This window comes from Ictidomys tridecemlineatus, chromosome 6, assembly GCF_052094955.1.
Source record: "Ictidomys tridecemlineatus isolate mIctTri1 chromosome 6, mIctTri1.hap1, whole genome shotgun sequence".
Classification (NCBI taxonomy): Eukaryota; Metazoa; Chordata; class Mammalia; order Rodentia; family Sciuridae; genus Ictidomys; species Ictidomys tridecemlineatus.
The window spans coordinates 190,047,618-190,119,706 of NC_135482.1; the positions used below are offsets into that span (position 1 = coordinate 190,047,618).

Below are 72,089 nucleotides of genomic sequence, written 5' to 3' on the forward strand. Positions count from 1 at the left end.
TGTGAATTGAAATTCTTTTTCAGTTAATTAAAATTAGAGCATAAATCTACAGATGATAGAGGATCTCACATTTATTCCCACTTCACTGAGTACAAAGCCTACTTAGGAACTGGGAAGGTCATTTTTTAATGATAAAGTTTCAAGTTGCTAGAAAGATAATATATATATATATATAAAATATATGCACTTGACAAAATGTCTTGAAAATACATAAATAAAATTGGCCTAACTTGCAGAACTAATTGGCAATTCACTCTCTTAGTGAGAGTCTAGCACATCTCTCTCCATCATTGATATGTCAAGTAGACTGACCAGTGGCAAAGGAGATCTGCATAACACAATGACCACACTTAATTTATTGATCATATAGAGAAATCGGTTCCAATGCGTATTCCTTCACAAGCACATGGAGGATTTATAAAGCTGGCCACATCTTAGGCCATAGGCAACTATCAGCTACTTTTAAAGAACTGGAAATATTCAGGTCACATTCTCTCACCACAAAGCAATCAAGTTAGAAATCAATAACAAGAAGATTAAACATTTTTTAGAGCCCATATGTTTAGAAATTAAACTACACATCTAAATAGCTCAATGGACCAAAGATGAAATCATAATGCAGATGAAAAAGATGACTACAGTTGGGAATCGTCTGATCCAGTGTTGTCTGCCCTTCGCCAGGGTACAGGTGGCAGGGGTGACTGGAAAGGCCTGGTAATGGCTCTGGGAAGCTCTGTAGAAGGATAGATTGATCCCGAAGCAATTAAGGCAAAGGCAACTGAATTTCTGACTTGAGGAGATTTCATTTCTCTTTATTGATCCATCAAATGATTTGCATTCCCTTGCTTAGGTTGCTTTTTCTCTAATTCCAATGAAAATGTTCCTATGCTGTGTTGCATAGTGAGAGGAAAACGGCCTGTTGAGCAGAGCTTGCAGATACTGAATGGATCTCTGACCTGCCTTCAGAGATGCCTACGAACACGAACACAGAATTCTTAAACGTCTGTTAAACATGTAGGCAGAGGCTCTGGGCACCACAGAGAAAGACATTTGATGCCTGGAGGCAGCATTTCATTGCCTGGTCATCATCCTAGCTGTGCACTCAAGTGTGCAGACTCACACCTAAGATGGCTGGAACCCGGAGAGCTCAGGGAAGGGACAGTGCACTGGTTTCTCTTACTCCCTTTCCAAACACCACTTCCTTCCTCATGTTCATCTCCTCCTTACCATGGGGGAGGGCAGGGCAGGAGGAGACCACATTCATTTTCCTGCCTTAATAACTGATTGTAAGTAATGAGGGCCTGGTCTACACCAAGCACTGTGCAAATGGCAAGTCCAATAAGCACCTGTCATTTTCAGTCCTAACTAGTTGCAATTGATCTGGGGAAACTTACAGACTGCTGTCTGCATTCTAAGGTCCAAATGCCAGGGTTAGGACCTGTGAATCGAAATTCTTTTCAGCTAATTAAAATTAGAGCATAAATCTACAGATGATAGAGGATTTCATATCTATTCCCCATTCACTGAGTACAATTCCTGCATATCATTAATTATACAGATGAAAACTATAATGGAAACAAAGTTAAATTTCCCACTTCTCATATGCAAGTGATTAAATGTAGAACACATGAGCTGAAATGCTGATTATCTCAGTCTATCTGTGGATGGTGCATCAGTACAAACTCCTTAAACATGGCCTGATTACAGGCCACGATCCATCTTCCTTCCTCTCCCCCCACTCCCATACTGGGGATTGAACTCAGGGGCACTAGACCACTGAGCCACATCCCCAGTCCTATTTTGTATTTTATTTAGAGACATGGTCTCACTGAGTTGCTTAGAGCCTTCCTGTTGCTGAGGCTGGCTTTGAACTTGTGATCCTTACGTCTCAGCCTCTGGAGCCACAAGGATTATAGGCATGTGCCACCACACCTGCTTTCTTATCTGAATTTTGAAGAACACTTATATTTCTTAGGAATTTAAACTGTGTTGTTTACTTTTGTGAGATGGTTAAGCAACTTGAGAGGCTGAAGCAAGAAGGTTGCAAATTAGAGACCAGCCTCAGCAACTTAGCAAATCCCTGTCCTTAAAAAATAAAAGGGGCTGGGAATGTAGCTCAGTGGTTAAGTGCCCCTGAGTTCAATCCCCAGTATCCCCTCTCTCCCCCAAAAGCTGGTATTTGCTTCTCAGTATGCAATGAATTCGTGAGCTAACAAATCACATCTCTGAGTAAACTTGCATCCAAATTAAGGTAAATTTGTTCTTTCTATACATTTCATACAAAGTTTTAACTGGCAGAATAAAGAGGACCTTGTGCTATTAGGACAGTTTTCAAAAATAAATTGACTTGAATAATGTGTCTGAGTAAACATCAGTAAAAAAGAATTTAAGAAGTCATAACAGTATCAGTGTAAAGAGCAGCCATAGCTAGCTATAGCAACTCCCATGAGCAAATGGAGACACGAGGTTGCCGAGTCTTATTTAAGCAATATCCGGGTTCTAGAATAAGGAGGGAAAACACAGGTGCATCACTTGAGGCAAGAAAACCATCCTAACAGTGACTGTGCTTTCCTACTCCTGACAAAATTGACACTATACCCTTGCCTGTCTTCCTACTTGCTCCTGGCCAGCACTATAATTAAAAGGCCTTTCTCCAAGGTGCTCAAAGCACTTTAGAGACATGGTCTAATTAATCGCCTTCACATCCCTAGACTGTCTGCAAGCTTGGGGCCCGGATTCTGCCTGAGAGAACCAGGCAGCCGTCTCAGTGCTAAGGTGGCTCTTCTGATCTGGCTTATGGAAAGTGACAGCGACTGTCAAAACCAGCCTCACTGTTCCAAGGCTGTAGAGGCCACCTCTCCTGCATGCCAGGGCAGTGCTCTCTGCCAGGGCCAGCCATCAGCTCCTCATCTGCATGCTCCCTCTTCTGCATAATGCTGTGTCCTCAGCCTGGAGAGAGGCAGAGGCATGTTCTGGAGACTTCTCACCAATGTGTCTTCCTAAATGGATCTTTTTTGGCCTTAATGTTGCTCCAATTCCTTCTCTGCATCTTTTCCAGTTCTCTCTGCGGTTGGCTAGAGGCGGGCGTTGGGAGGCACCATTTCTGCTCAGGCTGTAATTATCACAGACCCTGTCTTCTATGAGCACTGTGTAAAGCCTTCCTTTGGCCATTTCGACCTGACCACGTGTTGGACTAAGGGCCTTCAGCAGCATTGTCCGCTGCAGCTGTAGATTTGTCCTCTGTCTTGCTTCCACCTGGGAACCCCGCAGTGCTGTGTGTCTGTCCTGAGGATAAGCACCTGAGAGGATGTTGGACGGCTTTCATCGGAGGTTGGTTACTTTTCTCTAGATACTCTTTGTTCTCCCGTCTGCCACCGTTTCTTCACCCATTGATCATCTGAGGTCAACGAAGGGGAAGAAACACTGGGATGAGTGTCCACTGAAGAGGGTGGAGCAGCCCATCTACAAATCCTCAAGAGTACTGAGGATAGTCATCTAGCACTTTGATGTACTCAATATAATCTCTAAAACAACATGGTGCAAAGGTATGATGGTAAGCTTTAGCCTCAGGGCACTTCAAGAAATGAAGCTCAGAGGGTAATTATAACATCGACATCCTGAAAGTCAAATTCAGATTTTTCTCCCTACAATACGTTTTCCCCCCACTCTTAAAAAAAGTATTTATAATCTATTTATAGTTTGCTAAGATTTATTTATTTATTTGACACAATACCTTTATTTTATTTTATGTGGTGCTGAGGATCAAACCCAGTGCCTCACATATGCTAGGCAAGCCTTCCACCACTGAGCCCCAGCCCTAGCCCATGTTTTCCCACTCTGGTCTGTCAGCATGCATTCTCTTTCTGTCACCACCTGTCATTCATTGTGATGATTTACTTTGTCTTTTTTGTGTGCTAGCCCTTGAGCCAGGGTCTAGGTATACAAAGATGGAGAAGGCACTTTTCTCACTGTAGTCTCTGTTTCAAGAAGATATTTTATATAAGAAAGAGTCACATAAAGCCTTGACACCTTAGTATATGGTGGAGGCTCGGATCAGAGGGTACATTCGAGGTTGCGGGAACTCAAAACTGGAAATAGATATGCAGAGAAGGGAACAGTATCTGTAGAGACATCAAGATAAAAAGATGCAGAGTCAAGGGAGCGGTTCAGTCAGCCAGGGGTGGGATGGGAAGCCACAGAGGAGAGGTGGGGACCATCAGGGGCCACGTCCTAGGAGGCCTTGTGTGTCATTCCAGAGGGTCTGGACTTTGGTCCTCAAGGCCATGGAAGTCATTAAAATATTGAATGCAATCAGAGCTGCTGATTTCATCATGCTGGTTTTACCGTGTCTCCTTTGAGATTACCCAACTGGCAAAGATAGACAAAGATGAAGAGGCTTCATATTTTGTCAGCAAAAAGGAGGTGACATAAGCTTGCTGGAAAGAACTTTGGCAATAGGTATTAAGAGCTTCAGAAGTGTTCATTCCATTGGCCTTGGTAGTTCTGCTGCTACTGCAAATATATTTTAGGAAATGATCTCAAAGAAAATGGATAGTCCAGGGTAACTTTTTATTATTGTTATTAATTGGGTAAAATTTTTTAAAAAATAAACCACTAGAAATAATCTGAGATGTCCAACCGTGAGTAATAGTCAGGAAAATATGCTCATCTGTTGAAAAATGAAGTTGATGAAAAGTTTTAAATACACTAAGGTAATAGACAAATGCAGCATTTTTTTGCCCAAGATCCATTCATTCATACTTTTTGTTTTGATAATAGAGCTTTGCTTTCTGCCTAGTTCCAAAATTTAACCTCTTCTGCCATAGTTCTGGGGACTGGTTCAGGGGAGATCACGCCATCTGACACAGTGAATCTCAAGAATTATTCTGGAAAGGCTGGGACAGTGACACCCTATCATCTTGCTGGGTAGGGTTAAGTTTGTAGTCATTTGCTATGTTAACAGAAACCTAATACAAATAGAAAGGACCTAACTAAACCCTAGGAAGGGCAAACTTAAAAAACAAACAAACAAAAAAAACAGAGTTAATCCAACTCTGGGGGATATGATGAGATGTCAACTGTCTTTTTAATATTCTTTGCCTTTTGAAAAAATGTCAACTTGGCACTTCACTTATGAATTAAAGGAGTGAACAGAGAAAAGATGATTTATTTTTACAAACTCTCTTCCTTCAAAAATAGCTCTACCATGTAATGTATAATATCAAAATGCTGGAACAAAATGGCAAAGAAGTCCCCAAAGACTCAAAGTTAATCTGCCATTGTACTACAGGGCACTTTCCATTAATTGAAATGGAAAAAGTTTCTTTCCCTTGAAACTTGCTAAGCTTCAGTGACCAAAGCTCTGGGATTGTGGCATGTGAAATTTGGGTAGCAAAAAAACAGCCTAACAGTGTGAATTTGCTGATTTGATTTATGTGACCATGAGCAAAGTCTCTCAAAGTTATTTCTCCTAAGAGCACAGGTTGTTGTCCAAATCTGAATCACTGTGGTTTATTATAAGGTGATGAACTGACAAATCAAACATGATAAGAAATAAATATCACAGAACAATTGTTTCCCCTGTGTGTGGACTTCAAACTATATTTGTCTTGGTAATATTATTTTTTTTTTCAAGACACATTTGGCCATTTGGGGATATTAAGGTTGAAGGTGACTGGTGCCCCTCAAGGTCAATGCTCTCCTCTACAAAACATGATAAAATCTTGCAGGAGGCTGAAGGCTATATGAGAAAATTAAGTATTGATTGAAGAGTATATCTGATGTTGTGCAATGCAGTTATTAGACTCAATTCGGTGCTGTTAATTTGAGGCCTCGCACTTTCTCAGGAGATTACGGCAGTTAACGATACATTATTGAAGTCTGAGGAGGTTTTGTACTCTGCTTTGTGATCACTGCATCCTTTATTCTCAGCCAGGGAAGACTAATTTGCCCAGTCGATATGCTTTTATTGAACACAGGTTCATACAACCACTCAACTCAAATATGATCACTTTCAGGGGTTGGATACCTGGCAAAGTCAACTTTCCTCCCAAATACTCTCTTCCTTTCAAGAAACGGGGATCCTCAATTTAATCATCCCCATTTCCAGTTCCCATGAATTATAATGCGATTTCAGAAATGAAGAAGGAAAGAAACTCATCCTTTGGCCTTCAGGACTCCTCTCTGACCCAGAACCATTCAGGGCGGTGCCACTTCCAGTGAAGTTGGAAGAGACAGGGTCCTTGACCATGCGGAGGGGCTGAAGTATCTATCTATAATTCAGAATGGGAGACGAGAAAAATCCTGCATAAAAACTTAGAGCTGGAAAGGATCCTGTAACTCACCTAGTCAAGTTCTTGCATTTATAGATGAGTCAATCCATGTCCAAAGTGACTGTGACTTGCCCAGACTTCACAGCCAGTTAGTGGCAGAGCTGGGAAAGTACTTCTGATGTCCTCACCCCGAGTCGGGTTCTGTTCACGGTGTTTTTTACCTGCACGGTTGACCTGACTGTGTGCAGGGTAAGTATCTGAGTCAATGATGTTTTTAGGAATGGTTACATGTATACAAATTTTAGTTTACACTAGATAACTTCCCTCAAAAATGTCCTGTGCAGTGAAGTCACAAAGATCTTGCACATGTGTCGGTAGCATTTTCTAATAACTGTTTTGTAGAGAGGATAGTTTTTAATTATCGTCACTTTGCTGATGACAACTTGGAGACCTACAAAACCCAAGAGGCTAGTTTCAAAGGGCACAGCCCCTGAGCCTGACAGGTAGGTACTCGAGCTGTTCGTTGTCACTACTGCTACTCTCTGCAGCCTCCTGTGTATCTAAAATTTGTCTTCTCATAATACCGAGGCACCTAACGCTTGTCTAGGTTTGCTACTTCCTTTCCTCAAGCCACGTACCCATCAGTGAAGGGGCTGATGTGCGTGTGTGGTATTTAGATGTGTTCTGACTCAATGCCCAGGCTTAAAGTGGGGGAGGGACCTCTGATGTTTCTGGCTTCTCTGGGCATGGTAGATATCGTACTGATCCCTTTCCTTGGTGTTTGCAATCTGCTTCATTGTGGGTAATGTGAACATGACATTCAATATGAGCCATTTATCAAGTTCTTTAAATTTGCCTTTGGCGCCATCCCTCCCAGCCTGCACAAATGACTGGGTATAGCCTCCCTGCGGTCATAGCCCCCAAACCTCAGGTGCCCTTCCGTCCTCAGCCTTCCACTGGAACCTGCCCTTTTCTTTTTGTCCCCAGCTAAAATCACTGGTTGACAAGGGCTTTCGATGTCGAGCTTCATTCTGAGTGACTGCCATTTATTTTTTTGCGACCCAAATGGGAACCATTTGTGCTTTCTTGAGATTCCGGAGCTGCATAAGTTGGGGTGATAGATTCTTCAGCGTCTAGTGAGATCATTGTGCTGGGAGGAGATTAAAGCCAGCCCTGGGAGCCCGTGTGGCGCCCCCTTCCTCTCCTCTCCTGCTTCCAGGGCGACCTGGAGAGCAAGGCGGAAGGAAGCCGCTTCCCATGCCTCATGCTGAATTAGTTCTGAGGTGCTTCTGGGCAAAGACTGCCAACTGAACTCTGTTTTGACAGTGGAAATATTTATAATGACATGTAATGAAGTAAAATTTAAGTCCCCAATTGCCCCGACACGGAAGCTCTAAAATTGCAATTCTGGTTATAGTGACACCTCCAATTACTGAAATGTGAAGTAATTCTCTTTAGAAAATGACTTCGCTTTGAGGAAATGAATACTGGCGAAGGCTGTGACACACACCAGGGGCTTCAGATCTGCTCCCTGGCGTTCCCGCTGACCCTGAGCGGGCGGATTAGATCCCCCGCCTGTTCCCTCCTCCAGAAGAAGCACACTTACCCTTGAGCCGTGTTCTGAGGCTCAGGCGGCGGCTGTGAAGCACTGTCAGAAAATTCTAGAAACAAAAGCATTGAGTCCAGATGGGGACTTTTTCCTTGTAGCAGTAGCAGCAATTGTAAGGACATACTTTTAAAAGCCTGCAGCTGGCATCCTTATATAGGTGATGCTCCTATTTGGGAAAGATCCTGTGGCCATTGATTCTTTTTCTTGTTTTAGATTGGATGTTTTATGTTTTTCCCCCATATTTTTTTATTGGTGCATTATAGTTGTACACAATGGTGGGATTTGTTATTACGTATTTGTCCCTGCACACAAGGTAACAATATAATCTGGCCAATTAATTCTTAAGAGTCAAGAAAGTTGAGGGCACAAGGTGCTGGTCGCTCTGAATCCTAGTGAACGAGTTCATTTGTTCATTCCTTTCCGACAGGTATTTACTGAATAGTCAGTTGTACCAGGAGGTGTGTGCTTGGTACTGAGGATACAGCTGTGAATATGACTGATGGGGTCCTTTCCCAGGAAGATGTAGAAGTAAGTCAATTCTTGTTATTCGAGGTGTTATGTTCTACACGGGTCACTGCAAACCCCAAGTTAGAAAGTGCCAGAACAATGCTTAGGGAACGTGCAGGGTCAGGTTCCTAGGAGTCTTTGCTCGTAACATTTTATCGAGTGACCAACACATGACCTTGTTTTATGTGCATTTCTGTTGAAGACACTTTATTTAGTAGACAGTTCTGATTCATTAACGTTGAACTCACGGCCTTGGGACCATAACTCATGCCTGGAGGAAGTTCTTCCAACCCACATATTTTCCATATGAGGCCCATCATAGCCTTCTGTGCGGAGGAACACCAGACAGCACTGTGGCACTAGATTTGGGGACTGTTTTGCACAATGAAATCACAGCAAAAGCACAAAACTGTGGAAGACGTGGCTCTATATCAACACAAAATGACCCATGTCCAGGATGAGCGCTGAGACAAGAAGACGGAGCACCCACCTGTTGCATCTCAGCTGGCAGCGTGCGCGCCAGAGACACAAAGTTTTTTCTGCTCTGCGTGTCTGCAAATGTCTGAGGGAAGGGCTGCAAGTATTGATTTGGGGATAACGAACACAGTCTAGCAAGAAGGTGCATCTGCCAGCATAGAGTCTGTGAATAACAAGGATCGACTGTATCCCTCTGGCTCTCAACTTCTTGAACTCTTTGACCTTGAAAGTAAGGCCACTCGACCTTCACTTGGAAGTCCCTCTTCTCCCACCCCAGACAACCTGTACATGATAAAAGAGGGGAAGAGTGCTGGGCTAGAAGGTCTGTGGCATTGGACAGTTGGAATCAAGGATTGAGGGGTAAAATGCTGACGTCAAGTAGTTTGATTAGACTGTGAGGTGAGTGGCTTGTTTCTCAGGGCGATTTATTAAAGTTGAGCTTGAAGAGTTAAAGCCTTAACATTTTGCCCCTGAGGCAGTTGGAAATTCAGGGATTTTTTTTCTCTCTCTCTCTCTCTTTTAATGGTTGCGATAGAAGTACGCCTTCACTTTAGAAACCACAACATTGAAAGAGTTGAAAATAGAATAGAAAGCTCTACTCTGAGAAGTTGCCAAAAAACAAACAAACAAAAAAAAAAAACAAACAAAAAAACCCCCCAAAAACCACAAACAACAGAGAGCCCTGAGCACCTGCTCTGTGCCAGGCACTGTTGGAGATGCGGGTCAAGGCAGTGAAGACAGGGAGTCACTGCGCTCACTGCTGAGTTCTGCGTCGGCTCTGAACGCACCAGGAAGGAGTACTTTATGAGCTGGATCGAGCCCACCCCCTGCTTCTTATGCTGAAGTCGTAACCCCTAGTCCTAAGAATGCGACCTTATTTGCAAATAGAGCTGTTGCAGATGTAACAGGTGAAGATGAAGAAGTCATCGGGGCAGGAGCTAAGCCCGGGTCACAGGGGAGGATGCCACGGAAGGAGAAGACAGAGCCCAGGGCGCGGCTTCTCTGGCCAAGGAAGCCAAAGAGCATCAGAAACCTCCAGAATCAGGGGGGAGACTGGAACATTCTCCCTCACAGCCCTCAGAAGGAACCAAGCCTGCAGGCTACTTGCTGACAGAGCTCCAGCCTCCAGAACCCTGAGATCATACGCTTCTGTGGGCTGAGCCACCTGTCGCTGTTTGTGACTCTTTGTCACGGGAGCCCTAGTGACACAAGGCAGAGTGGAATCCCAGGACTTGGGAAGGCTGAAGGACCCACACTGTGTAGAGTGGGAAGCCTCCCTCCCAGCGGCTCCGGTGCTTGTTCAATGCCCTTGGTGAAGGCCGAAGGTTTTCTCTCATAAGTGGATGCTAATCCATAATGGGGGGTGGGCGTGGGATGAGTGGAGGAACTTTGGATTGGCCAAAGGGGAGGGAGGGATGGGGAGGGGGCATGGGGAGAGGAAAGATGGTGGAACAAGACGGACTTCATTATCCTAGGTACATGTATGACTGCACGAATGGTGTGATCCTGCTTTGTGTACAACCAGTGAAAAATTGTGCCCCATTTGTGTACAATGAGTTGAAGAACATTCTGCTGTCATGGACAACTGATTAGAACAAATAAATAATAAAAAATAATAAATTCCCTTGGTGGCAGAGATGGGTCCTGACTTGGCCATCACCACTGCAGAGTGTGCGGCAGGATGGATCCTGAGCCTCTGAGGTATTCTGGGGGCTGGGAGGTGGGCAGGGAACCAGTGCCTCTGTGGCCTGCTGACTAAATGGTGCCTCTTCTTTTGCAGAGAAGCAGCGACGCGTCTCAATAGGATGCATTCTCATTTTGGATTTGGATTTGCCTGTGCAACCAAGATGCCTGGGTTCAAATCCTGGATCTGCCACTTATTAACTGCATGACCTGGAGAGGTGGCGTCACCTTTGCCTGCCTTAGTTTCTCCATTTGCAAATCCAGGATGAAGATAACGTCTCCCACGTTAGTTCCCTGAGGCTGCTGTGATAAATTCCCACGATTCAGTGGTTTAACACCACGGGAATTTATTGGTTCACAGGTGTGGAGACCTAAAATCTGAGACCATGTGTTGGCAGGGTCACACTCCCTCCGCCAAGGCTCCAGGGAAGGATCTCCTTTTGCCTCTTCCAGTTTCTGGAGGCTGGTGGCACCGCTTGGCTCAGCTCACGGCCACATCCCTATAATCTATGCCGTCTCTTCTGTGTGCCGAGTGTCCCTCTGACCTTTTCTCATAAAGGTATTTGAGGCTGGAATTAGGATAATCCATGGAAAATCTCAGCCAGGATCTCAACCAAGGTCCTTGACTTACTCACATGTGCAGAGAGACTTTCCTTTTAAGAAACATTTACAGATTCCAGAGATTAAGGCTAATATTTTGGGGATGGTATTTTGGGCTGGCTATTATCCAGCCCCATGACATCATCTCCTAAGACCATTGTGAGAATGAGTCAATTCTTAAAAAGCTTTTAGGATAACTTGATGCATAGTAAGCAAGAAGGTCACTAATGAGGGAGAGCATGGTAATAATCTTAGGTAAACAAAGTGCTCAGACCAGTGCAGTAGTCAGCCCCACAGCCTCCCAGTACTTCTGGGGGCTCTCAATGTTCTTTCAATAATATTCTTCTTATTTAAGTCAGACAGAGAACATTTCTGCAACAAACATTTGCCTGCAACAAATAATCCTGACAACACAAGCTTTGTTGGCAGTGTCACCCCAGTACAACTGGCCATTGAGGTAGAAGAGCACTTTCAGAAGTGAAGTCAGAGGGTACTGCCCACTCCTGAGAAGGGGCCTGAGACTAAAGTCACTCCAGGGACCTGAACAGACAAAATTCTCACTGTGAAACCCAAATCAAGAGGCATATTTCTAGTTAATTAGCAAAGTGTGTTCTACACCATTTAGCATTTCAGTAAGATATTCTGAATTCCTTACTCGGAAAATCTGCAATTCTTGAAAGTATTTTACAATCAGTTTTATTAATCAGGTTTCCTGTCCTTATCCCTGGCATTTAATAAAGTCAACCCTTCTACAATTACATTTTAGCACATATTGCAAGCAAGAAAATGATGTTAGGCATCAAAATTAAAGGAGGAGAGGTACAACATTGTGGGTCTCTGAAAAGACAGATGATACAAGCTTCTGAGGCCCTGCTTTTACCTTCGATAATATATCTTTTTATAAATCACTGAAGCCAAGGTAAATCTTTTCTGTGTACATGCACTAGGGACATTGGCCTTGCTTTGCAAAAAATTCAGTGCTGAGTAGAATTTTTATTTACTCAGATGGTATGTATGTAAAACATCCTTTTAGTTATACTTCTTATTCTTGAAATTCATGAAAGACATGCTCAAGTCTTTGAAAGGAATGAATCCTAATTTGCCTTACCACTTGCAAATACTCTTTTCACATATATTGAAAACTGAGCCCTATGTTTTGATGACATGCAGCATAAATTCATCTTCTGCATATGATGTGTGAAGGAATACAGTAAAAGGAAAATATTCTTGTACAGGCAATTGCTTTATTATGTCTCCATACATTTTGAAATCAAACTGGCAATAAATAAGGTGGAGTTTTCTTATACTTAGTGTCAGGTTTTCTCAAAGAGCACTACACTTTCATGTTTATTACTGTACATATTTGTGTTAGTCAGCTCTTCACTGCTGCAACCAAAATACTTGACAAGAGCAACTTAGAGGAGGAAAGGTTTATTTGGACTCATGGTTTCAGAGGGCTCAGTTTATGGCTGGCTGACTCCATTGCTCTTAGCCTGAGCTGAGGCCGAGCATCATGGTGAAGGGAGTGACAGGGAGAGAGGGAGGGTTAGGACGGCGGATACAGTGGTCCAAGGCGTCGTCAGTCAGTGATCTCCTTCCCCAGCCATGCCCCACCTGCTGACAGTCACTGCCCAGTAGTACGTTCAATTTATTAATCCATCAGACAGATTGATCCACTGATGAGGCTGCATTGGGATCTCACTTTCAAAACAAAAGCTTTCAGGGGAACATTTCTGGTTCCAAACCATAACAATGTTCTCTGCCAATAAAGTTCAAGATGGAACATTTGTAAAATATACAAACAATTAACCACATACATGTGACATATATGATGGTATATGTATTTGTGTGATTCTAGAACATCTAACACTTATTATATTGTATTTATTTATTTGGCAAGAAAATGATTAGCCTTTAATTTTTCTTGCAAGCCTGTTGACCTCCTTAAGAGGAATTTTTCAGTTTGGTGATAGCTTTTATTTTGAAATTGTGTTAGGATAGACATGACATAACATTTAGCATTCTAATAATTTTGGGGTTGGTAATTTAGTGGCATGAAGTACATCCCCAATGTTGTGCAACCATCATTACCATCATTTCTGGAAATTACTTTTCACCTTCCTAAACTGAAACTGTTCCCATTAAGCAGTAACTCCCTGTCACCTCCTCTCTATAACCCTGGTGACCTCTATCCTCCTTTCTGTCTTTGTGAATTTGCCAATTCTAGGTCCCTGACCTGAGTGCATTATATAGCGTCTGTTCTGGTGTGTCTAGTTAATTTTACTTAGCATAATTTCTTTCATGTTGCAGCATGTTACTTTTTAAAGGCTGAATAATACTCCATTGCAGTCATCTACCATCCTTTGGTTATCTATGCCCATTGCATTGTGTTTTGGATTCCCTTCCAAACTCTGATTCCCTGGAGGGCAGAGGTGATGCACACTATATTGCACTTCCAGCACCCAGCCCACTTGAAGAGAAAAAGGGCAAATTGTCTGTACTGATGATTCGGTGATAGGTAAGGAGTTATGGGGTGCGCATCACTTGGAGGTCCTAGAACTTGACAGCACACTGGATCTATGGACCTACACAACGTAACTCTCATTTTCAGCTGTGTCCTGATAGGATCTTCCTCTGAAGACCAGCTGTTTAACCGTATCTTGGCCTATTGAGGAAAGCCCACAGCACGGCCTTGATTCACAGACAGAGGAGAGGGTCTAAGCTAGACGGGCACGGAGTCTCTGACTCACTGCTGCAAGGTGTAAGGCAAAATGTAAGTAAAGAAATAGATTCTGAAGGCAAATTTAGTTTTTGCCTTATCTTGCATTTTGCAATACTCTTCTTTGGTCTGGATAATCAAAGGTGACCTTCAAAGCAGATTCAATATCAAATGGAATTCAATAAAAGTTGATCCTGTCAACTTGGTCAAAGGTAGTCTCAGAAATGATATGCCTCAGACTTTAAAAACAACTTAGGAAGTTTCTACAAATAGAGAAAAAGCTAAGCTATGGTGCCATATGACAGTAAAGATACTCGCTTCTGTCCTTTAGAGGGGAGGCCCAGTGGTTTTTTTTTTTTTATTTTTTTTCTGTCTGGGGCTCATATGTACATTTATTTCAAGTTTGGCAATAATCTAATATGGCTTTATTAATGTCAGAGAAAGCCCTGGTGCAGAGGATGGAAATATGTGGATTGTAAAACCATGGAAACTTGGAGAAGGAGCAGAGGCTGTGGCTTCCTGTGGGAGATCCCTCAACCCCGTGGGCATAGTGTGGATGGCGTGGGGGTGAGGGATAGCTGGCATCTGGAGGCAGACAGAAGAGCTATGTTTGAATTCTCAGTCTGCATTTTAGTATCTGGGTGAACAGAGGCAAAGTACTATCTGAGACTCAATTTCTCCTTTCAGGGATGGGCATCTGGAAGGTGATAATAATATTTGCAGAAATAATGCAAGAAAAGTGACCTACATTCAATTGATTTAAAAGTTACTTGTTAACAATTACTATTATAGCATTTTTGGATCTGTACTGTGGCTCTCTTCTAGACTAGGGAGTAATGAACTTTGGAATTGTGTTTGGCCTTTGGTGAGGAGGAGGAATATACCAAAGAAGAGTATTGCAAAATGCAAGATAAGGCATATATCTCAAATTATATGATGTATAATTTGAGAAGGTTCAGGGAGTCAGGATTGCCAAATTTGGCTAATAAAAATACTGGACACACAATTAAATATCAATTTAAGGTAATGTTTAATCTATGTTTTCCCATTTAATATTTGGGACATATATTTCTTATGCTAACAAATGTGTCGTTGTTGGTCTCAGATTCAAATTTAACTGGTCATCTTGGATTTTTTCCTTGCAGCCCAATACATAGGGCACCTTATCTAAAAGATCTACTTTAAATACATTTCTGTGGTTCTTAAGGGGATTGTAAAAAAAATTAGAGTTATCATTAACCTAGTGCCTTACATTTTGATCATATATAGGCACACAATGGCTTTGATAATACCTAGTGTAGAGCAAGTTTTGTGTAGAGGGGACCCTCATGAAGTGCTGGGGGCAGCTTGGGTTGAGATGGGAAAGGAGGCCCAGGCAGGCTACAGGCACCGGCGCCTGGATAACCTGTGTTTTCGCACCTGATTTTCTTTGCAGATCGTGGTGAGCATTTTGTATTCTCCCGTCAAGGGGAGCAAGTGAACCTCAGACATTGCTGATGGGGTAGGTGGCTATTTGCCTCAGATGTGCTGCATACAAATAACTCCTTACGTAAGTATATCCCCAATATTGAATGGTACATGCCGACACTTGTTGCTTTTCTGCAACTGATACTAGCTGATATTTAACAGCCTTGGCAGCTGCCATTTCCTCAGCTATCATCATGTTTCCAAACTGCTGCCTGAAAGTTAATAGAGACTCTATCTGAAGGATAAAAGGGGCTTATGGTAGGCAGAATAATGGCCCCAGGGAGGTCTTTTTCTTTATTCCTGAAGCCCATTACATGGAAAATTAAGGTTGCAGATGGAATTAAATTTGCTGAACGGCCGACCTCAAATGAAGGAGATTATTCTGGATTATCCAGATGGTCTCAATTACTCACAAGGGTCCTTGAAAGGAGAAGAGGACCAAAGACATGGAAGTGGGAGAGGAGTCCCATCTGCTATTGCTAGCTTTGAAAATGGAGGGAAAAGACCAGGATGCAAGGAACATGGGCAACTTCTAGAAGCTGGTGGTGGCAGGGAGGGAAGGGGAATGGATCCTTCCTCCCTACAGCCTTCAGAAAGCCAGGCAGAGAACCAGTCGACTTTTGCCCAAAGAGTCTCATTTCAACTTCTGACCCCCAGAGCTTCAAGATGATGGCTGGTGTGGTCAGTCCCAGTTTTTGGTAATTGCTAACAGCAGCAGAAAATCAGCACAGGAACCAAAGTGCAAGAGGAAGAAATGGCTCCAAGATTAACTGGAGCTGGGAGTGGCTGCACCTAGCTGTCTTAACAGGGAACCAGGTGAACAGAGCTGTCTGGACTCCAGAGGGGTAATGGATGGAGCTCATACAGGCCAGAGAGTGCGTGAGCTGGAAGGAACTCCGTGAACCACCGACCAGCTCCTGGCCTTCTCAGATAAGGCATTTGAGGTCCAGAGAGATGATTCAATTTCCAGAATTTACAGAGCAAATCAGGGAATGAGCCAGGACAAAAAATGTCTCTTCTCCGGACCCTTTGGCCAGCACTGGCTGCATCCCACTGCACAGAATTAATATTTCATGGATCCAGGGATTATCTGTTTGAACTGTAAAGCACCTCACAGAATAATCTTGAGCCCTGCCATGCTAATAGTGAATTGCCTCAGGGTCGGGTGGCGGTTCTGCCTCCTGCAGCCCTCAGGGCCATGGCTGCCCTACACCAGCCTTATCGGCCCCACCCCTCCTCAAGAGCCCCCCACTCTGGGCAGTAGATCCAGGTAGGAGAGCCTGCAAGGGCCTTTGGAGCAGCTTCAGATTTGTTCTGGAAATGATGTGGTGTATGTCTTAGAGTGAAATGGGAATCTCTGGAAGCTCAGCATCCCTCCATGTGCAGCAGGGGTATTAATGGAATCAAACAGGATGCAATCAGATGATACTTATAAAATGCTTGGCATGAGGCTGGAGGGCAGTTAGTGTTCAGTAAGAAGCTGTTTTTACCTTCCTCTATCCGCCCTCTGCCTCCATGTCTGTCTGAAACACACACCTTCCTCTGTGTTCCTGTAGATCCTCGTGCCCATCTCTGCACGTGCTGTCAGGGTAATAGACTCGAGGGTCTCTCTGCTCTAGACTATAAGCAACTTTAGTCAGTAATTATGGCTTTTTTTTTGTACCAGGGATTGAACCCAGAGGCACTTAACCATTGAGTTACATCCGAGCCCTTTTTTATATTTTATTCTTAGGGTTTCACTGAGTTGTTTAGGGCCTTGCTAAGTTGCTGAAGCTGGCTTTGAGTTGCGATCCTCCTGCTTCAGCCTCCTGAGCTGCTGGGATTACAGGTGTGTGCTGTTGCACCTATTAATCATGATTTTTAGTTTTTTCTATTTCTCAATCTCATATACAGAAGCTGCCTCAAAATTTGACCAAAAAAAAAAAAAAAAGCTACTTCCAGCTTCTTCATTTATTCCCTCTCCCTACATTTTCAGCCAGCTGCAACTGGCATTCTCTCCTGGGCAAATCATACTTCTGTTGCAGGGGTTTTAGGGAGAAATGAGGGGAGGTGGCAGCTAAAGCCAAAGGTGACAGAGGACAGCGGACAGGGGCTTCTCTTCATTCTCCTATGACTTAAAACTTCTGTTGAATGAATTAATAAAGGAACAGCTATACATCCTGGAAAAACACAAAACAAACTAAGCAAACAAAAACAAATAACAGGGTGTAGCTTTCTTAATTGTCTGAAAAGAGCTCCATCTTGAATGGGGCCTCATTTGAAAATCATGTGCGAGTGTGTGAAATCTCCTAGTGTTTACTGTCTAAATTCAGGTTGGTCTTTCAAGCGCCGCAGACAGGTAATGACTACTAATTCCTTCGCTATTGATTTTTCAGGTTTTGCTTTCCGGGTGGGTAGATGAAATCCTCAGTGGGAAGGGAAGGGACAATGCTTCCTTTGATTTCCACAAGCTCTTGTACAACATCTTTCGGGACTCAACGTTTTTACATGATAGTGGTGTTTAATTGGAAATTTGCTTTCTTGCTACTGCTTCTGTTGTAGCCGAGATTAGGTACTTAGTGTGCAAACATTCTTACAAATACATGGCACTTGGGGGTTGTAACTGACAGTTCTCAGGAGGGCCGAGGAATTGTTATTGCCTCTGAATTCCTTATGAGACACGCACCACAGTCATCTAAGTAGACCAGGGAGTCACATCCTGTTGTTTGATGTGGAATGTGTTTTCAAATGAACTCTGAGCTTTGGAGCATAGACCGATCCTTCGCTATCTAGAGAGAGTGAGACCTTTATGGTTTTGAACACTGCAGGAAATTCTAAAGAGAGGCACCCTCCTCCCCAGGGGCAGAAACTAGCGGTTGCTAACAAGCTCCCTTGAGTTTTCTTGTGGCTGAATTGTCAGCCTGACCCACAAGGGGAATTTCACTTCATCTTGATAGAAGAGAGAGTGGCTGTTTGAGTTGTAGGACTTGGTTTGAGGCAGGAGATGGCCGGACCTCACCTCAGCCTACTTTCCTGATGTGCTTTTGAGTTTCTCGTGGCAAGAACCCAGTTGAGGTAGGAATGGGGCAGTGGTCCCTGGCCCCCATGGACCTGAGAAACTTGACCTTCATTTGGGACTAATTAACACCACAGGATGAAAATATTTTCAAAACATCTGTCTACAACCCTATAGATGGAGAAAAGGAGGCTGGCAAGGGCTCGGAAAGGTCACACATGGATCACAATCTTGGCAAGAGTGTGTATGAGTAAAGATGTATAATTATTCATAAGACAAGAGTGAGGAGAGGAAGCCATGCTGCTCAGGCCTGCAGAGACCTTGGGCGAACAGGCAAAGGACACAAAGGACGAGAGTGGAGTTTTCTCAGAAGAACTCATGGCTGCTCCACCTTGGGAGCCACAAAACGTGGTGAGTCAAGAGATCGCGTGGAATCATTCCCTACACGGGACGCTGGCAGACTGAGAGATGTGTCGCTGCCTGGGCCGGGGAGGGAACCGATGTGCTGCCCCTGCTCACTGTGGAGGTGGCCGGAGCCTCTGCTGGCCGACCTTGGAGGACAGTTAGGCTGCAGTTTAACAAAGAGGCTGCCTGCACCCACCAGTCCCAGCCGCACAATCCTTCCCCATGTAAGAGGGGGAGGACAGGGTGTTCACTGCAGTGGTGTCGCTCTCAGAGAAACGTTGGAGAAGCTGAGCACGGCCACCCCATAACAGGAGAACATGGCAAAGCCAGGGAGACACGGTCATGCGCCTGAACCAGGAACCAAAATACTCAGAAATAGGACCGTGAAGCTATTGAGCTAAAGTCAATCAATAGCTTAATTAAACCTCAAATGCATTAGTGACCCAGTGCTTCCAAAATATGCCTCTTGAATGCATTCCACAGGATTAGCCTTTAACTTTCTATCACTACATTGGAAGAACTCTCTCTGTGAGAGAATCTTTTACATTGTTGATTATCCACAGTAACAAGAACTTGTTTTCTATTGTCAATAAAGGTGTATAATTCATCCCAATAAAATTCTCTTGCTTTTATGAACTTATAGATATATATTAATATGTATATACACACACACAACTGAACACATGATTATCCTTAATTTTGAGGAATTTTTAGTCTGGTAGGGAAATGGACATTGAAACATATTGAAAGAAGTAGTTCTCTTTATGTAGCAAAGTCAGCTAATGAAAACAGTGATAATAGTAAAAGCTTTAATTTCTTAAGAATCTATGAGGCCAGGTACAATACTAGATAATGAGCTGCCAGGATACAGGTATTACTATACTCATTTTAAGTTGTGGAGTTGAAGTTCAGAGAGGCTAAATAATTCTTTTGAGGTCACACTGCTTCTAAGAGGTAGAGATGAGATTTAAACACAGACCTATTTTAATTTTGTGTGCTTTCCCAGGATGCCAGATATCTGCCAGATGGTCCAAATACAATCTAGATTGGTGTATCTATCGGTCTGTTCTCTTCAATCATCTGTACACACAATGGTAAGTTGATTACTGCTACAAACCCATATCTCAGAGGAATGCTATGGATCTTCTGAAATCCCTCAGAAACTGCAGAACTTGGTCTTGACTATTAAAGGGCAGTGGGTTCATGCATTGCCCCGTGATCATTCACTGTCATCCATTCATTCTCCTTCTCACAGAAGTGTGCTCTGGGCATCGTGCAGTTCTTGGTGATGGACCGCTTCTCTGTTTCTGGCCCTCTCACCCCTCTGTGATGCCAGCTACAGACTGAAGTCTCGGGCTGTCATGTGCTTGCATTTCATGGGCTTATCTTTGAAGGCATCCCTGTTGCTGCCTGATTAATGGGTAATTTTTTCTTAGACAATAACGGACTGGAGAGAAACAGATTTGCACATGCAATTTCATGGTCAGGGGGAGAAGAAACACAAGACACAAGCAGACGAGCAGGCAAGATGAGTCTTTATTCCAGCACGCAGACTAAAACATATTCTAAAGCCTTAACCTTGGATTTCCTTCCAAAAGCTGCCCATCTCTCCTCCTCCCTTCATAGCCTTCTGTGGGCTTCATCACTGGCTCATGATCCCACCTTCATTCATCGAGTGCCAGCTCTAGTCTAGACAGTAGCCCTACAGGGACGCAAAGCGGAAGGAAACCTGGTCACTGCCCTCCAGGATCTTTTGACTTGACACCGTATAAACGTAACATTTATATTGTGACCACCAGACACCAGAATGTGGATGAAAAGTGAAGGTTCAGCTAATGGTTAGCGATGACCACAATGGTGCTGTGGAGCCCAATACTCCAAAACTCAGTGACCCCGAACACTAGCCATTTGCTCTCTATCTTTGCACTGTGGGTTGGGTGGTAGGGTGGCTTTCAACAACAAAAATTTGTTTTCTCACAGTTCAGTTCTGCAGTCTGGGAGTCCTAGATTAAGGTCTTGGACCCCAAGCCCTCTCTCCTTGGCTTGCAGATGGCCATCTTCTCTCTGTCTTCCTATGGTGTTTTGGTCACCCTTTTCACTGCTGTGACCAAAAGATCTGGCAAGAACAATTTTAGAGGAGGAAACGTTTTATTTGGAGTTTATAGTTTTAGAGGCCTCAGCTCATAGATGGTCAACTCGATTGCTGTGGTCAAAAGTGAGAGAGGAAATCATGGTGGAAACGTGTGGAGGGGGATAGCAGCTCAGAATGTGGCCACCAGGAGGAGGAGGAGGAGGAGGAGAGAGAGAGAGAGAGAGAGAGAGAGAGAGAGAGAGAGAGGGAGGAGAGAGAGAGAGAGAGAAACTGACTCCTCACCAGGGATAAGATATGTAACCCAAATGTATGCCCCCAGTGACCCATCTCCTCCAGCCACATCCCACCTGCCAACAGTTAATCTTTATCAGCAGATAAATGCACTGATTAGGTTAAGGCTGTCATACCTTAATCATTTCACCTCTGACCTTTCTTTCATTGTCTAACACATGAGCTTTGGGGGGGTTCCTCTTCTCTAAACCATAATTGTCTTTTTTCTGTGCATGTGTCCTAATCCCCTCTTCTTAAAAGGACACCAGTCATATGGACAGCCCATTCATGGGACTCATCTTAATTACCTCTTTTAAGATCCTGTCTCCAATTACAGCCAAGAGTTTGAAGTACCACAGTTTAGGATTTCAGTATATGAATTTGCGGGGGGGGGGGTATGTGCAGATATTGCTCAGCTTATTGCAGAAGGGATTTAATTTATTTAAACTGGGTTCAGATGACATTCAAAGTTCTCACATCTCACCACCTTCTGGGAAAGCTGGGGCACATTCTTTTCATGGAAGGATTTGGAAGCTTCCATAAGGGTGAGCAGAGACATGAACTTCTCAAGGCCTGGGCTCAGATCTGTATATTATCACTTATATCCAAATCCCATTGGCCAAAATAAATCTGAGCAACAAATCTAATTTTAATGGGGCAGGGAATAAACTTTGCCTCTAGTAGAAGGAAATGCAGAGTCACAGGACAAACCAGGTGGACATAAGGAGGGGTGAAGAACTGGGAATAATAATGCACTTGACCCTAAAAGTGAAATGCATTAATTTTGGCCAGAGTTTCCTCTACTTGAAATGAACTGAGATGCTTCTAAGCATTTAGCATTGAGTAGCTTTTTAAAATATGAGACATTATATGCTGTGGTCTGAATATTTGTGTCCCCCAGATTCATGTTTCAGCCTCATCGAAGGTGCCATCGATGGCGTGAAGATCAAGCTCTCACCAGACACCAGACAGCTGGTGCCTTGGACGTTCCAACTTCCAGAACTGTGAGCAATGAATTGGGGTGTTTGTAAGTTACCCAGCCTGGGGTATTTTGTTACAGCAGTCTGAATGGACTAAGACAATATGTTTATAAAATTGTACACAAAATTCTTTTCTGTAACAACTATATTAGCTGTCACATGAGCTGAGTAAAACTGAGCCCAACCTAGTATCTGGTGGTACCTATTGTCAGTAGGAGGAGCCCACCACAGTGAGGTTGAGGACCCCTCCACCTGCTGCACCCTTACTGTTAAGTTATGGCACCTATGGATTCTTTCAGATTCTGTCTGATGCCCAGGGTGAGGAAAGACCAGCAGATGGTCAGAGTTCCAGTGGTAAGAGGATTCCAACGTGGCTATCTGCTGATAGGAGGCCAGAGGATTTAGAACAATAGGAGTAACTGGTAATGAGGTGCAAGTTATTTAAATACCCTGCCAGCAACTGAAAGGGGGGGCACTGAAAAGCAAGACCTCCCCCCCTGGCAGTGCGTTTGCCAGGGGGGAGCATTGGAATGGCACCTGTCACAGTCACTGGTAGGCAGCCCTTGGCTTATCCCCACCTCTGCTCATCCAGGGCACCTAGGCTCCCCAGAGGTGAGGAAGAAGGGATTTATAAGTGGGAAATGAGTATTTATGATTTTCTATTTGACAAGAGAGGGAAGTGAAACAGATTGGACCACCTTAGGGAAGGAAAGGAAATTTATGGGAACAAAATATTTACAGCAACCAATGTAGAGACCAAGAAAAAAAAGTAGAGAAATGAGCAAAGGGTAGATTAAAATTCCCCCAATTGGCTTTTCTGGCCCTTGTAGGTATGGTTACATTCTCCAGGGTCCATGAATTTTATGAGATTTTAAGTAGCTTTATGTTTTTACTTCTCTTATGTGACGGCAGGCTAAAGAAAAATTACCCAAAGAATACGTGGGTGACCCGGATGACAGTCTTTGAGCTAGGTGGAGCTATGCAGTTTTAAACTGCATTTGTACTTGTATTTACCACCATATTTATGCTACACACAAGCCAACAACCATGTTAGAACACTGGAGGAAAAGTGATTAAGTGATTTATGATATTTCAAATATGGTAAAAGTAAGTAACGTGACATGTGGCTGCCCAACGCAAAATTACCCCCATGGAGGCCTTGAGGGATGCGATTCTGAGCCTGAATGCATATACACACAAATCTTTGCAGTAATTTAATAGCAGAAGTATAGTATTAAATATGATAAGTAGGAATCATGATTCTTTTCTTGAAATGATGTTGTAAAATATCTCCATATTTTATCCTTGGTTCTATTATTATATTGTGTGGCTCAGCAATAAAATGGATCATTGTTAAATTTCAGATTAGTGCTAGAAAATAAAACTATCAAGAGATAGTAAAAGCCTTGGTGATGATCTGTCTTACCTAAAGTCAAAGGAAGAAATCAACAAGTGCCTCTAGAAGGCATGCATATATCTTTCTTTGGTCAAACCCATCATTAATGATTTGCTCTCAGTAAACACCATCCATCAGTTTAGTGATTTTTTAACAAATCGTAGTGTGATGGTAGCTTGTCTTTATTTTGTAAATTTACTTTGGTTGTTGAGTTGCCTAATAGCTGTAAGCATAAGGAATTTATATTTAGTTAAATGTTTGCATGAGTTTGAAAAACTTTACAATAAAAATTATTTGAAGAGGTATTTGAGACTTTGATTAGGTTAAGGCTGTTGTACCTTAATCATAGAAATACAGGAGGCCCTCCATCTCTATGGGCTGGGTCCATATACTGAAATTGCACACACTTATTTTCTTTATCATTACTCCCCAGAGAATACAGTATAGCACTATTTACATCACACTTACATTATGTATGAGGTATGTCAGTAATCAGGAGATGACTTTAAAGTATATGGGAGGGTGATTATAGGTTCTATGCCAACACTATGTCCTTTTCTGTAAGGAACGTGAGCATCACTTGATTCTGGTATTGGCAGGGAGCCTTGGAACTAATCTCCCAAGGACACCAGGTTTGACCATCATTTGCTCATAGGTTGATGAAGGAGAGAAGGGATAGGAAGCAGGTGGTGAAGTGAAGATTTTCCTGAAGAAAAATGGGTGGTCACATTTCCTGCTGCTGCTGTAACAGAATACCACAGACCAAGTGTTGGAGTCACAACTCAGATGTATTCTCTACCAGTTTTGGAGACCAGAAATCCAAAATCTTACAGAGCTAAAGTTAAGGTGTCAATCAGGCTGGCTCCTACAGGACAGACTCTGTTCCCCAGCCTCTGGAGGCCACCTGCATTCTGGAGGTTGTGACCCTTTCATCCAATCTCTCCAACCTCCATGATCTGTAGTCACTACCCCAATTCTCCTTTACCCTCTTAATCCCCTCTTATAAAGACCCTGGTGATTAATTTTGGGCCCATTTGGACAATATAGGATGATCTTCCCATCTCAAGATCCTTAACCTAAGCTTATGTCGGCAAAGTCTATTTTTTCCTAATAAGGTAATAGTGCAAGGTCTCAGGGATTGCGATATAGATATCTGTGGGGCCTAATATTCAGCTGACTTCAGAAGGGCAGAGTCCTACTAAGACCCAGGTTAGAAGCAGGAGCTAGGGTTAGGGCAGGGATGGTGGATCCTCCATGGAAAAACAGTAAATTTGAGACATGATCTTTTGATGGATGATGCCATATTTGCATGTAGACTCTTTAGAAAAAAACATGGAACACAACAAAGACTTGGAGAGTAAAATTTTGAGGGAAGAAAATATAAGAACCTTGTACTATTTTTGAGATGTAGAAAGAGATGCTAATGCTGGTAATCAGTCACTCTTAGAGCAACAGCTGAGTGTTGGTAGCACTCACTGTTCACATCAATCACAGCAACATTGATAGTCATGCTTGGATAGACACGTCCACATTCACTCTAGAGAAAGCCCTTTTGGTTTCTAGATTGAACGAAATTCTTGGCTATTAGAAAAGCATTATAGGACTGAAACTTTGTGTTTCTCCAAATTCGTACATTGAATTCATCTAATTCCCCAATGGGAATTGATCAGATTATGAGGATGGTACCCCCATTAATAGGATCTGTGTCCTATGGGGACTGAAGAGACCAGAGTGTCTCCTTCCACCAGGTGAAGTGACAGCAGATGAGACTATTCTATGAACTAGAGAAGCCAGCCCTCATCAGAGGCTAGCTCTACTTGCACTTTGACCTATGACTTCCCAGTCTCCAAAACCATAAGAAATAAATCTCTGGTGTTGATAAGCTTCTCATTCCGGGGTATTTGGTTATGGCAGCCTAAGAAAACTGAGACAGACTTTTCACAAATCTTATAGAATCTTCTGGAAAATTTTAAGACTCACTATTCTATAATACTGAAAGTCGTGGGGGATTCCTAAGAGAACCACAGGATAGGGTGAATTTAGAAATTTTTGGATGTAATGAGTCAAAGTTGGCTCTTTTTATAAACCCTCCACCTCCCTGCCCACTCCAGTAAGTTTGTTTTCAAGACTTTCTGATTGTTCAGCTGACTTGTAAGAACTTCCCGTCCAGAAGTGAGTGACTGCTACTAGCTTGCTGAAGCTTGGACAGCATTCACAGTAGCACAGCTAGGTGGAGTTGCTGAGGTCCTCTTTCAATGCAGATAGCATTGTTCCAGAGCCAGGGGCCCCTCAGGCTGCGGCATACACTCGTATCTACACATTGCTGACTTCATGCATATGCTGCCTGGGCAATGCCACAGGGCCCTGTGCATGGTAGGGTCCTGCATGTGGTTTCCTGCTCTACTGATGCCATCCTGAAAATCTTTATAATAGTGAACAGGGAAGCTCTTTTACATTTCACACTGGGCATGCAGATTCTGTAAGTGGTCCTGCCACAAAATCTCACACGGCATCCCCTCCACTCACCTCTGCATGGCCAGGCCTGTCCAAGGCTTAAACAAATGCATGCACCTGAAAATCACGTAGTAAGGGAAGAAAAAATAACAATCACAATAGTCACTATGCCCAAAATTAATAGAGTCCTCTTGTACTAAATTATTTTTAGTCACTTCTGGGCAACATTTCCCTGTTTCCCTCATAGCAACATAATAAAGTGCACATTGTTGCTATTTTATAGAACTGGAAACTGAGTCATAGCTGCAATAGCTGCAAGAAAACTTGCCCCAGTTGATACAAAGCTGGTAGGAGGCAGAGTAAAAAAACAGCAAAGCTCATATTTCATCAAAATGAATTCTTTTCTCTGACACTTTCCTGATAGGCGCTGTGTTTTAGGAAGGACAATTGCCTTCTTGTCTATTTCCACAAGGAAACTCAATTTAGTTTTAATTGAAAAAAAGGTCTGACTCATTCTGGAGAGAAGAGAAAGGTTTGCAGACAGATGCTTGTCATAGCATTATTTGAAAACCCGTGTATAAAATACGTGGAAACAGTGTAAAGAGTCCACAATATATGTAGTCACAAAATGAACAGCTATATAGTGTGCAGGTTGCATTGTGAAGTTTTTTCACAATATTATTTTCTAATGACTTTTATATGTAAATTAATTGTGACATACAATTTTTTATTTGATCATGTGAAGGGCATAGAAGAAAGAGGAAGGACATATGCTAAGATGTTAATGGAGATTTATCTCAAGACCAAAGGTAACTTTTATTTCTTCTTTGTGCTTTTCTGTGCTTTCCAGATTTTCTATAATCCGTGCAAATTCCACTTATAATTTTAAAATGGGAGGTGGAAATAAATATTTCCTGAGAATCTACTTTGTGTCAATCACTGTTCTTGCCCTCATTTTGCTTGTACCCCCCAATCGTCACTTCAGTGAAATCTCTTTTCACCATTAAGGCACTATATCAAACTAAGAGGTACTGTTGACCTCAGGGCAACTGCAACTTTCTTTTTCTAAATGAACTAACTCCATCTTATTCTCGCAAAGTTGAACTTTTCATTGGTAAAGTTCAGTTTCTTGAGATGTTTATATTTCAGGAGTTTCAATTCTGGCAGAGTGCATACTAAATGTTCCTTCTAGCTTTAGAAAGTTGGTAAATAATTAAAGCATATTTTCTCTGGCTTCATTCAGGCCAACACTAGGAATGTGGATGGAACTGCACTAAGTATGGAGCTTCATGGCCGACCTCCAAGTCAAGTTCATGGAACGAACTCCGCGGGACTGTTCAAACAGCAGGTTTACCTACTGTGTACATCTTCTAGGGAGTTGTGAAAGAATTCTCTGAAAGCCTTATGAGCAGTAGGATATATTTAGAGAATTCTCCTATTAAATCAGTTTAGCAAGTTTATCAAAAGAGATGAGATCAAGCTGGCATCTCCCATTCTTACTCATGCCACTTCTCAGAGTCTGCTGCCCGTATGCAAAGTAGTTTCTGAATACCTACAAACCATCTGTTAAGTGGTTCCTTATAGCATTTCCCTGGTGAATAATATCAACTTCATCTGGCTATGGGTTGGGAATTTGCTTTTTTGTAAATCAGAACAATATTTTCCCATTATAATGTTCTTGCTGGGCTGAATGAAGAATCACAAATACCTTGATAGGTGGTCCTTGAGATGGAAAATAGCCTCTAATCCTGACCAGCCCGGAGACCATGGACAGTCTTGGCCTTCTCTCTGTTGTCCCCAAGGCCCTCAGAGAGAGGTGAGTTCTGTTAATTAAACACTCTTCATCTAAAACAAAGCTTGCCAGCCCAGGGAGATTTCAGAAGGACCATAAATGTGAATTTTATTTTGCATTTAAAAAGCCACACTCCACACCATTGACATGGTGGGGGAAAGATTGATAGGGGAACTTCTTAAGAATGGTAGAGGGGCTGGTAATTTGCATATTAATTTATGTACCCCAAATGAATGCAGACAGCCATAAAATGCACTTGTAATAATTATACTACCATTGAACTGTGGGCTTTTAATTAAATGGAATGTTTTTATCTTGTGTTTTCCACGTTACCCACGTTGCTATGGATGTCAAGCTGTTCTTGCAAATCAAAGCCTTGGAGATGCTTGATCCGGGGCTTTCATCACCCCCGCCCTCAGTGGCCGGCATTCCAGGAGTGTGGCAGCTGGGTCTCGGTGCCCTGGGCCAGCTCTGGGCGCCTCAGCTTTATGCAAGCTTTCAAAGAGGGCCATGGAGATCCAGCTTGCTTGTGCTGGCCCAGGACAGGCACGGCAAACCCTGGCTTTGGAAATAAGAAAAGGACGATGCATGCAACCTGTGAGCCTTTCAAATGCATCAGAAAACGAAACCCTGGGTGTCCTTCTTGAGACGCGTCTGCATCATTTGTCGGCGCTAGTGATTTTGATCTCCGTCTACATGGTGGGCATATCGGTGCTCCAGACACAAATGATCATTTTCACACTTTTCAATGTGGCAACAAGAATGCTCTCCCTGTTTTTCTTCAGAAAAAAAAAAAAAGCTGTTAAGTAGAGCTACTTGTGGTGACATAAATGACTGCCATTATGTTTTGATGATCTGGGATGGACGTGCTGAACCTCTTGCTTTTGATGTGCCTTCCTTGGTCTCCATCCATTATCTTCGTGGCAGACACTGGGCACATCCACGCTGGTGCCAGCCAGCTCTGTTTCCAGGCGGGGCTCAAGGGCACTAGAGTTGGGGTTGGAGAATATCTTTGTTGATGAAAAATGAGTGACATGCAGGCACCATTCACGTGTCCAAAGGAATGAAATGGGAGGGTGACATTGGACATATGCAGGGCATTATTGGTCATTTTGACATTTGACACACTTGCTTCCCCAGGGACTTTTATAATGGCTCTGCATTAGTTTCCTTTTAGTTATAAGTAACAAAAATGATGTAAGCAAAACAAAGGGGTGTATAATAGGGACACAGGTACATATGTTTTATAGAACTCAAGGGCAGGGATGGAGCTGGAATTCAGCCAGGCTCATTGCAGAAACTGGGAATTTATTGGCAGGTAACCCAGGGGACCTTCTGCCCAGCTCTTAGCCTCAGTTTCGCTCTGTCATTTGAGCTTTGTTCTCTTGGCAGACTGCTCAGGGCAGGCAATGTGGAGACCACGAGACCTCCCAAGCACTCACTGCCTCAGAGCTCGCCTGTCTCTGTCACTCTTCTGCTTTCAGTTCTGTATTTCCAGGGACAGGGCCCTGGTCCAGCCTAGATCTACTGCCTGACCCTGGTCCAGTCACCTGCGGCCTGGGGTGGGGGTAGTGAGAGGGACAGCAGGATACAGAATCTGCAGGTGGAGGAGGGTAGTTTGACAAACAGGACCATGGAGCAGTGGGGACAGCTGATGACACCCCAGGTACCCTCACCTCTTCCTCCTCGGTGTGACCTTTTCCTAATCAGATGACCACAAGAACAAGGAATGCGGTAGGAGGGCCTTGGTGCTTGGCGTCTTCCTGAAGCTAAGGGAACTCTGATGGGCTCTTCTCGTGAGCCACTGAGGAGAGCGAGAGTGTGGCAGAGCCTGACACCCAGAGTCGACCGACAAGCCGGAGGGAGCAGAAGGGGGCCAGGGTGGCTCAGGCTGAGTCTGAGATGCCTCTGAGAGCTGCATGTGCCAACACACCCTTCCTCTCTACATCAGGGAGGGAGTGGGCCTGGAGGACTCTGGAGTCCCCTCATCAGACAGGGCGCGGTCTGCAAGGAGACATTCTGGTGCGAGCTGTTACAAGCAGAGTGCTGTGGTTCAGGTGGCTTGTTCCCCAGGGGTTCGCGTGTCAGAGGCTCAGTCCTTACTGTGGCAATGTTGAGGTGGTGGGAGCTTCCGGAGGTGGGGCCGGAAGGGCGGTGGTTAGCTGAGTGGATGCACTGCCTTTGGAAAGGGTTAGGTGGTTACAGTGGGACTCGAGTTGGTCCCCTTGACGGTAAGTTGCAATGAAAGAGCAAGACTGGCCCCTCCCCACTTTTGTCTTCTCATCTTACCATGTGATGTTTCTTTCTTGCAGACGCGTTTGCCGTGATGCCATCCACCATGACATGAGGCAGAGAGGGGGTCACTTGCCAGAGCCGGTTCTGTTTGGATTTAAAGTCTCTAAAACAGTGAGCTAAATAATCCTCTTTTCTTTACAAACTATCCAGTCTCAAGTATTTCCCTGTAGTAACCCCAAAAGGACAACACACAGGGCCATAGATTTCTCTGTGACTCTCTGCAATCTCCTGAATTCTAGTTTCTGCTTTGTCCTGTTCAATCTATTTGCCTTTTTCTTCAGAATCCCAAAATGCTAAAACAAAGTTCCACGTTCTCTAGGTTTTGCACCATATTATCCTGCAAATCCTCAAAAGATGCAAACATTTTTTTTAAGTGCAAAATTAAAAGCCAAAGAAGAGAAAAGCTGTAACTGTGAAGTTTTTAATTATTGCTATTATGACATGAATTATCAGGGAATAATCAAAACATAAATTTCTGTCTAATTCAAGAAACAAAATGAAAGAAGAAGCCATCCTAGTGCCAGGATTCTTGAAGGAACTTGGAGTTATTCTGTCACCTCCATTGTCATAAATCCTGAATGACATTGTTTTGGAGGGTGTGGAGGACTTGCCAAGGAAGCACACGAAAGGGGGACCAATCTCATGATTTGATTTCCGTGTAAACTTGCGTGTAACTTTCCTCCTGTGTCACAGTCCCATGTCCTTGCTGTCATGCCAAGTCCATTGTCTGTGGACACCACGTGGACTCAGGCCTTCTTTTCCTTACTAGATTGGAAGGCCTCAAAGGCAGCGAGGTAAGTGCCAAATGAGGTTGGTGTAACTGGATAACTAGGGATTGACCTTCTCCCGTCTCCTCTCTTCAGACTGTGCCTGTGCCTTCCAGAGCAGCCTGTTAGGCAACACCCTCCTTCCATTCACATTTTCCACTGGTTGGAAAATAAGCTAGAGTTGGTGCTGGGAAAGCCGCGCATCCCTTGGCCAGTGGTGCAGGGGGGCTGGAGAGCTGGGAGGTGCGGGTGGGTGCGTGAGCCTAGGTGCCTGTGTGGCTCTCCTTTCTTCCTTCTCCTTGGAAAAGGCCTCGGGGAACACCTTGGCGTCGACAGGTGTCCACACCCAACCAGAAGGCTCTTTCCCCTGGTCCAGGTGGAGAAGGGGCGGTGGGACAGATCCTACCGCTTCTGCAGAAAATTTTCAGTTGTTTAGTGGAGAATTGAACCCAATTGCCCAGGTAAGTCATGTGTGAGGAGTCAGTGGGGGACAGGAGTCTTGGGTACAGTTTCCTCGTGGAAACCGGAAGCAAGAAAGCACATGTTCCCACAGACTGCGAGCTCTACAGTACAAAGCCAAGCCTGCGGTTCCCACTATTGGCCAGCACTGCCCATGGCACCTGACACTCAGGAAGTACCCCAAAAGCAATGCAGAAAGAAACCTTCAAATTCTAGTCCCCGCAAAAGAGCAGGGGCCCCATCGTGACTCATAGATTCAATCAACGCTTATGTGCTTCAAGCAACAGTTAAACCCAAGGAGAAGTGTAGGGGATAATGACAATAACACTTTGATATGGTCACAGTCTGCATTCTTTTTCTTTTTCTTTTTTTTTTTTAAAGAGAGAGAGAGAATTATTTTTTAATGTTTATTTTTTTAGTTTTTGGCAGACACAACATCTTTGTTTGTATGTGGTGCTGAGGATCGAACCCGGGCCGCACTCATGCCAGGAGAGCGCGCTACCGCTTGAGCCACATCCCCAGCCCTAGTCTGCATTCTTCACAGTTCCCGAGAACGAGGACCCCCAGGGCCTGGCCTCTGGTGAGGAAGGTGGATTTGGACTTTGGCGACTGTGGCAGGCAAGAGCTCGCCAGTCTGTGTGTCCCTAGTTCTGTGTGGATCTGGATGGTGGCTGGCCAGCGACAGGGACCACGTGCTGCAGGAGCGAGGCCACGTGTGAGGCAGCCACGGCAGAGGGCCTGGGTGGCTGGCTCAGCCTCTCCTCCCACTTGCTAAAGCCTAATTAACCACGTGCAGGGTTGCCATCCAGGGACTGGTGCCACGTTAGGAGATAATTAGCCTTGGCTCCAAGTGCCCAAAGTGGATTCTGTAGTTATCCTGAATAGGAGAAGGATTTGATACAATTAATTAGCATTAATTTGGTGCCTGGAGGTGTGATTTCAGTTTTTAATGCAGTTTATTGAAAAGATAAAGCTTTCTCCTTCATGCATTTAGTGTATCAGTTAGGCTTCCTCATTTCCAAAAGCACCCTCCCAACACACACACACACACACACACGCACAAACAACGCACAGGGATATTTCTAGAAATGTGAACTTTGGTAGGTCACGCCATCTTCCTTTCTCAGTCTCTGGACAAAGATCTCATGGTTAAACGAGATGATACGTTTAACAACTTCAACTCTGTCATGAAGGTTGCCCCTAGAGTTACCTTTTGGAGCAGTTCTCATTAGGTTTTGTTTTGATGCAGATGAGAGAGCAAAGTGGCCAGGTGGCTTGATCACTTGTGTAGGGGAGGCACTGCCCTGAGGGTGTCTATGCTGGGGGTGGGATATGAAGTTGACCAGGTGGCAGTCTCATCATGAAGGCGCAACCGGAGTTAGATTACATGCAGCCTGGGTTAGCTCCGCCCACTGCCCTCACCACGGATAATGACCACTTCCCCACTTGCTTGTGTCCAAGATTCAGGAACACTTGGGCCTGAGGTGACCGTCCTATGGATAAGGCAGTTTCCTGTTGTGCCTGAACTTACTGGATATGTTTTTAACAAGCTGTTGGCGGTTGAATTGTGTTCACCTGAGAGATAGGCTGAAGTCCAAAGCCCCAGAGCTTGGAATGGGACCCTGTTTGGAAACAGGGTAGTTTAGGGAGAATAGGGAGGCTCTGCTCCAAGATGCCTGGTGTCCTCATAAGAAGATGGCCCCGGGAAGATGGGGACACACAGGGACAATGCTGGGGGTGGTGGAGGACTGGGGTGATTCACTGTAAGAGGAGGAATGCTAGGGACTGCTGGTCACCACCAGAAGCTAGGAGGAGCACAGAAGGGTCCCACCTAGAGTCTAGGGGGAGCTTGACCCTGCTGACATCGCATTTAGGACTCCAGCCCCCAGAATGGAAGAGAAGGGATTTCCATTGCTGTGAGTCACCTGGTTTATGACCCTTTGTTATGGCAGCTCTAGGGAAGGAATAGAGAAGCCCCCCAGCCCTGGACAGCACCTCTGCAGGCTCTTCCTACTGTGAGACCCTCAGAATGTCAAGGAGGAGCCTGCAGAGGTCCCTGTGTTAGTCGGCCAAGGTCTTCAGAACAAAGCACTGCAGACAGGTGTGAGGCAGCTAAACAACAGAAATTAGTTTTCTTGTACTTCTGGAGGCTGGAAGTCCATGATTGAGGAGAGAGAAGGATTGTTTTTGAGGCCTCTGTCCTTGGCCTGGAGATTGCCTTAAAAGGATGCTACTCCCATTGGACAGTGCCCATCCCCAAGATCTTGTTTTACCTTGATGTCTCTTGTAAGTCCCTCTCTCTCCAAATCACCATATGCTGAGCCACAGGGGGTTAGGACTCTCACATACCACTGGGAGGGTGGTGGGGGGACCACTTCAGCCCCTAACAGTCCCCTGGGACCAGGCTGCATTTCTTCAGGGATCACTCTTCAACCATTTTGGTACCTCCAGGGTCTAAGACAGAACCTGGTCCGAAGTCCTCGCTCAGAACTCTTGTTGAAGAAACACACTGATACTCGAGGGGAAAACAAAAACAGACAAATCTGGCTTTGGCTTCTGTGCTTCCTGTACAGAGACCCGAGTCCCAAACTGAAATCCAGACTCCAAGTGAAATGCACTTGCAGGAAGAGAAGGGTAAACAGGGAAAAGAGGCAGACGCCCCAGATGGGAAAAGGTACGCTGGTGCAGAACAATACTAGTAAGGCCATATGGCTTCTGGTTGTGGTTCTTGGAGCAATTCTCTCAACTGTATTGGAGTTACAAAATGGGAACGTGCCCACCCAAGTGCTGTGATCTTGTTTCATATCAAGACCAGGAGGTGGTAGAAAACAAAGGGTGAAGACGTGGGCCTTGCCTGGGGCCACGCTGTCCTCTGCCGTCTCCCAATGGCCCCGGCTGTGCTGTGCTATTTGAAGCTGAGCTTCAGCACATCTCTGTTGCTTCTTCTGCCCACTCTATTGCTGGCTGTCCCAGCCCACCCAGGTGTACAGAACCGCTAGACCAGCTTGTGGCTATCCATGTCACACTTAAAATAGCAAATTACTTACAAATTTGTATTCATTTTTCCACAAATAGATAAGAAGTAGGTGCAGATATGTTTGGAATAATTGATGAAAGTAGGCTAACATCTGTCTACATGAAAAAAGTGAATTCTTTATTCTCACAATTGTTTCTTTCATGTATGTGCGCATTCAACATATCCAGAGCCTGCTTGGTGTCAGGTCGGAAGTTAGGCCCTATATGTCCCAAAGACTTGTCCTTCCTCTAACACTGTACCAACTCTTCCCTTAATTTGGTTTCCTTCTGTCTTGGTAAACTCTAAGTCAATGTTTTTCTAACCTTGTGTAAATGAGATTAGCCTTGGTTGCTTATTAAAAACGTAGATTGCTTGTTCAATATTCCCAGAGGGTCTAAGCCTGTGCTCTGGTGTGGGGCCTAGAATCTTTAACAGACATTCCGGGAGAGTCCCATGCCTGCAGTCCATGGGTGAATGAATGCTGGTTGAGTGGTCTGCTCTGGGGCTGGAAGAGCAGCTGTCCTTATTTGGGTCTTCTTAGCACATCACTCTTAAAACAGGTGGGCAGCCAAGAGATGTGCTTGGGTGGGACCTGGGGGATATGTTCCTGGGAGGGCTGTGTGTGGGAGCATTGGGGGATGCAAGGGACCTCCTTCACCGGGACCTGCCTTGCCTGCTTTGCTTTTGCCGTTCAAGTTTTGGCTTCCAAAGGCCGGCCACAGGCCTCTTTCCTCCTTGGTTTCACTTTCCTCAGCGCAGTTCACCAGAGTTCAGAATTAAATTGTTTTCTTTGGTAATGGAATTTGATTTCAGCTTGTGAAAACATAATCATGTTGCCTGGCCTTTGACTTGGGCTTTACCGCTGCTTCTTACTGATTTGGGCCTAACTCCTCAGTGATAAGATTCGAGCTGCACCTGGAATTCCCAGGAAGGTTTTTTTCCCCCTCCCTGCTTTGACAAGCCATCGTTTTCACACCCATTATTTCCAGCTTAATTTAAAATGTTTGTTGCTGAGGGAAATGGCCTCTGCTTATGCTGGGAGGCCTTTTGCTGAGATCCGAGATGTCTGTGTTTACAGAATGAATATTCTAGGTTGGGCGGCCGGTTATTTTTATCCCGTTCCTATACTGAGAACTAAATGGGAAATAAACCCGTGAAAACTAATAGGCAACCGCACCACCTATGGCAACTCATTTCAGCATATAAATTTGTTTTCTTTTACCTTCGACATAAAAATCCTTTGTAAGTCTCCCTTGGTAGTATCCAAAATTGCATGTCTGATCTTTTATGCACCAATCAGTCCTGAAAATACCTCTGCAATTGAGTGCTATTGGGAGCAGTTACTGTCCATATTCCATGTAAAAGACTAATGGAGGAAGAGGAATAAATATTATGGCAATTATTACTATGAGCTTTTATTTTAAGCGGCCGAGCCCAAGATTTCTATGGAGATACAAGTACATCAAACTGTATTTTTTATGGTCACATCTAAACTGGGCAATAATAGCATATCAATAAACTTCAATTACACTCAAGAAAATACTAAAAGTGAACCTCTGGTGATGCTCAATAAAGTCTACAGGCACATTAGAGTTATATAGAGCAGTGACATCCATCTGGTATTTTTCGGTGACTTCTAGTCAATTACTGCATTTCATCCCGTGTAATCCCCTTTTATCTGCAGTTCCTGCTGGTGCAGTAATTCTCACTCTGCTACATCTGCGGCTCCACTGTGAATTTTTATCGCCTCCGAGTCAGTGCGTCCCTTCCTGCCCCTGGATGTTGCCGAACTGTATCTGTTGAGAAGATTTAATTGCTGCGTGGCATGAAATATGGATTCAGAGATGCCTGGGAAATATGTAAAATGATTGGCAACATTCTAAAAAAAACAATAGGCTTGCTTTGAAATAAAACAGTGCATTTTGGGCAAAGTATGGATCTAGAGTTCCCTGTGTTGATTTTAGAGGGTAAAAGGTAAACAAAAGGAGACAAAACAAAGAAGCAACGCCTTCCCTGTCTGATGGTGATCTTTTGGAAAGGAGACTTTGTACACTTTACAGAGATGTTTTAGATTTAGAGAATTTTTTTTGTGTGCTTGTATATAAAAATAGACATGTGCACAAATGTTATATGCATATTTTGTACATCTGTATAAATGCTGTAAAAGAAATTTATATTTTGGGAAAGTTGAATGTATTTAAAAAAATACTTTTTAAAACAGTTTCAAGTTCATAGCAAAATTGGGAAAAAGGTACAAAGATTCCCCATACACTCTGCCCATGACTCCCATAGGTCTCCCCCACTATCTCCACCCACCTCCACCCGGAATGGTCCACTGGTGGCAACAAGGGAGTCTACACTGACACAGAACCATCACCCACGTCTAGAGTTTCCATCAGGGCTCGCTCTTGTTGCTGTGCATTCTGTGGGTTTGACACATAGGTAATGGCTCGTGTCTACCGTCGCGGTATCACAAGGAACAGTTTCACCAAGGTCCTCTGTGCTCCTATCCACACCCCCCCACAAAGCCTGGTGACCATTAATCTTGCTTTATTCACTTGGGAATATGCACTTTAGCGTCCTCTGTGTCCTTTTTATGCTTGATATTGCCTATATTTTTTTTTAAGAGAGAGTGAGAGAGAGAGAGAGAGAAAATTTTTTTAATATTTACTTTTTAGTTTTCGGCAGACACTTTGTATGTGGTGCTGAGGATCGAACCCGGGCCGCACGATGCCAGGCGAGTGCGCTACCACTTGAGCCACATCCCCAGGCCTTGCCTATGTTTTTTTAAAAAGAATTCCTGAGTGGTAAAACTGAACATGCTAGTTCAGTTTCTGTGGAGGTTTACTTTACTAAACAGAATGGCCGGCAACCTGGAGGCAGACAGAGCCTCTCTGCACCCTCCTCCTAGGTTCCCCTTCCTGCAGCGCAGAACCCTTCCCAAGTCCACTTTCCTCCCTCTGGGTTTCGCCAGCACTGCACCATGACTGCTCACCACTCCTCTAACATCCCACCCCGCCCACCTGGCCTCCACAAAGCACATTTTTAATTGTACGAGGAAGACGTTCATGTGTTCACTTCTTTCCTCAGGAGGGTCAGGCAGTGTGGCCTGGTGGAAGGTGGCGGGAAGTGGGGGGGAGGAATCCTGCAGGGCCGTCTCACCAGAGCTGTTTTCTATTCTCCCTGTGGGCAAACCTCAGTTTTACAGCGGCCTTGGTTGGATTTGGCTTGTTGCAAAACCTCCCTGACTCCTTAAATCCCAGCAGGGTGGAGAGGCTGGCCACGTCGCCTAAGGTGGCAGGAAGAAGGAGGACCGGTCCCGGCTCCATCGAGGGCTCCACCAGCGCAGGCTGTGTATGGAGGGACCATCATCCTCCGCCCAGTCTGCTGAGGGAGGCAGGTGCTCAGGGTGGGTTGGGAGAGCTCACGGGTGCTCCTGTCCCTCCACAGCAGGGACTGCTGGCCCTGGACACGGTCTCTGCTGCCTCTTCCATAGGCCATGGTCTGGTGACTGCCACCAGGGCTCTGATTGTCCTGACGCACTTTCCCTAATGGCACTGAGGTTTTCCACGTCCCTCAGGTTCATGCTGTGACTTCCTCTGTGCAGACCTGGATGACACAGAATGTGCCACCTCCCTCTGTGTCAGGGCAGAGAACCACAGAGCCACAGCATCTTAGCACATGGCTCATGCCAGGGACCAAGGCAGGCTGGCAGGGAGCCTGCTTCACACAGCATCTCAGGGTTCCAGGTTCCTTAGGTTTAGGGGCTCTGCTGTGTTCTTGGCCCCTGAACCCCTTTAGTGGATGGTCTGAACTCTCTGAGGGAAGAAGGAACGTGGAGGATTTTATGAGAGTTCTTATGGACCAGGTCTAGAAATAGCAAATATCAGTTTTACCTGTTACCAACCTGTTAAGAAAGTTAACCCAGATAGCCATCCTGGGCAAACATGTATAACTGTGTAACATATATGATATAATTATAATGACATACAATAGATACCATGCACACACGTAAATTACTTTAACATACGAATGTGAAAATGGGTGTTTGAATTTTTTTTCTATATTATTTGCTTTTCTTTGTATAGATGCTGTAATTTAAATAAAATGATAGCAGGACTAGTTAAAGGTGGCAATTAGTATTTAATAGTTGGCCAAATTAAAATATTCATGAAAGCTCTCAAATAAACGATGTCTCTCAAGGCCTTAAAAAACAGGAGCAAACCAAACACAAAATCAGCAGGAGGAAAGAAACACAAAGATCAGAGCAGAAACCAATGAAATAGAGGCTCGAAGAACCAAGCAGAGTATTAATGAAACAAAGAGCTGATTCTTTGAAAAGATAAAATTGATAAACCTTTATCTAAATTAACCAAAAGAAAGAGAAAGGCCCAAATAAATAAAATTACAGTTAAAAAGGGAAACATTATGGCAGATACCCTTGCAAATTCAAAGGATCATTAGGGAAGAGTTTGAAAAACTGTATGCGAATACATTGGAAATCTAGAAGAAATGGACAGATTTCTGGACACATATGACTTAGTAAGACTGAACAAAGGGGATATAAATAATTCAAATAGATCCATAATGAGTAAAGACATTGAAATAAAAGTTACAAAGGAAAACCCAGGGCTGAATGGATTCACTGACAAATTTTAAAGAAGTAATATGCTCCTCAAACTATTCCACACTACAGAAAGAGAAGGAACTCCTTAAATTCATTCTGTGAAGCCAACATTATTCCCTACTGCTAAAACAAGGACACGACCAAAAAGATAACCATAGACCAATATCTTCAATGAACACAGATACAAGATTTCTCAATAAAATACTTGTAAATTGAATTCAACGGCACATTAAAAAGTTCATTTACCATGATCAACTTGTTTCCATTCTAGAGGTGAAAGGATAGTTCAACAGACATAAATCAATAAATATAATAGAGCACATAAATAAAATTAAGGATATAATCACATATTAACTCAATAGATGCAGAAAAAGCCTTTGATAAAAATTCAGTATCCTTCATGATAAAAGTCCTGAATAAATAAGTAAAAAATGATGTACCTCAACGTAATAAAGGCTACCTATGACAAATCTGCCAAAATTAGTTGGGGAAAAACTAAAAACCTTTTTTAAAACAAAAAATAACCAGTACTGGGAAGGATGTGGAGAAAAAGAAACAATTATATGCTGGTGACGAGAATGTAATTTAGCATAGCCACCTGGAAAATAGTATGAATGCTCCTAAACAAACAAACAAATAAACAGAAGTGGAACTACCGTATGATTCAGATATACCACTCCTGGGTACTTATCCCAAGAAAATGAAATCAGCAAACAAAAGATGCACCTGCACAGCCTGTTTATTACCGCACAGTTCACACAGCCATGCTATGGAGTCCGCCCAGTGCCATCGACAGATGAATGGATAAGAGAATAGGGTCTATATCACAGTGGAGCGTTACGCAGGCACAGAGAGGAATGAAATCCTGTCCTTCGGGGGATAGGGGAGAGGAAGGGAGAGAAGTAGGGAGGGCGGTCACCATGGGGGCATGATACAGGCAAGTATGGAAAAGTCACCGTGAACCCATCAACTGTACAAGTCATACATGTTAAAAGAATAATGGCAATTAGTATTTAATAGTTGGGTTGACTAAATAAATATATGTGAGAAAAGTATAACATTGAAAAATGAAAGACTTTAAAAAAATAAAAATACGATAGGATCAGTCAAATAGCTGCTACCAACATTTAACTAAAGCAGACATGTTCTTCTGATCTGCCTGCAGCCTTTTGGACATCCCTCCTGCCTTTGATGCTGTGGCAATGGCCACAGGCAAGGGTCAATTTCACTGACTTATGGCTTGGCACTCAATGGGCCTACGTGACACCAATTTCTGGTGTTAATTTGATGTGGTGACATTGAGTTAAGAATCTTAATAGAAGCATTTGAGCATGAAATCCTTAGGACTTTAATTGCTGGAAATGCTGGATCTGAGATTCAGAATCAATTTTTAGCTCTTCCCAAATGGCCATTCCTTTGTGTCTACAGAGTTGTTTTGGTAGAGCAGTTCTTTGTCACTCAGGCTCTTTACAGCACAGAGGTGATTTGCACTTGTGAAATCAAAGTTAAGTTCTGAATAGTTATAGTAATGTAATTGAGAAAGTCTCAATTTTTTAACTTAGCTACTCTTTTCTGGTGACCTTTTGAATCCTGAAACAGTCTTATTTTTTAAAAAAAGACTGTTTTTCTTATTGACTGTGTTAGTCAGTTTTTCATTGCTGTGACAAAACACCTGAGTAGAACAAGTTAAAGGATGAAAAATTTATTTGGGCTCATGGTTTCAGAGGTTCAGCCTATGGTCAGCTGACTCCAATGCTCTAGGCCTGAGATGAGGCAGAACATCATGGTGGAAGGTGTGGCAGAGGCAAACAGCTCAGCTCATGGCAGCTGGAGGTAGGGGGGAGAGAGAACACCGGGGACAAAATACAATCCCTAAGGCATGCTCCCACCGACCTACTTATTTCAGCCACACCCTGCCTGCCTACATTTACCATCTAGTATAGTTGTTCTTCCAAATTATTAATACATAAAGTGGATTAATCCACTGATTGGGTTACAGATCACATAATCACAGTTCACCTCTGGTCGTTCCTGCATTAACACAGGAGCTTGGAGTGGGGGAAGATATTTCATATCTAAGCCATAACAGTGACTTTTGTTTGAACCTACACAGAACAGTTATCAACTGGGCACAGACAGTCCACCCCTTCTGGGCTGCAATGGCTCTTTCCAAGGCCACCAGACAATCTTGGAGCACTCTCATCCTTGACGTATTTCCAAGTACTCCTTGAAGATAGGCTTTTACGACAGGCCAACATCTTAACATCTTCTTTATGACTGCCATCAGTAACAACCGTTCTCGTCAGACATGTTTTAGGAGGTGATCCTCCACTTCCACCAAGTCAAAAATCATCTGAAATGTTTCTTCTGTATATTTTGAGTCAGTTGAAAAGAGATCAAAAACTTTTATTATGAATAGCTCAACATCAAGGGAAACAACCTCTCCTCTTTTTAGCAAGGTTGTGTACAGGTATGCAAGAACTTTGTGGTAAAATCTTTCCTGGATTTTTAAAAGTTTGATAATAAGATTATAGACTAAATGAGATTTTTCCAAATTTTACATTTGCGTCGTCTCCTGAAAATGCAGGACAGATAAGAGCAAAGTCTAGTTTGTATTTAGGCAAGATATTAATGACCTGCTCTTTTCTACGTCTTGCAGCTTCATTAACATTTTCATAGGAATCAGGAAGTCTATTTGAAACTCTATTTTGGAAATAAAAATATCTAAGATGTAAGAGGACATCTTTGTGTTGTTGTGATTCCACACATCCCTTGATTTACTGTAGAAAACATGATAACTGGAGATATCTGACAATTGACTCTTCGCCATAAGAGGCCAACGCATCTGTTATCAAAATTCTCCACTTGGCCCATCCACGGAACGTTGTGGTTGCAAAATTGTGTGCCCAGTTTCAAAGAGAACAGGGAACTCCACAGAGATGTGTGTCCCTTCCCGCAGGAAGTCCCACCTCATTTAGTGACTGCAATTTCGACTGAGCATTGGTGTCTTTGGGGAGGTTGAGCAAACTTGTGATTGGTTTAGAAATTCTAGCCCATCTTGCTCCAAAGCAGTGAGATTCCACGTTTGCGTCCATGTCCCCTCCTCTGCCAGGTCCAGTGCCAAACTCCTTTCTACAGACCGAGCATCATGCTGTCTTTTGGTTATTTTCCTCTCTAATCCAGTTGCACGGGTCCTTCCAACTGCTGTCCAACTGACAGTGCGTTCAGCCTTCTGTCAGTGTGGGTACTGGAATCGTTTCATGATCTGACTCTTAGAAAACATGTTACACAATAGAACAGCCCAATTCTAATAAAAATTATGTCAAATATTAAACTAGCGCCATCTTGATTCAAGGCCCAAAGTGGGACTCTGCAGGTCATAGTTACAACACCCTCAAACTCACTGGATGTCGTGAGGAGGGATGGCAGGAATCAGGCTCTCAGGTGGTCAGGGGAAGGTCATAAACGGTGCCTTTTCCATTTGGCACTAAATGGTGCTGCTTTCAGCCCCTCTCTGTGGCTCAACAGAGAGGGTTTGCACTTTTCTTCTCCACATTTCTGTACTCCTTGCCAAAGACCAGGACGTTGTGCTCCTGGAGAGAGGTTTCCTGGAAACAGGACTTTCATTGTAAGAGTCAGAAAATTCCTGGGCACAAACAGGGTGGCAGCTCAAACCAGGAGCCACGCCCACTCAGTCATGTGACTCGGTTATTAACTACAAGTGAGCGTGCACCGCAGCGCCAGGGAGAAGAGCCTTCAGTGAGCACCTGGGGAGACTGCTGGTACACTTTACCCACTTAGCTGACCTTGGTCGCTGGGTACGCTTTACTCACTTAGCTGACCCTGGGTTTTAGTCTTAGCTCTGATGTAACCTTTTTTTCTGAGAACGTGAACTTGCATGGTTGGGTCCTCCTCAGCCTATGGCAGTTGCTGTATTCCCTTCTTCCCTCCTTCATCTCCTCATTTCTTCCCATCTTCCTCAATCTCTTCCCTTCCTGACTTCCCTCCTGTCTCCTTCCTTCCTCCCTTTTTTTCCCCCATAAGCGTTTGTTGTGCATCAGTATAGGCCAGATTTACAGCTGGGTATCTTCTAGGTGTTGTTTACCTTTGTAGGAACCTGCCACTGGCTTCCAAAGCGACCGTACCATTTTGAATTTCCACCAGCCAGGAGTGAGCGTGTCTCTTGCCCCACCTCCTTGCCAGCATTTGGCATGGTCAGTTAGATGTTAGCCATTCTACTAGATGTACAGTAGTGTCTTCAAAGGCTCCAGTCACCTTTAAGGACTCATGACTGCCATGGGCATGGGCATGTCATTAGTGGAATGGGTCAATAATAAACTATAGAGAACAAGGAAGTGGGACTTGACCCTTTGTGTCGCCGAGGATCCTTTGTTATCTAAGGGGATTAATTTGGAAAAGGGATTGCAAGCTCAGGGATTGCAAGTCAGACAATAGGGAGTGATGGGGACACTGGCAATGTGAACACTCCAAAAGACTCAGTGAACCCAGTTTTTCCAGATTTTCTAAAGTTTTAGGTTAAGCCAGCAAATTTATAGGAACCTTCCAAATTTGTAAATGTCAGCGCCTCCCAATTTATAAATGTTAGCAATCAACTAAAAATTTTAACACTGCACAGCATAGACAATATCTGTCTGTAGGCTAGGTTGGAACGGTGGGCTATTAGTTTTTAGCCTATGTATTTCTTAATCTCTTACGGTATAGCATCCTGACAATGCATCCTTTATGGATTAGAATTTGGGTCATTACTTGATTATCCTTTCTGATTCCAGATTAATTTCGATTATTTGACACGATCACAATGAGTTTGAGATGTTGGGCAAAGGACTGAGGAGAAGAGGAAAATCGGTGTCAAGTTTTCTGTATTGGAGGGAAGCTAGGAAATTCAGTTTTCTACCCATTTTAAAGCACACCACAGGGCACAGTATTCAATGGGTGATGATGGGAACCTTTGTGAGTGTGAGAACCTGAGTTAGGATGCCACCAACCAATCAGCTTCATCTTGGAACGTGGACTTTAATGGAGGCTACCGTCTTTCAGAGCTTGAAGAATCTTTCCTTTTCCGTGGTGGGCGTTTGTGGGGAAAAAGGCATCAGGAGGGCCACCAACGTGGGGACAGCCATTTCAGTGATCTCTTTTATTTGTTGACTTCCTACACTCTTTTCCCTGCTAGCAATGTATCATATGTGCTCATAATTTATGGAGAGAGAAGAAATTATATGTCACATGCAACAATCTGGTAAATATTTATGAATTTTCCACTTCTTAATATGAAGGTGCGAAAATAACTGAACTGCTGGTTGCATATTAGCAATTAATAGGAGCCTGGAGAAGAAGACAGGAGACCCCCAGTCCTAAAAACAGGTCTTAGTTTCCTCCCAGAGACGTTCCTGTTAATGCTCTCTCCTCTCTGTGACATGCTTGGATTTCATGACTTTCCTAATAAATTCCAAAGCTGTGCTTCCACTGAACTCTTTTGCTCTCTCATCAGGGACAACGGGATACATGGTAAAAATGGTTTCTAAATCCCACAGGGAAAGGACAACAAGCAAGAAAAGCACCCCTGTGTAATTTCAATGAGAACTAGGAGGCCCCCCACGCTGATTAGCTGAGTTAGTGGGAGTCTCTGAAGAGGCCACGTCTGACCCTCCTAGGGGCCAGTTAATTTTGCTGAGATGGGTCACACAGCATGTGCCACTGGCTCTGCAGAGTCACCTGAGCAGCTGGGAGCACACGTTCCCCTTAATCGTTAGGGGATCTGAGTGCAGGAGCATGGCCACTTCTGGCCAAAGGGCTGTCTGTGGTCCGTATGTTCTCTTGATAGTCAAAGAGAGAATCATGCAGAGAGGGGGCCCATTGACTATCTGTGTGGAAACTGACCTTTGACTTTGACCTCCAGAACCTTCTTTCTTATTAGGAGGTCAGCAGTTAGGATTTTAATGGTATTTTGTCTGAAAACGCTTGAGATGCAAACGTCTTACAAATCCCAAATAGTACGGCTACCTATGGTTCCTCTCTGTGAAATAATCTCTGGTCGTGGAAATAGCTTGAAATGGAAATCTGCATCAAGAAATAATATTTTGGTTTCATTCTAACTCTGTGTCATACCAAGTGCGGGTGTTCGAAAGCTCAACTTTAGCAGAAATCCACACTCCTCTACAGCTTCTCCGCCTGGAATTGTTAGGTCCTAGGCCCTGCAGCTCTGGTGAATGTGGCCTCTGGGTCTCGTCTGGGCTCTTCTAACTGGCCCCACTCCAACATCTCCCTGGGCTTTATCTATTGTGCTTTTACATACTATTTTCTTTAAAGAAAGAGCTTGGCTATTAAAATGTTATTTTTAGAAATCCCTGGGGACATTCCAAGCTGTACCATAGATATTCAGTGAATAACAACCAGACTGTGGAAACCTGCAGGATGAATGATGTGGTTTCTCCAACAAGTGTATTGTCAGGGTGAAAGAAATGTGCTCTGTGTTCTATCTTCTCTCCATCAGTAATTTTCTTTCTCCTCTGCAGAAGTCAGTTATTTTCTCTCAAATTTTCTTTGTCATGGACACACGAACACATTGTTATTTTTCCCATTTAAAAAAAAAAATCCTCCTAGCCTGACTGAAGCTACCAGTGGGCTCCCTTCCTTGTTCCTCTTTGCAGCAAGACTCTTCCAAAGTATCGACGGTAACAGCCTCTAACTTGTCATTTTCTCTAGAAAACAATTCCAAACAGTTTTCTTTATTCTATTGAAACTATCGTAGGAGGTGGTTTGTTGACATTAAAGATCCATGGTCCATCTCCGGCCTCCTCCCAGATGAACCACAGAAATGGACATGTCTTTCGGGAAGCCCTGTTTTTAGTGGGCTTCTGGGACAAGCCTTCAGCTGATCTTCCTGCTCTCCTTCTGGCTGTTTTCTCTTTCATTCTTATGATATTTTTCCTGGTCTCTCTCTCTCTTCCTGACCGCCACATGTCCTCTGCCCCAAGCCTCCCTCCTTTGTTCTCGACTGTTGTCTACACTGCCCATGTGAATTCACCCACATTCCTGTCTTTGTGTACTGTCCCTGTGCTGAGGACTCCTGGGTGTTCAACTCCAGTCCTCCTACCTTACTGTGGCTGCACACTTTTCATTCTCTTGGGTGTATAGTTAGATATCTCAAAATTAAACATGTCCTCAGCCTGGTCCCTGGTACCCTGCATTGACAGCTCTTCCTCTCCTTGATGGCAGCTTCCGTCTTCCACCTGTTCAGATGAGACAGACACCCTGGTGTTATCCTATCAATCTGGTCTCCTAGTATGTGTATGTGTGTGTGTGTGTGTGTGTGTGTGTGTGTGTGTGTGTGTGTGTATATTTGGCCTACATTTAAAATATACCCATCATATGACCTTTTAACTGTCAGCTGCTGCTGCACTGGTCCAAGGCACCGTTCTACTTCCCCAGGATGTTTGCGGCAGCATCCTGTTTCTGCCTTGTCTTCTTCTCATGAGATCTCCAGGCTGTAGGTAAGGTGATCCTGCTGCAACTCAAGTCAGCTGGGTTCTCTCCTCTGGGTAAAACCCTCCATTGATTCTCAGTTCACACTCAATGCAAAAACCAAACTCCACCCTCAGACCTGAGTGACTCCTGGAGACCTTCCTGGCTTCAGTTGACCACACCTCCCACTGTACTCCCGCCTTGCTCTGCTGTAAAGCCCTGCAGGTGGTCCTTACTGGGCTCACTGCCCTTCTTCCCCTATCAGGATGGAAATCACATGAGGTTATTGTCTGCTTCCAGCTTGATGGAATCCCTGCTCTAGGACAGCGTCTCACACAGGGTAGGCAGTCTTGAATATCTGTTAAATAAACATATAAATTTGTTTTCAGCTTTGCATTTATCTTTAAAGAGGCATGTTAAAAATTTAAAGGTAAGTCTTTCAAGAGTAGAAGCAATAGATGTAAATTCCAAGTAATCAGAATAAAGATGGAATAAAGAGACAGGAAAAAAAATAAAAGTAAAACAGGTGAACAATGAACTGAAAACCAAAAAGAACAGCAGAGAGGAAAACATGTCAGGAATCACAATCTATGTGAATGAAATGACTCTCAGATGGAATTTAAAAAAAATCCTACTTATGAGCTGTTTACCGGAGACAAATATAAAATCAAATAATACGGGAAGGTTGAAAATAAAAGAAAGAAAATTATATATTAGGCAAATCTTAATACAAAGGAGATAGCTACAATAATGCTAAAATGACAAAATATAACACAAAGGTAAAGGCATTAGGTAAGGAAAAAGAAAAGATGCATTCTATTAATAAAAACCTACCAAGAAGGTAGAAGAATCATAAAACAATTTGCAATTTTTATCATAGCTTTGACATATAAAAATATAAGAATAAATTGAAAATCTACATTCATAGTCAGAGATTTAACACTCTTTTCTCAGATACTGACAGACCAATATAAAAAACGAGGACAAAGAGTATTTTAGTACATATAGCAGGTTTTCTTGGACACTGGTGAAAATTGTGCTCCAAATATTTATCTAGAAGCTCAGGAGGATTTTAAAAACAAGGAGACAAAAGCGAGGATATAAAAACAATCACACATTGTTTATATGCCATCTAAACATAAGGAGCTACCTGAGAAACACACTCCATTTTCCAATCTTTCAAAACATCTAAATCCTGACATTGCACACATAGTGGTTCTCATTGTAAAAGACCTGGGTCAGTTGCTTCAAAATCCCACGGGGAACTTCCTAGAAATGCAGATGGTGAGTGCCAGCTCCAGGCCTACTGAGTCTGCAACATGGGGTGGGCCCAGCCCTAACAAGCCCTTGTAGGGACTGAACGGTGCCTGCTCAAGTGTGAGCACCTCTGGCATAGGTCAAACCTCAGAAGCCCACCTGGTTTCCTCAGTTTGGAAGTTCTCCAGGCAACAGAAAAAGAAACGTTCACATATGGTTTAAATTTCTATTTCATAATCTCCAAGATAGTTGGCTTCATGGGGAAGCTCTAGCCTGGTACTCGGGGTCTTAGATCAGAATGACATTTTTCTGTTTAATTATGACCTGAGTCTTCATAATTGGATTCTATTTAGGCAAAAAAAAAAAGATAAAATAAGAAGTAGCTCTCATGCTGTGGCTATTAGGAGTGTAAAAATTGAGAAAAGAAGAAATACATTGAGGAAAATCAATTTGTTATGAAAATTTGTCATGCTTGACTTATTTTATTATGTACATGGATTATGGGCAAAAGTTTCACCTGTCCACATCTCGGGTTTTCCGTGTGGCCTGTCTATGCCGTGGCCAGCTGTAGAGGTCTTGACAAGACACTGAGGACCAGGCAGAACTGGGTATCGAGGACCATTAATCCCCCTTTATCCCTACTGTTCTTCATTCCCAAATGGCCGCCTTTCCCTGCTTCCTTTTGGGTACATTCTGCCCAGTTGGAATGGCTAAAACTTGCTGGTAGCATTTGCAATATTAAGTGGGGCATCTTCTTTGTCTCCAAGAATTTGTACGATAAAATAGACCAGAATCATTCATGCAAATGACAATTTGCATACATCCATAAAATTATCCAAAGATGCATATCCAACACATCACAGTGGGGCCCTCTGGAGAGGAGGGAAATAGGAACAAGGGTGGTGGGGGATGGAAGAAAAGAAAACAAGAGCAGGTCCTGACACAAACGATTATTATAATATGCCCTATGTCTAGAGGTAGAATTAATTCAAATATCTGTACTTAAGGTCCTGGTACTAAATTAAAAAAAAAAGTTAACGAATGCCCTTAAGCACACCCCCCCACCCTCCCATCCTACTGAGACCGCTAAGATTCAGGGTTCTGGTCTCACTGGAATTGTGCACATGACTGAATCCTTTCTGTTGTCTTAGTACTTCCACTGAGTACTTCTACTCAGTACTTGTACCAGGAAGTGTTGGAAAGGGCAGGAGAGGAAATAAGTGTCACTCTCTGCATTGGCTTTCACCACAAAGTCCCACATAGGCTCTCAGGTAATGTAAGCTGACACGTATCTACCACTGCTTCCACTAAACCCGTGTCTCTGAATTTGCCCAAGTTTTCTCATCAAGGGCCCTGTATTTTCACACATGCTTTCTCTTTTCTGTGTGAAAAGGAGGAGAAAGCTACTCTGTCTTGGTCTACTGGATTTCTAGAAATAGATTCAGTCATCACATATTCATTTGATGGTGACTCTGGTGAGTTTAAATTTTTCAACTATCTCAAAAAAGTTACTTATACCTCAAGTGTGAGGAAAATTGTGGACAGAGAGTTTGGAAGGTGGACTTGGGCTACTTTTTACCTTTTAAAAATCCTAGATCTACAAGCTGATAAAAGGTGGGTTAACAGGTGGGTCAGGAAATTTCTTTTAGAAATAGCTCTAGTACTCAAGAATGAAACACACCTTATATTAGTAATGAATACAATTCATTTATGTTTTGGGCCTGATATGATTTTAGAATGGAAAAAAAAAATAAATTGTTCAGGGTTTAGAGTTAGCAGCCAGAACTCTGAATCTTAGCTGAGCTGCTGGCTGTCTGACCAATAGCTTTGTACTGAATCATTCGCAAATTCATTTTATTCATCTAAGAAACAGAGCTAGCCCTATCCATTTTACAGGTTTCTTACAAGAATTGAATGTGAATATGAGGTAACTAGCCATGTGTCAGGTACGGAGCAGGTGCTGTTTAAAGTCTGCATCTCTTCTCCTGGGAACAGAAAAATAAGACTTTAGCTACATAGTAAAGATGGGATCCAAGCCATCTTACCTGACTTTTTAGAATGTGATGGTATTGATTAAAGAAGAATGTGGACAGGGATGGGAAAATCTGCTGGGTTGATTAATTTTATTGGGGCGTTGTTGACCCTTTCACTCTTTTGAAGTTGTAGATTAGGCTTTTTGTCTAACTCAGTTATGCAAATATGTGAGAAACCCATCCCCCTTTGATGTCTTTATCCCACCTTCCCTTTCATGGTGAACATACTTTCCCTACTGTGCAGGACTTGAGATCTGTGCTAGGATTGCTGTTAAAAGGAAGCCAGACTCAGGAACTGCACTTCTTGGGGTGAGTCCCTCAATCATTCTTAGAAATGACAGAGATGTATTCTTGACAGTCTCTTAGGCCCCGTGTCACGCTAACACTTTACAACTCAGCACTTAAAGAATAATTTCTTCCATCACTTCTAAGCCTGAAGACATTCTTTGCTCATGGAGGGAGCATTAGTATGCTACTAGCTTTGCCACTGCCAAGTGTGGTTCATGGACCAGCATTATTACCAGCCCTTGGGAGCTGGTTAGAAGTGCAGAATCTCAGGTCTCACCCGGGGATCCTGAATCCTAATTTTAAAGGATCCCTAGACAGTGCATATCCCATTAAAATTTGAGAATCACTATTCTAGAAAAAGAAAACACAATTCAATTTTGTTTGTATTAAATTAACTACCTTCATCTTCAAAGTGTGTCTAATAGAAGCCGCATCAAATCCTGTAAGATCCCCGCGAAAAGGCTCCTGTTTTGACCATGCTGGGGAAGAGCTGGAGAACACAAGGGGCTTGCTGAAGGACTGGGGACAGTGACCGTTGCATAGGGTAGGCCCCAGTCAGGTCGAGGCAGCTGTCACTGTGTGTAATGTTGGACTCCCACGGGAACCACATCTGCCTTTTCCTATCAGAGCTAATAAAACAGTTATAATAGATTGTGTCATTTGCCCAAGATGATGTCCATTGGAAATTGTTGGAATTTCTTTGAAATGAGATAGATTGATTTGCACTCTAGTATTTTAAAGACTTGGTTAATGTTACATCCTTGCCAAAGCTTATTGTTTTATGATTTTATTTTTATTTATTTGGGGTGGTGTGTTTGGATAGCAGGTATTTTAGTGAGCATGATCTCAGGAGGCAACTTTTGAAATGGAGACCCTCTTACCTGTTACAGGTATTAATGAGATACTCCTGATAACAGGGTTCTGAGCTGAGCTGATGGGGAAGGAAGTTCCTGGGTATGTTTCCAGGCTGCATGGAGGATTTTAGGTATTAGTATGTTTTAGTCAGCTTTGCATTGCTGTGACCAAAGAAAACTTGACAAGAACAATTAGAGGAGGAAAAGTCCATTCTGACTCATGGTTTCAGAGGTTCAGTCTACCATCAGTTGATTCCATAGCTCTGGGCCCAAGGTGAGGCAGAACATCATGGTGGAAGAGCACCGAGAAGGAAAGCAGCTCAGGTCTTCACAACTAGTAAGTAGAGAAAGAGCTTCCCTCACTAGGGACAAAATACATACACAAAGGCCAGCCCCCACTGAACTAAGTCCTGCAGTCACACCTTACTTGCCTACAGCTACCACTCTAGTCAGCGGATTAGGTTACCACTCTCACAATATAATCATTTCACCTCTGAAAACTTTTGCATTGCTTCACACATGAGCTTTTAGGGGACATCTCACAGCTAAACCATAACGAACTCCTGCTCCTTATTTTTTCATGTCTTGTTTAGTTTTTCCAGCTTCCTCGTCCTTATTTGGTGGTTCTTGTAGCTCATGATTTTATGTCAAGCTGGGCATGGTAGCATGAGCCCATAGCCTCAGCATTTAGAAAGCTGAGATAGGAGGATTGCTTGAGCCCAATCAATCAAATAGTAAAATGGAAAGGAAACATCTTTCTCCCATCTTGTATCCACCTCTGACTCTTGAGCTCTAAGTAGGGGGAAAGTTCTTGGGGTAGACGTGTGGTCATGTCCTGGGAAGTTGTAGTGATCAAAATCCCTCTCAAATACTTCTGAGGCTAGGCGGTAGTTTTAAATGATGCATGTCTTAGACATGGCTGCATTGAACATATTTATGTCTTGCCCTTTTCCTCCTTCCCATTGTTTTTGTATACATTTAAAGTTATTGTATTTGGCCTTCAGTTTCATATTTTTTAAAAAAAAGATAAATTAAGGCCTAGCTCATAATCTTTACTGTATGGATATTGTTAATTTTCCATTCTTAAGTCTTCTAAATAAAATTCCCACATGCTTTTTAACACCTCATCTTTGGTGAAAATTAAAATGTTGCTTAAAAGTCACACCATGGCAATTTTGTGCAGAATATGAAACTTTCGCATTACTTGATGCTATTATAAATCACTCATATTGAGTAAGTGTCAAAACCAACTAGGATTTAGTAGCTTAGAAAATAAAATGTTTTCTACCCACTCTTTATCCAAAGAATTTTAAAGTAGTCCTGAGATCCTGAGGGATGAGTTTAAGTATTCTGGGATAATGGAAATGTCCTGGGTTTGTGCTGTCTAATGTGGTAGCCATTAGCTAAGCACCTGAAATTTTGCCACTGAGGAGTTGAGTTTAAAATTTAATTTAGTTTTAATTTAAAATTAAAAGGCCATGTAAGGCTTGTGGTTATACTACTAGATCTGGGGTTGATCATTCATGGTCCATAGGCCAAATTAGGACTGATGCTTGTTTTCACAAAGAAAATTTATTTGAACGTAATTAAGTCCATTTGTTTTCATGGTTTATGCTGCTTTTGAACTACTACAGCAGATTTGCATAGTAGCAAAATATTTTCATCTACAAAACCTAAAACATTTACGATCTATCCCTTGAGGAAAAAAACAAACAAACAAACTTCTGTCAACCCTGGTCTAGACCAATGGTCTATAGATCAGAACCCGTAAGGCATAAGGAAACTTGTCCTGCAAGTTCAGAGGTACCTAACATTTGGCATGTATATAAGGCTATAGTCTTGAATATTCTATGAAGAGATTGCTAATTTTTCAAGTAGTACTTTTTACTGTAAAATGTAGTTCATAGTCAAGGTAAAATTTTAGAAAACAATGAAATTGCAAAGTCAGTCATAATCCGTGTATTTACAAGCACTTGCATGTGTGTTTGTGTTTGTGTGTGTGTGTGTGTTATAGAAAAATGTACTATCCTATAAACTTCAAGCTAATCCCATGTAACACTTTATCTCATCATTTTAAGATCTCAAATATTAATCTATCCCACTGCCAAGGTGAGCTCTCACTACAACAATCATCTCCAGTTGTATTTTTGTTGTTGTTGTTAAAGATGAACAGTCTTACTTGCTGAATAATTTCTGTAGTGATCTGTGTTGAATAATTTCTGAGGTTACAAGGGTAGAAAAGGGAGTTTCAAATATTTGAAACAGTGTAGTCTCAAGCAGATTTGGATATTGTATATACGGGTACTCTAAATTTCAAAGACAAGAATTGGGATGCTATTTCTTATCAGTAAGGGTTAAATGTGAGAGATGATTTAAACTTCCTCTTTACTCTTCTATCCAGGAGCAAAGTAAGAAAATGTAGGTGATGAGAGATTTTATTTGAACCTTCAGTAAAAATCATGCAGGGTTGTTTTCATATTCTGAGAATGGGGGGAACTGTGTTTAAAAGACATTGATTCCACCAAGTTCTTTGGATGCTGCCTTGGCTAGGACAAAAGGGCCATAACAAGACATGATAGTGTCTAAGACGATGGTCTCTTGGTGTATAAATCTAATCAGGGTCACAATGTAAAATGCAAGACAAGATGTAATTAGAACTCACTGAGTAACATAGTGAATATGTTTTCACCCATCCTCTGTGAAACTCTGTGGTATGAAGTGCTAGAACAGGAAATGAGCCTCATGTTCCAGGTGGCCAGCATCAGTCTGGTCCACAGGAAAGATGAAAGTGAGTTCAGTGGAGGATCACGAGCAAGGGAAAGGAGCCTCGAGACTGGTGGGAAGAGTAAATGCAAACCTTGAGCTGATGGAAATATTGCAGAAGTTTCATGTTTCCGGCCATAGTCAGCCTTCGCCAAGGATGCACAGGACCGATTGAAGCGACACTGAAAGAAGAGCGCTCTGAAGTTGTATGGGACACAACCCATTGGACAGAGGCCAAGGGACCTATGTCCAGTTGGGGAGATGAGGAACTTGGTGACTTGGGGGAGGTGATTGCACATCCTCAGTGAGCTGTCTTAAAAGGGTGCTGGTGAGAATTAGGGTGCTGCTTCTCCAGGGACAGAGGAAGATATTTCAGTAAACTCCAAAGTTGGTTTGTGAAGATCGCATACATATCATGTTCCTCTGGCTGGAAATGACTGGATGATGTTCTCTCCCAACCCTACCACGTCAGCAAGAGGCTGTGGGGGAAACTCACGGAAGGTTCTCTGGGGTTAAGGTGAGCAGGTAGAGAGAGTAGAGAATGCTCTTCCTTGAGGACAAGAGGATCCCAGGAGTGTCAGGGAAGAAGCCAAGGAGGGAGGGAGGAGAGGTGGCTCAGAACAGCACAGGTTTATTCTGGACAGACCTATGGAGGGGGCCAGTGGAGGCCCAAACGCGTCTTCTGCTCACAGCCTGAGTAGATATGGGTGAATGAGTGAGGGGATTAGGCCTTGGTTAGGGGGTTGTCAGGCAAGGGTCCTTGTGGTGCCGCCTTCATAAGGAACTATAGATGTTTTCTGGATTTCGGTTCCAGATTACAGTTTCCTTTCTAATGATGATGGAGTGTCTGGGTTTCTTTGCTTAATGATGGAATATTGTCTGAGGTTTAGGTCAGGCTGAGTCAGGGTGACCTTGAGGGGACTCTGGTTCTAACATGGAAGATATGTTTCAAAATGGCATTGCCTGTGTCCAGTTCTCCCTAACAATGAGCCAGATGTGGGCTGGTGTCTAAGTCTGTTTTGTGTTGCTATAACAGAATACCTGATGCCGGGCATTATAGTTTGGGTATGAGTTGTCCTCCAATATCTCTTGTGTCAATGCAGGAATGTTCAGAGGTGACAAAGATTAGATTGTGAGACCTGGAACCTAATCAGTCCATCCTAGTCTGAGTGGACTGACTAGGTAGGCAGATGGGGCATGGCTAGGGAGGTGGGTCACTGGGGGTGTGCCCTGGAAGGGTGCATCTTCCATGTGGCCCCTTCCCTCACCCCTCTCTGCTTCCTGGCTGCCAGGAAAGGAGCAGCTTCCCTCCACCATGCTCTTCCACCAGGATGCGCTTCCTCGCCTCAGACTCGGAGCAATGGAATCGCGGGCCCCAGATGAACTTTTCCTTCTCTAGTTCTCCTTGTCAGGTATTTCGGTCACAGCAACACAAGGCTGACTCCCACACCGGACAACGTATACAGAAAAGAGGTTTATCTGCCTCCCAGTTCCCATGGCTGGGAAGTCCAGCACCGTGGAACCATCCTTTGGCAAGGGCCTCCCCGTAGATGGCGTCACAGCGTGGAAGTGTGTGTGAGACAGGTCACGTGGGCAGAGGGGACGCAAGAGAGCAAGGGGGCCAGCTTCACTCTTTTAAGACAACCACTGTCTTTGAATCTACCCACTCCTCTGAGATCTGACTGTGCCAGACCATCCTTAACCCCTCCAGGAGGGGGTCCTGACCCAGTCACCCCCTACTAGGCTTTCCATACTGTCACGTTGGGGCCCAGCTTCTGGCACATGGACCCACTGGGGGAAAAAACATCCAAAGCCTCCCAGTCGGCACTATGATGACTTCAGTGCCCCAGGATCCTGCCTTTGGGGATAATAGTATGCCAGGTTGGAACGCCGGACCGTGGTTATGTGACCTAGAGTAAGCCATGCCACCTCCATGAAGGCCAGTGTTTTCTTATTTCTCTGTCCCATGACCTCACATGCAATAAGAGGATGTGATAAGAGTGTTCTGCAAAAACAAACAAACAGTAGTAACAGTGAAACCCCGAATACCTAATTAAGAATTCACCATTACTCTAGAGCCAATCCAGGGGTGAAGGTCAGACTTTGATTTAATTTGGGTGGGGGAAGGAGACGTGTTAGGATATTGATCCTAGATCTGATTTAGATCCTCGGTCTGGAGGCCACTTTGGGAGGAAGATGCACTCCATGATCTCACTATTGTATTGACTCCCGTACTAGTTACTGTTGCTTAGATGCTGAGTGTCCCCCAAAGGTTCATAGGTTAAAAGCATGGTCCCCAGGTGGCCATATGGGGAGGTGGTGGGAGCTTTGGGAGCTGGAGACCCTCGGGAGATCCTTAGGCCATCGGGGTCATGCTTTCAGAAGGTAGTTGGTGTGTGGCCCCTTTGTGGTTCTGGTGTGAACCCCTAAATTCTACTGAGAAGACTGTTTAAAAAAGACCAACACCAGCCCTGGAACACTGTTTTTGCTCCGCCGTGGTGTACTACCATCTATTACCCTCACCAGAGGCCAGAGTAGTGGCGCTTTTTTGATTTTAGTCTTTGAACCTCCAAAACTGTGAGCTAAAAAATCTTTCTATGTTCGCTGCCTCAAGTATTTTGTTGCCGTAAGGCAAAACTGACTCATATGTTGGAATAATCAATAGAAAGTTCTCTGGGGGAAGCCTAACCGGAAATAACTTGAAAAAGGATCATCCTGTCAGTGTATTAGTATGAAGATATGTCCCGTGTTTAGCCACTAGTGATAGTCGTTGCTTTTGAAATCACAAAGGGCAAGCTTATGACAATAGCTGTAGCAATAAAGGAAGACCAACCAATGAGAAAAGCAAAGACTATTTATTCTGAGTTTTATGCAGCAAAAAGAGTCAGTGGTGATAAAAGCCCAGTTTCTGCTTTTATGCAGAAACTCAAAGGCAGGCAAAGAAATGGGCAAGCTTTGTAGTGGTATGAAGAGGTGACTTTATGTATTTGAGGCTGTTGGGGTGGGGAAATTGGGGGAGGTGAACTAGAGCAGGGTGTGGTTAGGGGGACTACATTTGACTTTCTCTGGTCGGTCTTAACTTGAAAGTAGAAACAAAAATTAGGTAAGCTGTCAGTTGGTAAGTGAGTCCTGGCCACTTGAGACTGATTACTATAGAAGTTGTCATTTAACTTCCTGGATTATTGCTAGAGATTGTGTGCCCTGGCCTAGCTCATGGGGTTTCATGGGCATCAGATGAGAAAAATACATCCCCAGAGTGGTAGCCTGTTCCCTAGGGTGTTGGATAAACTCCAACAGTGACCATGGTAGAGATCAGTGCGACTATCCTTCCTTTCCCTGTGTACTCTAAGATACATGAAGCCCTACTAATATAGTAGAAAAGTTTAATTAATATAACCTTGGCATCTTTGGCACTCATTAATATTTGTACCACCTTCTCCATGAAATCTCCTGGTTAGTGAGGAAATAGGAGGAAATGTGCTCTCTCCTTCAAACCTTTGCATTATTAACTACTTTGGGGATAAGAGACCCTTTGAGAGTCTGTTGAAAGCTCCCAGAAACACACACATATGCACATATATCCAATTTCACATGAAATTTCAAGGGGTTTGTAAATGAGGAGCTCATTTGTATCAATTTTAAAAGGCAGAGCTTCTCAACTGGGGCTGCATATTAAAAAGATCTGGGTGGTGTTTAAAAGCCCCATTAGACAGGCTGTACTCTCTGGGTGGGACCTAGGCATCTGTGGTCCTTCTGAGAGAGTTTCCTGTTTAAACCGTTGCTCGGAGGCAGTGTGTCCTGGACTGCAGTGAATGTCAGGATCACCGGAGGGTCGGTTAACCCTGGGCTGGTCATGCCGTAGGTCTGAACGGCTCCTCAGTGCTGCTGACGTGGTCTCTGATTGACACTCAGCCCCGGAGGAGGGAAATCAGGATCCCATCTGACAGTGGTGTCACGCATCCGCAGAGGAGAGACTGAAGCCTCGCTTTGCTGCTCGGCTTCTCGATGCGCATAGCAACATCTGGCTGCGCACTCCCTAGTAATAACCAAACACGTGTGTTTCCTTAGGGCTCACCGACCTGGAAATGCCGTCAGAAGACAGCAGCTCAGGGGTTCAAAATGCTCTGAGCAGACCTGGGACAGACTTTCCTGAACCCCATCCCAGGTGAGTTTGGGGGTTCTTGTTGTGCACTCTTCTCCATCTGAGCCTCCAGTGAGAGTTTGTTCCTGTGCACGGTACCGTGAGCTCCTTCCAGCAGCCCTGCTCTTTGGCCTGCTGCCCCTGTCTCTGCATTAGGCAGGAGGTCAGACAGGCCATTCTTGCCCTATCCATGAGGCTCCAGGGACCAGACACATCGGGAAGTTTGGGCCAGGCATCTAGTATAACCTTAAGCAGAGAGATTGGTGTGACTGCGGCTGCACTCGGGAGCTGCCCTCTCTGCTGGGTGTAATTGAGCACATCCAAGGAAAGGTGCGGGCATCGGCACCTGGCCAAGGCCCTTGACTGCTTACATAAAGGAGGCTCGTGCCCTTACTTTTCTTCTTTTTGTAACAACACGACTCCTGTCTTTTGATCGTCTCGTGTGCCGGACTGCGTCATGTAGGGTAGTAAAAAGAGAGCAGGGCCAGACAATCCGTAATGTAAAGAAACAGTCTAGGACCAGAACTTCCCCTTTGAGAGAGGAAAGAATTCCCCATCTTTGGTAGAGGAAGCCAGAAAGAAATCTAATTGTATCCATTAAACTGTGAGTCAGAAACCAAGACGTCGTGATAGCTGGTTCAGGTGCTATGGGTCTAGGACCTGAACGGTTTTGCAATTAAAGGACTCTCTCTGGATTTTCAACACCTCTTGGAGACATTGTCACCGTTTGCTGAATCCATCACACTAATTTATTCCTGAAAGCATCATATTTGACTTACGAGTCTCTCCTCATCAGAACCACTAATGATGCATCCAGGATGCCTTCAAGTGTGATGGCTGGTGTTCCTGAGATGTTAAATGCTTATGAACTGAGAGTTGACATCTGGAGCACCCAGGAAGTTATTTTTTTTGGTGTCATTACTGTTTTTGTTCACGTTCTGTCAAGGTCAGAGGCTCATGCAGACAATCAATGCCTAGTTCTCCTTGAGCACTTAGCGTGGGCTGTGAAGTGCCCTTCCTCGATTAATCCTCCCAAGAGCTCTTGGAGACAGGCCTGACAATCCACACTTGACGGAGCAAGGAACTGGTCTCAGGAAGGGGAAGTGCCTTGCTTGACTTCCTATGGGAGAATGTGTTGGCCTTTTAAATTCCTTGTGGGAAACAGACCAGGGCACATGATATAAATACTGGGGACAAAAAGAGATCTGGGGTATTTTAGTTTTTGGACTATCTGGTCACTGTTCTTTCCTGCCTCAAAGGGCTACTTAGAGGTTAATTGAAATTTATTAATTAAATAATTGAAATTCTTGAGAATTTTAATGTGATTGGGCGGTTGGGAATTGGAGGCAGTGATTCACACTGATTTTGAGCAGGTAAAGAGTGAAGGATTTGGAGCAGGCTGTGGGGCCTGTGTGTGAGCCTGTGTGCAGACGGTGGCAGCGGGGAGGACACGTTTGAGATGGTACAATGGCTGATCCTGGTGGCCAACTTGACTGGATTGAGACACGCCTAGAAAATTGGCGCCACACACTTCTGGGCATGTTTGTCAGTGTGTTCTCAAAGGGGATTGGCCCGTGGGTCAACAACAGTGGGAATGACCCAGCCTGATGGTGGGGTGGCACTGTCCAATGGGCCGGGGGCCTTGGTGAAACAAAAAACGAAAGAAGGGGAAGTCCACGTGTGCATGTGTGCACCGCTCAACTCTTCTTCAGTGAGAGTGTTTCTCCACGTTGCATTATGAGTGGGCATGACTCCAGGCTCTTCCGCCTTTGAACTTGTTCTTGTACCAGTGAATCTCCAGCGAGCATCCAGGCCTTCAGCCTCAGACCGGGGCCATATCGTTGGTCCCTCTTGTCCTGAGGCTTCCAGTTTCTTGGACGGAACGTCTACTGGTTTCCCTGGCTCAGCCTGCAGACAGCCATGGTGGGAGTGTGCAGCCTCCTCTCATGGGAGCCAATCTAATCAATCCCCTCCATAATTACAGATATTCTATAGGTTCCATTTCCCTGGAGAATCCTGCCTAATACAGATTTGCTGTTATAAAACACAGGTAATCAGTGGCTTCTGAGGAATACCAAGCCTTATTTGGGTGAGAAAAGAGCTCTCATTAAAGGGACACCAAAGGCCATCTTTGTTGGCCTGGTTTACCTCAGAGATCTCTGAGACAGGCTCATAGAAGACCAGGCTCTCAAGTTGGCTTCTTCCTTCATTTTTCCTAAGGATGGAATTTGGGAATATTGTGAGGCCTGGGTCCTGCTGCCTGCCAGTCTCGGATCTTACAAAGCAGAGTTTGAGGGGAGTGGCTCATCTGTCTCTGTGCCTGTTGGAGAAATGGCCTTGCATTGTGGAAAGGGTTGTATCTTCTTTGCTTCACCCACTGGACCTGTGGTCCAGGACAGTCTGGCTGGCTGCTTCTTGGTTGACTCAGTTGCCCTTTGTGCTCCCATAAAACCTCATGCCTGACAGAAGTCACAAAATGATCACCTTGTTGAGGGCAGAGCTGCCTTAGCTATCTCATGAGAATTCAGTGCAAGGGATGGAGAAATTCTGTCCCACACCAATTTTAGAGTCCTTATCTTCTCACTCTTATGGATGGCTATCAACAGCCTGGGATATGGAACCAGAGTCTTTAGAGTCATGATCATCAGGTGAAAGACATTCAGTTCCCCAGAGGGAATCTTATTTTCCTCCGTGTAATTCTGCTCTTACATAAGAGAATCAAAGGTTATTCTTCTTGTGCTCTCTTGAAGAACATTCTGAGTTATGACCTCTGTCTGAGGAGGCTGAGTTGGAGGTGTGATAAGATCTCAGCTTTTCCTTCTATCAGAGGCAGGATTTGCAGAACATGACACTAATGGATGCAGAAACACTTACAGGGTTGGTAAACTGTTCTGGAAAGGAGAACAAGATTCAATGATCATGACAGAACTTGGTCTAGACTGTAGTATGAACCTGCCAACCCTGAAGTGCCAGTAACATAAATGCCTACACCTTCTAGACATGCTCTTCCCAAGGCGCTATCTCTCTGCAGTTCACTGTTTTCTCATTGTTATGAAGGTCTTTGGCCTTTTTAAGTAATTAATTTATTTCTAAAATTAACCCCTGAATGAAAACAATGGTATCCTCCTAAGGTCCTTGGTTTTGTATTTACCAGGGTTGGCGGGTTTCCTACTACAGTCTAGACCAAGTTCTGTCTTGATCATTGAATCTTGTTCTCCTTTCCAGAACAATCCCTTATCAACCTTGTAAGTGTTTCTGCATCCATTAGTGTCTTGTTCTGAAAAGCCTGTCCATGATAGAGGGAAAAGCTGAGATCTTATCATACCCCCAAACTCAACCTATGCAGACAGAGATCACAACACTGAATGTTCTTCAAGAGAGCACAAGAAGAATAACCTTTGATTCTCTTATGTAAGAGCAGAATTACACGGAGGAAAGTAAGATTCCCTTTGGGGAACTGAATGTCTTTCACCTGATGATCATGACTCTAGAGACTCTGTGTCCATATCCCAGGCTCATCCTAGACAAAGCTTTCGATAGCCACCCATAAGGGTGCATGAGTCCTAGGAGGCAAGATCATCAGAGCCATCCTGGAGGATTCCCACCACATCAAGGCAGAACTGGACAGCAACAGCAGAGATCAGGCCACATGAGCAGAGATAAGGGAATTCAAAGCCCAATAAGAAAACTAATCTCACAGGAACTCAGGCTTTGAATGCAATCAGAAAGACAGACATGAGACAACAAGCTCTTGAGAATTAAGATAAATTTTGCTAGACTCATAAAAAAAGACAGCAATAGAGTCTTCCACATCGTCATATCCCCTTTAAGCCTCATTACTATGCCTTATGAATATATGTTGTGAGCATGAAACAGAGCATTTGTATTTTTTTCTTAGTTACAGTGAACGGTCTTTCTGGTTTCTTATAATAGACTTTGAAGCTCTTGTAGGACCACCCAGGTAGAATTAGTGTCTCTATAATTATTAGGGCGGCTCTATAAGATATTGTCTGAATACTTTGACAGTGTTCACTTTTGAGAGTGAAAGGGAGATTATTAATGACGAGTGTGAAGGAAGATTCTTGAAGGCAGCTGGGATGGACGGGGATCCTGTGACCCAAGCATCCTCACGGAGCATCCAAGGCCCAGGCCTGCCCCACAGTGACTCCAGAGACCTCTGCTTTGGGGAAGACTCAGAAATCCTGAGCCAGAAAACTGTCAGAACCCTGCAGGAAACCAGAATGTTACCCCAACATGTTCCTCTTCATCCTAAAAAACGGTTTTTGAGCTAAAAGCAATAAAAAGCAGCACACAGAGGAAAAAAGGAATTCTCTGTAACTAATTACAGAATATAAATTCTCCTCCACTGGAGACACTTAGCCATCCATACATCCGTACATCACTGGAGGAATCTACAAACACCTTATTTCATTAGTTTCCTCTAATTTTTCCACACATTTATTGTTGTTTTTTGAAGATGTGATTCAAGTCAGGGGACCAAGTCTCTGCTTTGAGCTCCTTTTCATGGAGATTTTCCTGGCATGCATGTTGCATGTGCTCATAAGCTTGTCTGTTTTTCTCTTGTTAGTCTGTATATTGTTACAGGGGGTCCCCCCATGGGCTAAGATGGGTAGCAGTGAGATTTACCTTCCTCTCCAACCATCTTCCTCCTGTCTGGGTCACAGAGACCTGATCTGTGAGATCAGAAGAGGTTGAGACAATGCCCTGTTTCTCCTGGAAATTGGCCTTTCCCACCACTCCAGGGTTCGTCTGATTTTGAGCAGCCTCTGGGAACATCGGGTAGCTTGAGTACTGATCAACCAATGATTGTGTGGGTGAGCAACTGAGTCCTGCGCTAAGCCCCGGTGCTGACTTTGAAAACTACCCTCCCCGCTGAGTTTCCATTTTCCTTTCCCCATGAAACTTAAAGGAAATTTCCTTCTTCTGTAAATGAAAGTAAACAACTCATGTCCTATGGTGATGGGAAGAAAGATTCTATTTGGTTTCAAACTATTTTGTAAATAAAAGATATGGCAAAAATGACAATTTACTCTGAGTGTTTATCACAATAGTTACAAAGAGACCTACGTCCTCATCTCAGAATCAATACCTTTGGGTAATCAATCACTGGAAGCTGTAGGGTTCCTTTCCAGCTAAGGTTCATGTTGGTGCCAGAAATGCTGCTGATAAGGGAAAGCATCGTGTAAGTCACCCTTCACAGTGAGCTGAGGTAACTGAAGCTGAGGTGGAGTGTGGAGTGTTTATTGAAGACAAGTTGCTCTCAGTAGCAGGTGGGGCTCTGAAATATCCCTCAGTCTTTGGCCAATGGCTCCTAGAACTTCCTGGAAACTCTGAGGTTGAATCTGGTCATATATCTTGTAAATCAGGGATTTCCTTCCCCCCAAACCTAGCTCACCTTAATGGGAAGAGAAATATCTTCACATCCCCGTCTTAGCTTTTATTCCTTATCCAAAGGTATGAAGTTATGAGTTATGCTCCTGATCTAACCACACTGATATTTGTATGAAAAGTCTGTCTTATTTGCAAAGTAGAAAGGAAAGATGGACATAGAAAGGAAAAGACAAGAGATTTTATGTTCTTCTCATAGCAAAAATGACAAATTTTACAATCTGAAAATGTAAAAGGAAGAGACTCTTGAATAAAGAGTGTGAATGGAGACATTTACCTAGACTTGTGTGCAGATAGAAAAGTAGCACATCTTTAATGAACAGAAGCAGAGTCCTTATCACCCCATGCGTCACGTTCGTTGAGGCTGACGTGGAGGTGAAAATGGCGGGCTGAGAACACAAAGCTTCCCTTGGAAGTTCTGCTGGATTTGGCTGCTTTCTTTTGACATGCATCAGGAGTTGTATTTCCATGGAAGGCTCAAAATTTCACAGTTTTTCTGGCTTGTGACATTGCGATTTATGTGGGGATTAAAGAGGAATGACACACCAGACCAGAAGGTGCCATCTCAGAATGGACGCAACATGGTGGAAAGTGAGGATGCTTCCTTTAAGGTGCCACAGAATCCCAATGGCTTACGCGTCATGTCTAGGTCTTAACCAGCCCATAGGTCTAGTGTTTCTGTTTCTCCATAAACAAGGCTGTACAGTTGTACCAGAGTTGGGGACTGGTGGTGGCTTCGTGCAAACAGTCACATCTTGAAAACTAGCCTTACAGTGGGCACAGAGTTTGGAAGGGAGATTCTTACAGGGTGGAGGTAGTGGAGTGAAGTGAAAAGGAGCAGGACATAGCTACAGGGTCAGGGAGCAGGGATTGACAGCCAGCCCTGGCCATCCTGGTGTGTGTCCTTGGGCAAGTCAGCTGGCATCTCTAGAGATGGCTTTTATTATCTGTAAACAGGAACAATAATTAAACCAATTCCCAGGGTGTGATGGGTAAATGAAAGAGTACTCATAAAACCAGGCAATTAGATGAAAGGGCACTGGAAAGCGCAGGCATGGGGCAGTTACAGTAGGGAGTCCTGGAGCATTCAAGGGAGCGGCCTCCAGATGGCTTGGAGTTGGTCTTTTGAAGTATTAATATTTTCAACATAATATTTTTGTCTTTTTCCCCGGATTAGGATTTAGGTCACATCAGGATCATGAATATCATTTTCATTATTGCTTCTGAAATTCTTTTGGGTGCAGGTGGGAGTGGGAAGGATGGAGGAGTCAATGGAGATCTCTGTTGTGGACATCTCTGTGCATTCTAATAATTCCCGGGGTCATCTCCTGGCTTCCTCTGGAATGGGTGCCACATTCCCCTGACACCCGCACTGTGGGCTGCTGGGCCCATATGGAGGTTGCCGAAGGCCGTGATTGCTTCCTGTGCTCTGGAGGGAGGAGACGAAAGCCCTCCGAGCCCTCCCCTACTGCCTTTCAAAGTGTTTTCTTGATACACGAAGTTTCAAGGACTTTCCCTCCACCAAAATAGTAAATGAGGAAAGAATTACTCATTCACTTCTACCAAAAGTCAACCGTCAACCTCCCTCCCCCTCCTGCTCAAGTCACAGGTGTCCTTTACTTTTGGCTTTAGTCACACCGCCTGCCTGAGTCAGCCCTGGCCAGAGCTGCAGGCCTACTGCAGTCCCCGTCAGAGAGAGATCAGTCACAAAACCGGGCTCCTTCTCTTCCCCATGAGCTCTTCTGATCTCCCTTGTGGGGGGCTGGTCCAGCTTGGTCCTGGTTTCTTCTCCTTTCTAACTCATAGTTCACAAGTCCTAGGATGTCTCATGTTGAAGAATGTCCTAATAACCGAAAAGAATGAAAAGTGGAGACTTTTTCTATCTAGGGAGGCCAAGGTTCCCCAACTGGACCTTCGTGTAATGGAAGATGTGCAGACTTTGGATCAGACCAACGTGGAGGAGTCCAGGTCCTGACTCGGGTTGGTGCCCTGGAGTTAGTCACGCAGGCTCTCTCAGGCACTGACTCCCTACCCTCAGATGTGGATGAGGATATTAAATTTACAGGTCTGTCATGCAGGATAAATGAGACAACAAACGCATCGAAGTTAGGTGGTGCATAGTAAATACATGGCAAATGTCAGATACATCATTATGGCAAATGTCAGACACCTGTTATTGCCGAACTGATAATCGCTGCTGAAAAGGACCTAAGGTCACTGCCTAAATAGAGTTCTGTATAACGTAGCCTGAGATCAGGGGCCCATCGAAAATTTTCTTAGTAACATTTAGGAAACTTTTAATTCTTTTCTGAAGGACAAAGAACTTTTCATTTCACAGGGGAAAGAACCCCCTTGAAATTCTCTCCTTGAGCCATGTCACCAAGCCCTGATGAAAACGGGAAGGAATATTATAAACGACTCTAGGACAGCAGATGATGGATTCCGACTAACACTCAACAGATGTTTGGCAAATCTGTGACTTATTTAAAAGATCGCCTGATTTGTGTTGTCACTATAGCTCACCTAGACTCAGTAAACCAGTCAAGGGGAAAAAAAAACCTAACGTGCCTAATTTATCTTCAAGACACCTTTGTGTCTAATAAGTACACAATATCTGGGGTCTTAATGATGGAGATATTTTTTCCCCCTCAAAAAGTAGACAGCTCAGTGTCACGACGACTAGAGAAATATGAGACAAGACCTGGAAGCCATATCGATCTGGCGGAGACGTCTGGCAAGGACACACAGAGCAGGAATGAGGAATGGAGCCAGGTTTCCACAGCCTCATCTCCTGCTTCAGGAAAGATGCCACCCACTCAGGGACATTGCCATCCCTGAGCTGAACGGAATGGTCTGATTTGGCTGCTCACAGTCAGACGATGTCAGCAAAGGAAGAAGGCCTTGCTCTTTGGGAGCATCACACAGTCCATAAATTCACCAGAAACTTTTGAGATGTCACCATGTTTGGGTGTCTGCTTTAGACACAAGCTTATGCTGATCTTGACCTCTCTTTGTGAAGACAACAGAATTCACTTATATAATCAATGTTCCTCAATGTGAGGGTAAAATGAAACATTTATGTCGAGATTAAAAAAAATGACAATAAAGTGAACACAGCACCTTAGAAGCTTCCTGTTGTTGTAGTCCATTTGATGTTGCCATGACATCATGTTTGAGACTGGGTAATTTATAAAGAGAAGAGTTTGATTTTTGGCTTATGGTTCTGGATGCTGGAAGTCCAAGACCAGGCAGTCACATTGGATGAGGGCTTCAAGCTGTGTCGACACATGGCAGAAGAGCAGAAGGGCAAGTGGTGTGTGTGAGAAACAGCACCTGTTCAAGAGAGTAAGGGGAGGTGCCAGGCTCCCTTTGTAACCTCCTGCTCTCACAAGAACTAATCCATGTCGTCGAGAACTAATCCAGTCCTGAGAGAACTAACCTAGTCTTTCCAGAAAATGATTAATCCATTCATAGGACAGTTGACCCAGTCACTTTCCAAACTGCCCCCCCACACACACACTGTGATTGGCAACCAATTTTGAACACAAGTTTTGGCAGAGACAAACCATAAGCAAACCACAGCACTTGGAGTCTGACCAAGCAAAGTTCATGACCCATCACACCAAGGAAAGACACCAAGAACCACAGATGTCTCATCAAAGAAAGACAAAGGGATTCCCCCCATCCCATCACCCCAGATCAATCATGAGAAAGACATCAGATGAATGTCCAGTACAGACTGTTCTGCTAACTGTTGACCATCATTCCTCAAAGTGGTCACCATCTTAAAAAACCAGGGAAGAGTAAGAAACTGTCAGTCAAGTGGAGGCTAAGGAGATGTGGAAACTAAAGGTAGTGATATTCTGGATGGGATCCTTGGAGAGGAAAGGTCATTGAAGATAAATTAAGGAGGTCTGAATAAAGTAAGGCTCTCAGTTAATAATAAACTAATATTGGATCAATTGTGATAAATGCACCATAATAATTTAAGCTGTTAATAAGAGGAGAAACTATGTGGAGAATATGGGAATTGTCCATACTCTGAAACTTTGTGTGAACCTAAAACTATTTTTAATTAAAATTGCAAAGAAGCTCCAGGTGGTGTACACCTATGATCCCAGCAACTCAGGAAGCTGAGGCAGGAAGACTTCAAGTTTGAGGCAAGCCTCAGCAACTTAATGAGGTCCTAAGTGATGAGCAAGACCCTGACTCAAAATTAAGAAAAAATAAATATGTCAGAGAATACAGCTAAGTGGTAAAATACCCTGGGATTTAATCCCCAGTGTCAAAATTTTGAAAAGAAACCTAGATTTATTTGGAATATATTTGGAATATAAAATATAGGCTTCATAGAGAGAAACATCAGGCACATTTAGAGGCAGATCGATAAGACTCACTTCTGACTTCTTATCTCAGACCCCAAGATCAAGGAAGGCTTAGAATGAGATTTTCTAAGCCCTAAAAGAAAACAAATCTATGTTTGCCAAAGCTCAATTTTAAATTTGAGATAGAAATAAAAACTTTCCATGACAAGAATACACTAAAAGAATTCATGAGCACCAAGCCAGTATTATAAAGAATATTCAAACATGAACTGCACACAGAGGAACTAAAAGATTCCCAAAGCTCCAAAATAGAGGAAACTCAATAGAGAATAATCCAGTAAATGAGAATCAAGACAGGATAAAATAAAGCAGGAAACCACAAACACATATCCGTATTAATACTGAACGTTAATAGGTCTCAACTCTCCTATTAAAGACACAGATTAGTGGAAGGGATCAAAGACCAAGTAGATGCCATTTACAAGAGACTTATGTTTTAGGCAAAGCCATCCACAGGATGAAGGTAAAAGGATTGCAAAAAATATTCCAGGCATTTGGTCCAAGAAAAGAAGCAAGAATAGCTATTCTCATATCTGACAAAGCAGATTTCAAGCAAAAGTTAATAAAATAAGACACAGAAGGCCACTACATTCTAATAAAGGGAATTATTTAACAAAAAGATATAATGATAGTAAACATTTGTGCCCCAAATGTCAACACAACCAATTGCAGGGGAAAAATACTGTGCCACATGTGAGTCTGTTTCTGATGATTGCTTTGGGTTGCTCAAAGGCCCAAAGGCAAGAGAATGTATTGTGTATAAGGAGTGGAGAGAAGCCTGGCTGGGCTTCCTGGGCCACAGGAAGTGTGGCAGGAGATGAGACTGGAGAGGTAGGTGGGGGTGTTGTGGTGTGGTTTTGCGTGGGGTGTCTTTTGGAAGTTGGCTGGAAAGGGAGTGACTGAAGTATGGCATCTATCCTGGGAGCTTGGGTAGGATTTAACGGTGGCATGGCCAAAGTGTGCCAGATAATATAAATCCATGTTAGGCAGGGAGAGGCTTTGCTGGGAAGGATTGTTACCATAGGGGCAGAGGAGGTCTACTGTAATAGGAACAGCTCTCAACCACGAGATCCTCAAGAGTGTCCAAGGTTGGTGGGGGTAGGGAGAACCGCATGTGATCCAGGGGGATGAACTGGTGGAGGTGGAGTGGCCGGACATTATATCAGGCCTGGGTCCAGCCTGTTCCCAGGAAAGCCACGAAGCAGGGGCCTCGTGCTGCTCAGGCTGAGGGCAATTCAAAGGTCAGGGACCTGGAGGAAGCAAAGAAGCTTGACTGCAGTTTGACCAAGTCAGATTTGTCACCATTTTGTTCCAATTTGTCAGTGAGGATAGTTCGCCCAACGTTTTATGAGGCTAAGAATGGGGCTGAGGTCCTGAGCTTGGCCTTGTCACAGGTGGTCAGGGGGATACCCAGGACCCTGTCTAGTTATGTGGGGAGGGGATTCTTTGTTAGGCCATTTTCTGTCACAGAGAAGAGCGGGGCGTTTCTTAAACGTCACTATTTTCTAAGAGCCTAGGATCAAGTAAAATTCGGTTCTGTCAAGAGGGCTGCAAAGAGTAAACATGTTCAAGAAATAATCAGCAGTAGGCTTCAAAGCTTTTGCTGATAGATTGAATGTCAGGATAAGGAAAATAGAAGAATTAAGAATGTCTCCAAAGCCTCTGGCTTGGGGCTGTGTGACTGATCGTTTATAAATGAAGACAATGGCAGAAAAAATAAAAAGCCATTCAGTGTGATGGGAAGATGGAGATGCCCATGGAGGCCTTCTGATTTCTCTTCCGCCCATGCCCTTGAATCATCACATTCTTTCCCTCTTGTCTCTGGATCAGTTTTAAGCCATTTCCCCTGCCTCAGGCCAGACTTCCACCATATGTTGCTATACTCTCCCATCAGCTTCCTAACAAAGTCCCCTGCACCCATTTTTGCTTTTCCTCTCCCAAATACAGCAATCCACTCGGATGACATATCTAGATAAATTACAACATGCCACTCCTGCTTTCACAAGCCTCCCTGTCGTGCATGTGTTTGGATCTGCAGTGCACTTTCTTTCTGAGTCAGTGAAAAAATTTTTATTTCTCATTTAAAGCTTTCTTTGAACATTACTCCTTTGGGAAGACATATCTCACTTTGTTCTCTCCCCATCTGAGTCAGTTGTTTCCTTTTTTAGAAATACAACTGTATTAGTTATAGTTTGTTGCTGTGACAAAAATACCTGAGCATAACAACTTAAAGTGGGAGAAGTTTCCTTCAAGCTCACAGTTTTGGAGGTATAGTCCAAGGTCAGCTAACTCACTGCTCTGGCCCCATGGTGAGACAGAGCCATTCTGCCATATAGAAGAAAACTGCTGCTCAGTTCATGGTGGTAAGAAAGTGGGGGAGAGAGAGAGAGAGAGAGAGAGAGAGAGAGAGAGAGAGAGAGAGAGAGAGGGGAGAGCGAGCACGCAAGAGGGCAAAACCTGAGATCCACCACCTGTGACCCACTTTCTTTTTCACCCCAGTCATGTACACCCATCTGCCTGCAGTTGTCATCAAGTTAGTCTAATTAAATTAAGCCACTGATCAGGTTGTAGCTCCCATAATCTAATCAGTGGACCTCTGAACTTTGCTGCGTTAACACAGGAACTCTTGGGGTCAGCTCACATCCATTTGTCATTACTTCTAGTGGATCTGAAATTTCTTTAAGGAAGAACCCAGTTTCCTTCTGTCTCCCTAATGCTGACAGAAGGGCCTTACATCTAGCGGTAGCTCCATAAATGTTTGCTGAGCTGCTGATTAAACTGTAGGTGCCCAGAGATCTATTTGCACGGGTTCTCCTGCGGCTGCTTCGTACCAGCTTCGTAAACTCCACCTTACCCATGGGTGAGGTCTCTCCTCCGGTTGTGATTTAAGGGGACTGTGACTTTGCTCCCTGATGTTTGCAGTGTCTCCCTAGACCTTATACTGCCTTGTTTGCAGCTTTCCCCTCCTCCCTTTCTCTCTAACATTGACATTTGACCAGGAACCGCAGGTGTCTGCCCCGTACCTTAGTAGGACTGGGTTGAGCTGGTGGCTTTTTCCCATGGCAGGGGGTGAAGACTGCTGGGGACAGGCTTGGTTTGCGTTGCTGGGGTTAGCTGTGGAGAGCGGGCGTGCCTTGCTCTGAGTCACTATGAGGTACAGACCAGCACTTCTCAGACTGTGCCTAACCTGGAGGTACTCCACTTAGTACAGCTGTTCTGTGCCCGAAGCTATTCCATTGTGAGTTGAAGTGCTGAGGTAGAAGGACTCTGTGCCTTGTTTGTACAAGTAAACAACCGCCACCTGCCTGGCACAATCATAAGGCACAAACTGATAAGATAAATTGTGCTAATAATAATGACCACCTGTGGACTCGTGGAATTAATCAGCAGCACACGGATGCACGGGTGTATCCAAATCACATTGGGAAAACCAGGCCCATGAGCTTATTGTGCGCATCAGACCACTGAGTGAAGCAGCCCCCTCACTGGAGGCCTACAAAAGAAGGAGCACCCCCAAATTGGACATGACAGCACCCTGGCCCTGTCACTGGTCACTTGTCATGAGTCTTGCTCAGCAACAGATTTCTGAACAGGATCCCAGGCTTCTTACCCCCTTCCTTCAGCCAGGGTACCCGCTGGGTTCATACCGGTCAGCCAATAATCCATTGGTACTGATTTTATTTTAATTTTTTGATGTTCATCTTCTCTCTGGGGAGACAGATTTTACTTTTCCCTTCGATTACTTTAGCACACAGATTTCACAGCTCATTTCAGCTAAGAAGGAAATTTTTGGTCTTAATTCTTCTGTACCGTCTTCCTCCTAGACTCTTGATTCTACAGACTGGCAGGTATCAAGAGCTGACCTCATTCTACTTCCCAAGATGCACAAGGAGTCAAAAGAGGCTCAAGAATTCTCAGAAACAGACCAAAGAGCATTTCCAAACCAGCCTCTTTGGAGAGCTAGGCTATTTTTTGCAAAGACACTTTAGGGCCTCCCTGGGGGCTACTCCCCTGCCTGCATCTGTGTGTTAGCGAAGCAGCATGAATTTTATCTCTTAGTCACTGGAACTTTGTAGAATATTTCACTGAAAACAGGGTTATGCTAACAGGAGTTAAACACCACTGACCTGAGAGATTATGAAATCTCCTTTCACCTTGATGTCTCCATGCTCTTTCTCATGAGGCACTAAGGGAGTGGAAATTATCATAGTCTTTTCATTAGATGGGACATAAACTATGGCTCACGAAGCACAGAGGCCTGCACCCTGGGTGGCCTCCTAACAGCAGATTGGAGTCTCATACACAAGAGGAAGAAGAATCTTACCAGGGAAGTTGGTGCGCCTACTTTACAGAACATTTTAATGCCAAATGTCAGGGCGAACTTCCACCAGCTGTCTAAACATTTATGGAACCCAATAATAGTATGTGGGAGATGTGGGGTTCGGCTACTTGCCATGGTAGAACAGCACTAGTCATTAACTTATCGAGCTGCTATGCACCAGCCACTGTATCTTGTTTGTAAACAAGGCATCTGCGGCAGTGAGCGTCCGCGGCTGTGCTGCAGTCAGGGAGAATAGTCTGCTCCACACAGAGAG

At 43.8% G+C, this 72,089-nt stretch overlaps 2 long non-coding RNA genes across 2 annotated transcripts; both read left to right on the plus strand.

Moving 5' to 3' along the window:
• Nucleotides 1-18,112: 18,112 nt before the first annotated feature.
• Nucleotides 18,113-26,473, plus strand: LOC144365208 (uncharacterized). Its single transcript, XR_013423505.1, has 3 exons — nt 18,113-18,740; nt 19,741-19,828; nt 21,998-26,473. It is a non-coding gene; the product is annotated as an uncharacterized LOC144365208 (long non-coding RNA).
• A 5,352-nt stretch (nt 26,474-31,825) lies between these two features.
• Nucleotides 31,826-36,189, plus strand: LOC144365209 (uncharacterized). The gene is made up of 2 exons (XR_013423506.1): nt 31,826-34,815; nt 35,940-36,189. It is a non-coding gene; the product is annotated as an uncharacterized LOC144365209 (long non-coding RNA).
• Nucleotides 36,190-72,089: the final 35,900 nt, after the last annotated feature.